This window comes from Mchenga conophoros, linkage group LG14 (assembly GCF_057382185.1).
Source record: "Mchenga conophoros isolate Kocher_MC1m ecotype Shallow Benthic linkage group LG14, M_conophoros_male_GT1.1, whole genome shotgun sequence".
In the NCBI taxonomy this organism is placed as follows: Eukaryota; Metazoa; Chordata; class Actinopteri; order Cichliformes; family Cichlidae; genus Mchenga; species Mchenga conophoros.
The window spans coordinates 3,344,080-3,416,168 of NC_140539.1; the positions used below are offsets into that span (position 1 = coordinate 3,344,080).

The following is a 72,089-nucleotide window of genomic DNA, read 5'->3' on the forward strand; positions in this document are numbered from 1 at the left end:
GACAGCTAACATTTATAGATCCTACCATGAATTCCCGTGGATAGTCCAAATCAGCTGGTAAAAAAATAGGACACACACTCTTCCACACAGCCTAAGCAAGCTGTGGAATTATTCCACAGAATTATATTCTGTGATTATATAATTCCAGCTGTGGATTTATATTTCAAAGCTAACCTCTGAGCACCAACAGGATCTGAGGAGCTGGACATGGGGCCAATGGATACAGCTGCCACCATGAATTTGAACCAGAGAGCCGGGGCAGCTATATGCCACGATAATACTGAAGCAGCTGTTTGCTATGCCCCTAGTAAGACAAATACATTCTAGGTCTGACAATTTATTTAGACTGCAAACTATGTATACTACACATGCTAATACCAGTGCCTCGACACTAACAAAAACTGGCTTGGCGAAATGAAGCATCCCTATAAACTAATGACACAGGGTCTTTATGCATTTAGCCACTTAGTAAACCACATTCAGTTATCCTTCTTTTGTCTTTGGAAGCATTCCCAAGCAACTACCGGGGCTAATAAGACCAGTCGAAAACCGTTATAATCACACAGGGCAAAAGCTTGTGTGGCGGTAGAGACAAAGCTACATACAGTAAACAACATGCCTAAGAAGCTTGACATTCCTAGCCTCCGTTACATACACGAAACTCTTATTCTGCGAGCTAGTACCACTAGCAGCTAGCGGACCCATTCGGGTGACAATTGTAACAGCTGTCAAGGGAACACAACACAGCCATTGGCTAACGCGAAAGTTATCTCACTAGATAACATACGGCTAACATAGCTAGCTAGCATTAGCTGATAAAAGTCCCTCATAGTGTTAGAAGAATAGAGTTAAAACCCAACAGCTGGAGATACATTTGTCATGTTTCAATAAAGCATTATGTTTTATAGCTAGCAGCTATAGTTACGAACCGAGGAGCTGAACGCTGACAGTCTCCTTGTGTATACACTTCGTGGTGCTCTGAAGCTCTCTGCAAAAAACAGTCAAAACACAAACAGACTAGATTTGCGGAACTGTGTTGTGTCATTGAAAGCCAATCAGATCACGGATACGTTCTCGTCAAACCAACCAAACAACAGCAAAGGCGGACACAACGATTACGTCGCATTACAAATAAAGCTTTTACAACTTAATAGTCATTGTTAACCTCCAAGTGTCTTTAATTTACATCATAATAAGAGACTTGAAGTGTCTGTAGTTAAGCAATCAAAATACTTAGGACTAGTGATAGTCTAGTGAAAGTAATGCTTCGTGAAACACTAAATAATTTGAAGCAGCTGTGCACGAATTGTATTGAGGTTTCAGAAACAAGCTTTGCACAATTCTAAACAAAGCTGCACATTAGACCAGACTATCAGTGATTATGATCCACACGCTTAGAGAAATCCCCGTTTGTTTATTGTGATAACAACATAGGTTTTGTGGCTTTAATTGTTACTTACTTTGTATATATCATGTCAATATGGAGATGTGATTTTATTTATTATTGTTATATTTAAAATAATCTTTTTTTTCCCAAAGGTATGTGGTCCTGACATGCACAAATGATACATATGTATCATTTTGTAGAAATCTGATGGTGGACAGCTAACTGAATCTAAAGTATTTAAAATGCCCTCTGCCTTAAACAATATTGATCCATACAACACTGATGGGAAACATTTTCAGCCAAATATTTATTATTGAGTTTGATCATTTATGTACAACTTGTCAATAATTTCATTGTGTTTTATTTTGTTAATATTAATCTATTATTATTATTATTATTATTATTATTATTATTATTATTATTATTATTATTATTATTATTAACAGGAAGAATAATAATATTAGGAAGAACATTTATTATATTTTTTAAAGAATCCTTCCCTCTCACAATTAGCAACTAACAGTACATCACTGTTATATACAGTGGCTTGCAAAAGTATTCGGCCCCCTTGAACTTTTCCACATTTTGTCACATTACAGCCACAAACATGAATCAGTTTCATTGGAATTCCACGTGAAAGACCAACACAAAGTGGTGCACACGTGAGAAGTGGAACGACAATCAGACATGATTCCAAACATTTTTTACAAATAAATAACTGCAAAGTGGGGTGTGCGTAATTATTCAGCCCCCTGAGTCAATACTTTGTAGAACCACCTTTTGCTGCAGTTCCAGCTGCCAGTCTTTTAGGGTCTGTCTCTACCAGCTTTGCACATCTACAGACTGAAATCCTTGCCCATTCTTCTTTGTAAAACAGCTCCAGCTCAGTCAGATTAGATGGACAGCGTTTGTGAACAGCAGTTTTCAGATCTTGCCACAGATTCTCGATTGGATTTAGACACCTGACAGGTCAGGGATAAAGTTATTGAGAAATTTAAAGCAGGCTTAGGCTACAAAAAGATTTCCCAAAGATTTCAGCTCAGTGGCAAGTTTTTAGTAAGCCCAAAGGACGAGGTCTGGTGGCAGAGTAGTTGTTACGATCTCTGTGGAAAAGATTAGCGTCTGATCCAAGTCCACTCGCATCTGCCAATCCCTGGCGACCTTCAGCGGGCCCAGGTCCAGGGCGGAAGGGCTAGTCCTCGGCTTGTCCCCCTCCAGGACAAATGCTGATGAAAACTGACACTTCTCTTGGTTCGCAAAAGGTTGAGCGTCAATGGATTTTCTCTTGCACTCAGCTTTCTCGGCTAGACACCTGAGGACCTGATTGTGTCTCTATGTGTATCTGCCCTGAGTAAGGCTAGTCCTACAACCAACCAAGATGTGCTGGAGTGTTGCTGGGACTGTACACAGGGCTGTACACAGTGTGCGTGGACTTCCCCTGTGCAGAAGGCGACTACAAATGTTGTGCATACTAAATAAGCAGAAAAAAGATCCCTGTTGTCTTTGCTTAATGACTGGTTTCAGTCTTGACAATCCACATTGCGCCTTTCAACATGTTTGTGGGTAGGTTTGAATGCTCCAGGTGTAAGTGGAGCCCCTCAGCCTCTACTGCAGATGTGTCACAAGTCAATCTAGTAGTGGGTTATAGCACTTGGCCACAGGTGGCAGTAGTGGACTGAACTCCATTTGAGACTGCTCCAGCTGCTATGTGATAGTCAGTAGATCTGCTACAAATTGATGATCATGTGCAAGTTTTGAAAATTAAATTAACTTTAAAACAAACAAACAAAAAAAATTCTAACTCATCTCAACAATAAAAAAACAAAAACAAACCAACTGACACACTTGAGTCACCCACTTTCTTAAATCCACTCACTCTCTCGACTCAGTCACACTGGCTCTGTTTATTACTAATCACTGTGTAACTGCTGCAGATGCTGCTGCAAGTGTTTGTTAAATTAATCACACTTAAACAGACTGTATATAAGGTGGTGTGGGAAGCCAGACCGGGTGCCCCCCTTCCGGCTCTTCTCTCTCCTATCTTGTCCCCTTTTGTCTTACTTCTCTCTATCACCTTTTCTATCCCTTTGAAGAAGTTAGGCTCTGTAAATGCTAAAGAGGTAATTATTATTTTTTTCTCAGTTGCAGTGAACATATAGAAAGAAAATGTAGGAAACTAAACAGAAGAAAGAAGAAGAGAAAAATTTTAACATAAACCGGCGACACACTCCAGGGCCTGATCAACCCTGGCAGGGCCTCCTTGGATGAGGGTGTCTGGTGATAACGGCCGAAACACCTGATGAACCCAAGGTCCACAACTAATGATGTGTCACAAATTTAAAATGGTAATCTAGATCGATCTCTAATTCCTAAACCTAACCAAGGAAGGAAAATGGCAGATTAGCCTGGGTAAAAGACCGAAAGTTGAGGCACACAATGGTGCGTGCTGCTGACAAAGTTTCTGGGCTGCCTTTCCTCATAACAGCCATCACTCAAGAGTCTCTCCATCTAAAGCAATGCATTATCAGGGACTGTAACATCTAGTCCTTTAACTGAATCAACTCTCTCCAGCCATGTTGATGAATTACCATTATGAGGCATTATGAATTATAAAATGATAATTTCCAGAGAAAAGCTAACAGGATGTGACGTTACAACACTAGTGAAATATTCATGTGTCATATATTTGTTCAAGACCTATTTCTTTGTTATGGAAAAAAGTTACTAAGATCATGATGAACAACGGGAGTGCTGATTTCTATAACTTTACGTATATAACTTGGCATTTCCCACTGATGCAGGCCAAAATTAAACACATACTATCATTTCATTAGGTTCAAAGGTTTATTTGCAAGATGCACAAACAGACAACATTGAAAGTTACAAATACACTGAGCATGAAACAGGAATTCAAACGTGGTGCAGATCTGTGTCACAAGTTAACCTGGCTGTAGACTATGGCACTTGGCCACAGGTGGCGCTAGTTGACATGACTCCATTTGAGTGCACACAAAGAAAACTTCACGCTTTAGTTGTGAACAGCATGTGAGTTGCCAAAGTGTGTTCTCTGTAAAATCTACATTTGCATCTCATATGTGTAGAAAACACAAACGTTTAGAAAACGTGATTTGTGGTTCAAACAAAGAGTCCAACCACAAGTGCCACCATACAGTAAGGTGCCAGTGTATCATTTACAGAAGACCCTGGTATGGATGGGTCTAATTTCAGTATGTTTTACATTAAAGCACAGGGACAGCATCTTCTGCCAACATCTACCATTCAAACCGTTGTTGAAGAAATACGAAGACTTGGGACAGATGTATACATTGAATAGACTAAGCTGATGAACAGAATCAACTTTTTGGGATTTACTTACCTGGATCATTGAGCATGCATCAAGGTGATACTCTTGGCTTGTTTAGTTTCATGTGCTGTTGCTTCCACACTAATACACTGACTAACACAACCATATAGGTTGAGCCAGTAAGACATTCAAACCCTTGTCATTAAAGGTCTTCATTAGTTTTTGTTGTTGATTTTTTTAAATTCTCAGGTTCCTTCTGCTTTGCTGCTGAGACATTCATGTTGAGCATTGACAAGAAGATTGTCAACAACCGTATCACAACCTCTGCCATCTGCCTAATGTTTGGCACTTAGGCTACGTCCACACGTACCCGGGTATTTTTGAAAACGCAGATTTTTCTATGCGTTTGCGCCTTTCGTCCACATGTAAACGGCGTTTTCGGTAACTGAAAACGGAGATTTTTAAAAACTCCTGCCAGGGTGGATATTTTCAAAATATTTGTAATATTTGCATATTACAATAATTCAATAATTAAAATACTTATGATTAGAAACTGCGAAACTAAAGGAGAATTATTATTTTTAAAAATCTGATAATTATAGGAAACTTATTCTGAATCACTCCGCGTCGCCTGCGTGACCCTGGGAGTCAAGGTGACGAGGATGTCTTCTGACATGTGGCCAAAATTTGATCTTGCATGCATTATGTGCAAAATCAGTTATAGCTACTGATGCTGAATCAAGTATATCATATTGAGAGCATGAGGGTGGGAATGGATGTTTGTGTCTGTGTGTGCCTGTATGTCTGTGTCTATATGTCAGGTTGGGTGTCAGACGCCACCTCTCTGGGGACATCTTAGGCCCTCCAAGGTTTGGAGGCCTATCTCCCCCTACCACCACTTCCCCTGCCAGTGGCGGACCCCCTCAGACATCGGTGCGTTGGTGGTTCTTTGTGTCCGGGGGTGGGCGTCCAGGTACACACCGGCTCACTCCTTGGCGGCCGCTTATCGGGGCCTGGAGCCTGGGGCTCGCTCGGGCCACTTCGGAGGTGGGGTGCCCCCGGCCTCTCGGCCTGGGGCTCGGTCACTCAGCCACGGCTGGCTGCCGGCGGAGCTCACGGGCGCGTCACTGCAACTCCCCCTGACTTCTGCTCCGCGGCTGCTGAGTGAGCCCTCATCTGGGACTCTCCTCAGCTCTTTCTGGGACAGTGGCGCGGCTGCCCCTCTGTTGGTCTTCCTTGGTCTCTTGTGTTCTGGGGGCCTCTGGATGTCTGGAGTTTTGATCTCCTCCATACCTGCTTCATGCCCTGGAGGACGGGGCTGTGGCCCCCCCACACCCTCTAGCAGATCATTACATGAAGGAACCTTTTAAAAAAAAACAAGCGCGTCCATGCTCACAGGTGTACACACGGGTGATCACACCCACAAACTACACCCTTTTTGGCTCCTACCTCAAAGCACACTGTGTTCTGTTGATCTTATGTGCTGCACAATAATGTTTAACATTTAGTATTTACTGTCATATTCCCATATATCATTGTGATGTTGTTTATTCTATTACTCTTGTTCTCTTCTGCTTGTTTTCTTTTTTCTTTCTCAACAGGTGATCCAGGTGATTGATATATGCATTTTTTTCTTTTTTTTTTCTGCTCATTCTGTTGGTTTTTGTTTTTTTCCCTTCTCCCCCGTCCCTCTTCTCAGCTGTTTCTCTTTCCCTCTTTCTTTCTCCCCTTCTTTCCCCCAGTCAAGTCTGTCCCGTATTCAGTAAGTGAAAATAAAATAAACAATAAAAGGTGAATCAAATGGACCATTACGGCAAGGCTGGGATGGTCAATTTGGTAAAGTAAATCCGTTGGGCATCTTTCTTTGCCTTTAGACAACAATTCTGATGGCAAAAGAGCCAAACGGGACAGGCAAAAAAAAAAAAAAGTATATCATATTTATGTGAGTGCATTGTGTATTGCCGTGTCTGTACAGGTGTCCAGATGTATGTTATGTGCTCGGTGAGAAATTGAAACTGTGTGCATGCAATAAGCAGGTTGGAGGTTTCTCACCTGACTTTAGCTGTTTTATTTTCAACAGACTGATGCTTAAATAAAATAAGAATAAGTGCTGAACATGAATTCATTATTAAACATCACTGAAACTCTATGCAGCCTTACTGACAATGTGTCCATAATTCACAAATATTATGGATGACATTCATTTATCATGAAATGTTGTTCACAGTCACCAAGAACACACAAAGTTATTCTTTACTATGAGCTGTACATTTTTAATTTACATGCAGCTAAAATGTGAATTTGCAAATGAATTCTATCAGCAGGACATTTTTACTGTTTAAACATGCTAACAAGCAGAGTTTGGTGCTGTGATCTTTGGTTTAAAACATGAAATTTAGTCATTTACAGTGCAAAACCATTTTTCTCACCTTCTACCAATCTTAAGGCTTTCATAAAGAGTTCTGCTGCGGGCCTCTCATTGTCTGTGTGTAGAAATAGCATATGATGATATAAAGCCATGTTTTGACATTTAAATCCGTAATTTGTCTGATTATGTCACGATTAACACAGATGATCTTTTTGTTTTCTCGTAGCTGAGCTGGTGAGTCCTGTCAGCGTACGCCAGATGTTAATCTCCAACCTGAGGAACCGTCCTTTGAGCCCCAGCCATGTGGACTCTATGAAAAATCTGGTCCTCTCGTTAAACCACAACCTGGTTACGGGGACGAAGGCGTTTCCTTATATTGCCTTCAGGGGATTCTTTAACAAACTGCTGCTGACGACACCTTTCACCCATGTGCCAGAGAGCCAGTTGGAGAACACCACTCCATCTCCTCCTACCAACTCACCAGCTGGTTTAACGGTGCTGCCTGCAGGGTCCCACCTCCATTCATGGTTCCTCACACCTCTGCTTCCAGAGAAGGCAGATCTTTCTGTCCTGAAGGCAGATCAGAGGAACTGCGTCTGCACCCTGGATGTCGACGGCGACACCATCACCAGAGTCATTTCCACTGTGTATTGCACAGAGGAAAGGGAAATGACAAATCGATGGAGAGTTACGGACTACACCTCTGACGGCAGAGTAATCATGTCGGTGCTCTGCCAGTTTCTGAAGAGGTTTACACAGGGTGCAAAGAGGAAGCCTGCAGAGGAGGAGAGCAGCAGCAGGAGCCCCACTCCACCAAGGAAACGTCTCCGGCTGTGATCAGCAATGAAGCCTTTCCTGGACATATGGAACATGGATGTTACATATGGATGTTTCCTCGTGCTTTGGAGCAAACTTTCTAACTCCTCATGTCTGCGATGTGTCTGGAAAGGCTGGAAACATCTCTCCATCTTACACAGAGACCATCATGATGCGGCTAGTCTGAGGAGTTATTTCTGTACATATGTATATAGTTTTTTTTATTATTGAGATACACAGGTCAGCGTTTTCAGTGCGTCTTGCACTTTTCTTTATTTCTTGGTGCTGGCCTGTGTGTTTGATATGACTGCAAGGACTACAAGACTGACTTTATTATGTAATCTGCGTAAAATGAACCAATAATCCATGAAGACAGTGCAAAGTGTAAATTATCATCTTCTGCATCTCAGACATTGGCGAGAATGAACAATGTGGTAAGTAAAAAGTAATGTTCTGTCTCTAAAATGATGTCCCAAAATACTAGAAAACATCTAGTCCAGCCTAGAAGTAATAAATGCATGAAGTAGTTTTTCAGCGTCACTCTGAGACAGGATATTTCTTATTTCAGAGATATTACACAAAGATTGGAATTGGAAGAAATCAGTTCTAGATATTTGTTTAATATGTACGTTGAAGGACATGTCCTGGTCAATAATGACTCCAAGGTTCCTCACAGCGTTACTGGAGGCCAAGGTAATGCCATCCAGAGTAAGAGTCTGGTTAGATACCATATTTCTAAGATTTTCAGGGCCGAGTACAATAACCTCAGTTTGATCTGAATTAAGAAGCAGAAAATTAGAGGCCATCCAGGTCTTTATGTCTTTAAGACATTCCTGCAGTTTAACTAATTGGTGTGTGTTACCTGGCTTCATAGATAAATAAAGTTGGGTGTCCTCTGCATAGCAGTGAAAATGTATGCTATGCCTTCTGATGATACTGCATTTAAATTGTAAACAGAATTGGTCCTAGCACATCCATAATTAACCTTAGATAAATATGATACAAACCACTGCAGAAATCAATAGGATGCTCTAATTGCTTTAATAAAATATTACGGTCAAAAGTTTTGAACGTTGCACTGAGGCCATGAGAAGATGATGTGTAACCTTCACTAAAGCTGTTTCTGTGCTGTGATGAGCTCTGAAATCTGACTGAAACTGTTCAAATAAGCCATTCCTCTGAAAATTATCTGTTAGCTTTTTAAAAATTATTTTTTCAAGAATCTTTGAGATAAAAGGAAGTTTGGCGATTCGCCTCTAACTAGGTAGGACAGCAGGGTCAAGAGGTGGCTTTTTAAATCAGTGTTTGGTTTTTTTATGTGTCTATGTACAGAACAGAAGTCTGAACAGACCAACGACCTGCCAGAGAAATCCTCCTCCAAGCGCTCTGCTTCTCCATCTGTGGAGCTGCAGCTCAACGCTGGCCGGCTGCAGCTTGACGGTCTTCCTCCAGGGGCCGGAGCTGCAGGCCCTGGTCTATGAGTGGCCCAGGTACGACTATTGGACCGCAGAACCAGCAGCAGGCCAATCAGCCGACCTGGGACTCCAAATTCCAACACTTCATCCACCCCAACCCCCTCAGAGGAGCAGAACGATGGAGAGGAGGAGGCAGCAGAGCCTGAGGATGAAGTTCAGGGTGCAGAGCTCGAGAGTTCTACAGTTTCTGCTCCGACCCTGCGACTCCTCAAGAGACTCTTTCAGCTCCTAATAGCGGCTGCTATGGAGAGAAACCCCACTCAGTTTCAGCTGGATTCAGGACGTCATCGCTCTCCAGTGCAGTATCATGCGACACCATCAAACAGAAGGCCTCATCAACAGAGTGGCACTTTGAGAAGCAAATACACAATCAAGTGGAACATCAGGGGACATGAAAAAGGCTGAGCTACAGAACAGACTGAAGGCTGGGAGAATGGCATCAGCTTCTGCCTCTGGACTGGTGAACCACATAGGAACAGAAACGGTTAAGAAGGAACCTGAGAGCACTGTAAATGCATGTGCCCAACAGAACTGCCCCACTGCCCCCACGATATGGCCCCACAGTGGCCAACAGAACCACAGGAGCCAGACAGAGCCCCAGGAGGAGTGTGTGAGCACCGATGAAAAGCCCTCCTCAATCACCAGCAGTTCCTTCACAGATGCACCATCTAGAGGCAGCCAGGAGCACGACACAGTAAAGTTTGGATCAGCACCTACTCCAGGTACACATCAGAAATGTCAAAGCTGCAGTCTAAATGTATCACTTTATACAGCTAATAATAATAATAATGATAATAATAGTAATAATGATAATAATAATAATTTATTCTAATAATACTTTAAAGTGTAAGAGATAATGTACAGTAACCATAGTGATTACGAGGGCCCCACCCTGGAGCCAGGCCTGGGGAAGAGCTCAAGGGAGTCTAACCAGAGACTGTGTTTTAGCCCATGCAGTCTGGCTGTGTACAGGCTAAAGAGATGACATAGGCCCACCCCCCATGTGCTCACCACTTGGAGGAGGTGTTGTGGGGGTTTTGAGCAGTGTGTCGGTTGGCAGCCTTTATGTACATGGGATGATCATTTTTTTTGGTATTGAGAATTGCATAATTCTATTGTATTAGTACTGACTAGTACATTTCTGGGATGGTGACAGATGACCGAAGTGTGAATCCATTGTCACTGCTATGGTACCAATAGTATTACAGTGCAATATTAGTGACACAGCACGAGTTAAATCTAAGCACAAAAACAGCCTTTAGTGTTTTCTCTGGAAATTGTAAGTACAAGTAAAAACATAACACTGTAGTTTAACAGTAATTAAAGTAAACTAAACTTGTAATTCTAAAGTCATCATACAGGCTTGTTGTTTCTGCCTGTAGTACTAGCCAGGGCTGCAACTATTCATCGAGTAATTTGATTACAAGAAATACTCCTGCTGTTTCATTTAATGCATGACTCTTTAGAGCTTGTCACATAGAGCTTGTTAACTTAACACCGATGTCAGATCAGTTTCTTTCACCAGCAGATGCAAAATTATCAGAGTGGATGGTGTTTGGTCAGTGAATTATTTATTTAGTTTACTAAGAGTAAGACAAAAAACAGCATTTTTATTTGGTACAGACTGCTCAGGTGGGAAGCTGACTTGGTATCTGACATCTCTTTACGTTTACTTGCCACAGACTGGACAGAGCAGTGTCAGGTGACAACATACATGTCTGTCTCAAAGGGGACAGTAAATCATGGGTGGACTATTGACAGATTTTACAAACCAAAACAACTGACATGGGCAAGACCGTATCGATCGGAGGTTCTGAGTTTTGATTCATTTTCGATGTGATAGGAGAGAGGTCCAGATAAACGACTGGCATTAACTGGGAAAAAAGTGGACATTGGTGTGGTCAGAAATTACTTCTGATAACAGTGCTTCTGTCAGTTTGCTGTAACTCTTCATGCAGTAGACACAGCAGTAAGATGTGCTGTTGATTTTTATTGGGATCCTTGACTCCCAAAACCCCAAACACACTCATGATAGTTAAAGGAGATGAAATAATGTTGCAACAAGTTCTCGTGACTCTTTGAAGTGTGTTAAATGAAGTCTTTTTGTAGAAATTTTGCAAGTGTATCAACCAGTTGGAGTGACTTTTTAGACACTGAAACACTTACACAGCTGGGCCGTCATATTCAATGTCAGTTTGTCTCTTTTTTCCTCTCCTGTCCCTCAGACATAAAGGCTGCTCCTGCACTGACGGACTCACTGCTGCCCAACACACTGCCCTCCATCACCAACCTGTCCAGCTGCATGAAGGATGGAAAAGAGGAGGATGGGGGTGAGTTTGTCACTCTGCGGCCACATGTGACAGTTTAAGAGCCTTCGTATTGCTGTGTTCTGCTATGAAGCACACGAAGATGTAATTAGCTTCTAGCGGTTGTGTGTGTGTGTGTGTGTGTGTGTGTGCAGGGATCGAGCTGGACAAACTGGATGCAGAGATGATGTTACATGTTGTAAGCTGTCATCTCTGCTGGTCATGCACTTCTGCATTTTTATAATCTGGTGTGTTGTTGCATTGCTGCTGCAGCTGGGTTAAAGTCTGTTTTTAATGGCATCCTAACATCATATCAGTACAGAAGTTTAGAGGTTCACAGGTTTCACAGAGGGAGATGTTGAAACTTTGAAACTTGGCAAAAACTTTAAAATTCCTTGGCTTCCAACTTTGACTTCTTCTCCTTCTATACCAGCGCTGATTTGGAGGACGGGCAACACCTATTGTTCAGAAGAATACTGCAGCACGTACATGCACCGTAGCAGCTAGCATGAATGGATATAGCTGTGTGATGGTCTTACTGGTGACACACAAAGCTGCCAACACAGCAGGTGTACCACGGCCCCTGGTTTGGTGTCTTGGCTCTGAGCTAATCACTCTTACAGATATAAAACTGGGAAGTGAAGCAGAAGCAGTGTGTGGAAAAACTAACAACACCCCATCATTCATTAGCTTGCAGAACCACCAGACAGATTTGCTGACGTGCTTGGAGTCATTGCACTGCCTGATCCTTGGTGACTGTTTTTGGACTTTAACTCCTGGGAATGTTTTGCAGTTGTCTTGCATGTTTTCCACTTGAATAGTGAATAATCTTTCTCATGGTAGAATTATGAGCGTGTTTGGGACTGGCTTCATGCAACTTCAGATACTGACATGCAGCACTCATTTATTCTTTAAGACATCTTTCCTCTTTGGCATTATGTCGACACACACCAGAATGCTTCTGAGTTTATAGAGGTGGTCACTCGTGCTGATAATCAGTTAATCAATTGTGTTTGATCAGCAGTATGTACCTGCTACTTGTCATCTTTATTTCTATGGAAGCAACAAGGGTTTGCTTAGTGCTTCATACACTAATTCTGCATTTTGGCTTAGTTTTGTCAAATACATGACAGTGTAATGTCATATTTTATAGTTCATCTGAGGTTATATATCAAGACTTAATTTCAAGACCTGCTAAAAACAAGATGATTTTTATTTTGTCCCAATATGTAAACCTTGACAGAAGGTATCCTTTTAACCATGACTGTACTTCTGCACGACAGGCAGCAGTACACGACAGAGTATAATATAATAATGTACTGAGCCTGTACTAGCTCCCAATCTCTGCATCATTAGTCAGGTTGAGTGATAGTTGGTACCGTCATCTTTAAATCGGAGTATTTTAAGCAAGTTGTCTGTGAAAGTAAGTTCTTAGACCTGTGAGGGTCACAACAGGACCATGTGGAATAAAAACTACTGAACAAAAACACAATATGTCACATTGGAGTGCAGGTCATTAAAATACATTTTGACACGTCAATATTGCAGAAAAAAAATCCATGTTGCAAATCTGTATTCTTTGTGTTGTGGGAAAGGGTGTTTAAGTCTTTAACTGTTTCTCTAAGGTGCTGACATGGATGTGTGCCTTACAAACTACGGTCACTGCAACTACGTATCGGGGAAACATGCCTGTATTTTCTATGACGAGGTGAGGCTGTTAAACTACATCACTCTGCAGAGCACTCCTGTGGTTGTTAGTGACCAAGATGTAAATTGTGTGTGTGTGTTTGTCGTCCTTCAGAATACCAAGCATTATGAGCTTCTGAACTATAGCGAGCATGGCACCACAGTGGATAATGTCCTGTACTCGTGCGATTTCTCTGAGAAGACCTCACCATGTCCACCCGGTGGCCTGGTAGCCAAAGTCCAAGGAATCATTCGTAAGTACATCTCCGTCATCTGTTTGGATTGGCTTGAAGGAACCCAGGTCTGTGTGCCCAGTTTGACTTGGACTGCTGATGAGGTTGTCACTCATAGATTTTGTATGAACCTTTTATGAATATCCATCCATCTTCTTCCACTTAGCCACTCATCTGTATGTGTTCTGGTTAAAATAGTTAAAATTTTAATTGTGAAGAAATCATAACATCATTGCTTCTGTAAATTAAAGGAATACTTTAATTTATACTCTAATACTGAAAAGAATCAGTTTTAGTTTGGCTAGAATTTCAGGAAGTGTACCCCCCCCCCCCCCCCCCATGTGCTTAATGTCAGTGTCCTGTTTGTTACACTGACACTGCTCCTGCATTTTTGGTCAGCTTTTAGTGTTCTTCATCCAAATTGTGGTCAAGGTCACATTTGTCATTCTTAATGGGTACATGTAATTAGTTTGAGTAGAGAACCAGTTCTCCATCTGTTGTAGGTTCTGGTTAGAGTGCCAGCTTGAAGTGCAGGAAAAAAACAAACCATGAGTTTGGTGTTGGAGTTCATCTCCATCCATAATGGCGATCTAGCCAGCGAGCCTGCTGGTAGAGAAAACACCAAATGGGAAAGAACAGGCTGGCTTATTATTAGCTATTGCAATTGCAAAGTAAAAGTAAGGATGTAGTAAACGTACAGTACAGTGGTAAACTTGGTGCATGTGGCATTGTAGCAATGAGAAAGGTAAATAAAGTGTAAAATGAGCAGTCAGATATACTTGTTCTGTGGCAGACCACGTTATGTAAAGTCTGAATGTTGCTGTATCACATAAAGCTTCCAGTCTTAATCTGTTATTAAAGATCATTTGGACAGATGTTTGATTAGTAAAGAGCTGCAGTGTGAAACAGCATTAAATCAGATTTCTCTGTAACTGTTTATAGATGATGAGTGTAAAACATGTTTGCCAGAGTTCAGCTTTCCACATGATTTTAGTCTCATTTTCAAAACAAAGTGTTCATTTTTATTTTGTGGATAAAATGTAATCAGTGAAATCTTTTCATGGTTGCATTGTCTCCACATTAATGGAGTTTACTGTGACACTAGTCTGTACAGACGTCTTTCTCAGACCTGCTGCATTTCTTCTTTGCGTAGGTCGCAGTAAGAAACGGGAAGAGAACGAGGGAGCCAACTCCATGGTGGGGTTGTTGCCAGTAGGAGGAGTGATGAGTAGCCAACGTCAGGGTGGTGCTGAGCCGTCTTGTAGCTGCAAAGCGAGTAGCTCCAGTCTAATTGGAGGCAGTGGGGCGGGCTGGGAGGGCACGGCCCTGCTCCACCATGGCAGCTACATCAAACTGGGCTGCCTCCAATTTGTCTTTAGCATCACTGAGTTTGCCAGTAAGCAGCCCAAAGAGGAGCAGGCCACTACACCTGCTGCCAGTTGCACAAGCACCACCACCAGCAGCAGCAGTGTCATCAGCACCACCCTCAGCACCACCGCTAACACCTCCACACCACCACCACCCAGCACTGCCACAACAAGTGGCTTTTCCAACCAGGATGAGGCTGACTCTGAGACTGTACCTCCCCACCAAGTGCCCGTACTGCGTTCTAACTCTGTTCCATAATCCGCACAGGAAGCCCCGCCCTCCCTCTTATTTTGCACCTTCTGTGTCACGATGAAGGGAAAGCTGCACAGCTGGTTGGTCAACAGGGAAAAGTTCTTTTTTTTTCTTTTTTTTTTTTTAAATGGTTTATATCTTCCTCCTCCTTGAATCGCTACTCCTCCTTGAATCGCTACCTTATCGTGGTGGAGGGGTTTGTGTGTCCCAGGGATCCCAGGGGCTATGTTGTCTGGGGGCTTTTGCCCCCTGGTAGGGTCTCCCATGGCAAACTGGTCCTGGGTGAGGGACCAGACAAAGAGCGATTCAGAAGACCCCCATGAAAAGAATATCGAGGGAACAGTTTACCCTGCCCGGGATAGGGTTACCGGGGCCCCGCCCTGGAGCCAGGCCCGGGGAGGGTGCCCGAGGGCGAGCGTCTGGTGGCCGGGCCTTAGTCCATGGGGCCCGGCCGGGCACAGCCCGAAGAGGAGACATGGGCCCATCCTCCCGCAGGCCCACCACCCGCAGGAGGCGCCATAGGGGTCGGGTGCATTGTGAGCCGGGTGGCGGCCAGGAGCGGAGGCCCTGGCGGACCGACCCCCGGCTGCCAAGACTGGCAATAGGGACATGGAATGTCACCTCTCTGGTGGGGAAGGAGCCTGAGTTGGTGCGTGAGGTTGAGAGGTACCGGCTAGATATAGTTGGGCTCACCTCTACGCATTGTCTGGGCTCTGGAACCAGTCTCCTGGAGAGGGGCTGGACTCTGTCTCAGTCTGGAGTTGCCCCTGGTGAGAGGCGGCGGGCTGGGGTGGGTATTCTTATATCCCCTCGGCTTGCTGCCGGTACGTTGGGGTTTTTCCCGGTGGACGAGAGGGTTTGTTCCCTGCGCCTTAGGGTCGGGGAACGGGTCCTGACTGTCATCTGCGCTTATGCGCCGAGTGGCAGTTCGGAGTACCCAGCCTTCTTAGAGTCCCTGGGGGGGGTGCTGGAAGGTGCTCCACCTGGAGACTCTGTTGTCCTGCTGGGAGACTTCAATGCTCACGTGGGTAACGACAGCGAGACCTGGAGGGGCGTGATTGGGAGGAACGGCCTCCCTGATCTGAACCCGAGCGGTGCTTTGTTATTGGACTTCTGTGCTAATCACAGTTTGGCCATAACGAACACCCTGTTCGAACATAAGAGTGTCCATAAGTGCACGTGGCACCAGGATGCTCTAGGCCGTAGGTCGATGATCGATTTTGTAATCGTATCACCAGACCTGCGACCATATGTTCTGGACACTCGGGTGAAGAGAGGGGCTGAGCTGTCAACTGATCACCACCTGGTGGTGAGTTGGATCAGGTGGCGGGGGAGGACGCTGGACAGACCTGGTGCACCTAAACGCGTAGTGAGGGTGTGCTGGGAACGTCTAGCAGAGGCCCCAGTCCGCGAGATCTTCAACGCACACCTCCGGCAGAGCTTCAACAGCATTCCGAGGGAGACTGGGGACATTGAGTCCGAATGGACCATGTTCAGCGTCTCCATTGCCGAAGCTGCTGCATTGAGCTGCGGCCGCAAGGTGGTCGGTGCCTGCCGTGGTGGTAATCCCCGAACCAAATGGTGGACACCAGAGGTGAAGGGAGCCACCAGGCTGAAGAAGGAGGCATATCGGGCTTGGTTAGCCTGTGGGACTCCGGAGGCAGCCGACAGGTATCGACAGGCCAAGCGGAATGCGGCTCGGGCAGTGGCTGAAGCAAAAACTCGGGTGTGGGAGGAGTTCGGAGAGGCCATGGAAAAAGACTTTCGGACTGCCTCGAAGAGATTCTGGCAAACCGTCAGGCGTCTCAGGAGGGGAAAGCGGTGCTCTACCTGCACTGTGTATAGTGCTGGCGGAGCGCTGTTGACGTCGACTGAGAAAATTGTCGGGCGGTGGAAGGAATACTTCGAGGACCTCCTTAATCCCACTGACACGTCTTCCGGGGAGGAAGCAGAGTCTGGGGATGAGGGGTGTGACCCACCAATTTCCGGGGGCGAGGTCACTGAGGCAGTTAAACAACTCCTTGGTGGCAGAGCCCCTGGTGTCGATGAGGTCCGCCCCGAGTTCCTGAAGGCTCTGGACGTTGTAGGGCTGTCTTGGTTGACACGTCTCTGCAATGTTGCGTGGAGATCAGGGGCAGTACCTGTGGACTGGCAGACCGGGGTGGTGGTCCCCATCTTCAAGAAGGGGGACCGGAGGGTGTGTTCCAACTACAGGGGGATCACACTCCTCAGCCTCCCCGGGAAAGTCTATGCCAGGGTGCTGGAGAGGAGGGTTCGTCCGCTAGTCGAACCTCGGATACAGGAGGAACAATGCGGTTTTCGTCCTGGTCGCGGAACACTGGACCAGCTCTTTGTCCTCTCGAGGATACTTGAGGGTGCATGGGAGTTTGCCCAACCAGTCTACATGTGTTTTGTGGACCTGGAGAAGGCATTCGACCGTGTCCCTCGGGGCGTCCTGTGGGAGGTGTTGCGCGAGTATGGGGTGTCTGGCCCATTGCTACGGGCCATTCAATCCCTATACAACCGTTGCAAGAGCTTGGTTCGCATTGCCGGCAATAAGTCGGACTCGTTCCCGGTGGGTGATGGGCTCCGCCAGGGCTGCCCTTTGTCTCCGGTTCTGTTCATAATTTTTATGGACAGGATTTCTAGGCGCAGCCAAGTGGCGGAGGGCTTTCGCTTTGGTGGCCTCAGAATCTCATCTCTGATTTTTGCGGATGATGTGGTTCTGTTGGCTTCATCGGGTGAGGGCCTCCAGCTCGCACTGGAGCGGTTCGCAGCCGAGTGTAACGCAGTGGGAATGAGGATCAGCACCTCCAAATCTGAGGCCATGGTTCTCAGCCGGAAAAGGGTGGAGTGCCCACTCCGGGTCGGGGATGAGTTCCTGCCCCAAGTGGAGGAGTTCAAGTATCTCGGGGTCTTGTTCGCGAGTGATGGGAGAAGGGAGCTGGAGATCGACAGACGGATTGGGGCTGCGGCTGCAGTAATGCGGACACTGCACCGGTCAGTCGTGGTGAAGAGGGAGCTGAGTGTAAAAGCGAAGCTCTCAATTTACCGGTCGATCTACGTCCCTACCCTCACCTATGGCCACGAGCTGTGGGTAGTGACCGAAAGAACGAGATCGCGGATACAAGCGGCGGAAATGAGCTTCCTCCGAAGGGTGGCTGGCCTCTCCCTTAGAGATAGGGTGAGAAGTTCGGCCATCCGGGAGGGGCTTAGAGTAGAGCAGCTGCTGCTCCACATCGAAAGGAGCCAGCTGAGGTGGTTCGGGCATCTGGCAAGGATGCCCCCTGGGCGCCTCCTGGGCGAGGTGTTCCAGGCATGTCCCACCGGGAGGAGGCCCCGGGGCAGACCCAGGACACGCTGGAGAGATTATATCTCTCGGCTGGCCTGGGAACGCCTTGGTATTCCCCCGGACAAGCTGGAGGAGGTGGCTGGGGAGAGGGAGGTCTGGACCTCTTTGCTTAGGCTGCTACCCCCGCGACCCGACCTCGGATAAGCGGATGAAGATGGATGGATGGTTTATATCTTTGCATGAACTTGAAGTATTATTGACAATCTCTTTTTTTCTTTTTTCTTTTAAATGACTGACGTAACCGTTAGGACCGTTAGGACTTTGAGCAAACATTACTTCCTTGGGCTCAATCTTTGTTTTTGCCAGTATATTAGTTATGTATGGTGTAACCTTTTTGTCAGTCAGCCCATTTAGCACAAACATTTTTTTTTCTTTGTAGTATTCAATTCCATACATTCTAATTTCTTTTGCTGCGTTTGCACCACAGGTAGCTATATATGTATGAAAACATACATGCTTATACACTATAACATGTATATATAATGTAAATACATTTTAATTCAGTGCCTCTCGATTGGAGAAACATTGGATTTCATGTAGATTTGCCATTTTTTGGTTTTTAACTGTACAGCTCATTGAATTTGTGATACTGTGTAGAGTACCAGACGTTTTGTGATAAAACTTGTTCTTAGTCTGTACTTTCCGCTGTAGTCCATCTGTAAATACCGTATAGTTTTAGCACTCATTTTAACATCTTGTGCTGCTGTGTATATAAGCACTCTGTCTGTACCTGCTTGTCTGTTCAAACCTGTAAATACAGAAAGATTTTCTAAGAACAAACTCAGTGTTTATGCCTGTTATTTTCAGCCTTGTTCTAGGTCCACTTTGAGCTCTAGTTTGGTTTTCACTTTCTGAGACAGCAAGTTCAGTACTGACAGGGGTGGATCTACAGGGGTGGCATTGGGTGGGCATGTGCCACCCTAAAATAATCTTTGCCACACCCTAGTTGTTTGCATATGACATGTTGTTTATTAAAATAAGCTAGCATTAACACTTTGAGCCTAGCTGCAATTAACGTTGAATATAAATTCTAAAAAATGAATATATTGCATAGCGTTATCCTCCCTCCCCTATTAGAAAATGGTTCAGCCCTGCTTTATTTCTTGTTGTCGGTAGCAACCAATGCCTATGATTGGGAAGAGCACATTTGGAATCAAGAGTTTATCAATGAGGTCGACGCGGACCTGGTCATCATACTGTTCATTCAGAATGCTGGTGGGCTCGGCTTGTTTTAGGACAAAAAAAAAAAAAGTAAAAATGGACAAAGTGATGACGTGCTCCATGAAAAGCAGACCGTGGGTTGGAACAGAAATAAACAGAGATGTGTTTTGTTTTAATTTCTGTACCTCATGGTTGTTTAATTCAAAAATACAGGAAGCAGCAACAGATGCAAATACAGTTATTAAGGTGTCACACATTAGGGCTTTCACAAAGTTGGTGCATTAACTGTTTAGAAATGACAGCTTTAAAAAACATTGTTGTCTCTAGCATGATTATATCTTTGATATGATTTACTTTTAAACTCAAATGTTGCACGTTCTTCACAAACAACTACGCTTTAGTTACACCACTTGACACAACATTTTACTATTTATGTAATCTGGAGTATCTGGGTGCTTCACACTATCAGCTACATTGCTTTATTAGTCCACCTGACAACTTACACCAGTTTAGTCTAGCCCATTGTTAATTATACACCGGCTACCGAACTACACACCTAAATGCAGCCAGGCTGATTTCATTCTGGCTACATTCCTGTTTCCTATCCTGTTTCCTCAGTTGTCGCCAAATCGTTGCACTGGACTCATTACTCAACCTTGGCTCCCTCGCTTGCATACTCACTTTGCTTAAATTCACCTTGGTGTCCTTTTGCCAAAGCTGCTGCTGCAGAGCTGAAGAGCTGTGGAGAGAGGGCTTGAGTGGAGCGACGTGGAAAGCAGCAAGCTGCATGGTGTTACACTCAGTGTTGGGGAGTAACGGAATACATGTACCAATGCTACGTATTTAAAATACAAAATATGAGTAACTGTATTCCGTTACAGTTACCGTTTAAAAAGGTGGTATTCAGAATACAGTTACTTTGTTGAAATAAATGGATTACACGGCGGCCTTTTCCTTTTGCCCTCTCTATTTTTGGTAATTCCACGCTGGTGGAAACCCAAACAAAACACGCATTAAGAGGCTCTAATGCCTGTGTCTCAATCTCGTGGCCCATGTCACCTCTAATGACATGAAGAAATATTTTTAAAAATTATTATGCAAAAAATTATTTAATATGAAGGCAATAGGCAGAGTGTTACAGGCATCGCCCTAAAGAATGTAGCCTCGTGGGCAGTGTAGTCCGTGCTGCAGGGAGAATGGACTGCCATACCCGTAATGTGTCTGTGAGCGAGGGAGGGAGAAAAAGGAGAGTGGAAAAGTACGAGCTGTCACTGAGCAGAAACGGGAGCTGGAAGCATGTAAATATAATAATAACCACTGCAGCCGAAAAGAGTGCCTGACGAGCCCAGTTGTAAGTAAGCTATTAAGACTCGACTGTACACCGTGTTCGTGTTTTCCTCTGAAACAATAAGTTTTGTTGGAGCAGCCTTTCAACGCCTCTCTCTGTCTCTCGCTAGCAAAGTCGACCCAGACAACACAGTAAAGCTAGTTTTTGGCTACGAGCCCGACACGAACCCGACGTATTAGCCAGAGGTCCCTTTACTACGGCCGCTGACCTGTTTTATATAAGCACGGAATAATTTTCTATATGAGATCGCTGCAAAAATGGTGAGTACCTTCAGTAATAGTAATAAATCACACAGCAATAGTACATTCATGTAGTTGTAAAAAGCATGATAATATATTAAGTAATCCCAAAGTATTCAGAATAGGTTACTCTCACTGAGTAACGTAACGGAATATGTTACAAAATACATTTTAGGGCATGTATTCTGCAATCTGTAGTGGAATACATTTGAAAAGTAACCTTCCCAATGATGTTGCCTCTCTCCTGACACTTTTCGTGTTCCTTGTTTGCCTTTGACAGGAACTGCTGCCAAGCCTTCCCGTTTCCCCAGGTCAAGACTGTTTTTACAAGTTCTGTCATATCTGGGATAATTGTAATGGTTAAGTCAGTCACCTAATCTCAGAGTGTGCTTTTCAGTTTCTGAAGTCAGCAGGACCCACAAATAAGCACGATGAACAACTGAAGGTGGCTGCAGCAAATGCCTAGCAGAGCAAGGGAGGGAGTCCAGCATTTGGTGATGTCCATGGCTTCTTCAGACAGTCATTGATATTAAGGATTTTCATCCAAGTATTAGAAAATATTAGAAAACCAGCATCTTTGTATAAAAAGTGCTGTACTTCCTAACCATTAAATTAAATTAAAGCTGAAAGTCTGCCTTGAATCACATGTTGATTGTTTTATTTGAAATATATTGTGGTGGTGTAAAGAGAAAAAGTTTTTGAAAAGTGTCTTGTCCAACAAATTATAGACTTATGTATACTTCATGCTATACACATGTCTTATGTTAACAATTAGACATTTAAAATTCTGATTTGCTTTGCTGATTTTGAAACATTTAGCTTGTTATATGCAATGCTGTGCAAGTCTTGAACCATTGGTCATTTAATTATATTTTGCTTGCAGGGAGCCAGACCTTCATGTAGTTTTTAAACATGATCTTGAGCAGCAGTTCTCCAAAGCTTCCAAAGTTCTTTCATAGTTTTTCTTTCGACATTAGCTGCATTTTCACTCATTTTCAAATGTTGGTTTGGTCAACTGCTGAAAACCTCTGTTTGAGGTTACCTGTCAAGAAGCTCTTCTTAAGGAAGGCAGGCGGGACGAAAAGCCTGAGGAGCCAAGTTACACAAGAAGTGGACTGAAAATCAGTGGCATATAGAGGGATGAATCGGACTTAGAATTGGTCCAGACTGCCATCAGTATGTGCAAATGAGGTCAGGACAGAGGCAACAGTGAGTGTTTATGATTATCTCTAAAACACAGGGGATGCTGTTTCACAGATGGGAGCTGGATTTTAGCCAGTGCTCTTGGGAATCTTGTCAACACTGATGACATTTTAAACACAAAAATACTGTCAAATTTTGATCCACCATGCAGTCCCATCAGGGAAGCATCTGATTGGCAACAGCTTCATTTTTCTGTATAGCAGTGATCCCAAACACACTGCCAATGAAGTAAAAACCCACCTGGATAGAAAAATACACACTAGGAGCCTATGAGTGATGGACTGGCCTCCCCAACCTAGATGTCGACATTATTGAAGCCGTGTGGGATCATCTTAACAGAGAATAGAATAAAAGGCAGCCAACATAAAAAAGAGCATCTTTGAATGTTCTTCAAGAAGACTAGAGATCCAGAATACCCTGTTATATTTATTAACATCATTAAACACTAGTGACCTGGTTCCACTAGAAGGAAGCAGGAATTCCAAAACAGGTGTGCTTAAGAGAGTTTGGGCGGGTTTGAAGAATAAAGAAAATGCCAAATGTCAACTTTCAAGCTTGTTAAAATGGTGCAAACTCTGTTTTTGCCTTATATACTGTAGTTCCTATCCAATATTATCCATGCACTATGGAAGGTGTAATCGGGATTAGCTAATGTTGAGCTAACAAAGTAAGTGAGATTAAACTGAAAGACAGAACTGGCTGACCTCAGTGAGAAAGGTGTTACCTTATATTACAAGGGTGGAAATGATAGGCATACTGTACATAACTGCAAAACTGAGGGCAAAGAGAGGGAGCCTTTCAGGTCTGGCATTAGACTAAACTTGGGTGTAATATTTCTTTATAACCAGCATAAGCTAATTATTGGATGATTTTCTGCTAAAACCATATTCATACGTGCAAGTTTGTTTTCCAAATGAGACATCAACACCAAATGCGTGGATGATGTTTTCAGTATGGAGGTAGACACAGTAACATGGCGCGTGTGTCATTAGTTAAAACAGAGTTTATTCAAAATGCTGAGCAAACTTTAGGGTAAAATATACATAAACACAGAAAGAATCCCAATGTTGTACTTGCTGCATTTTTACATGCCACAGTTTAGCATATGTTGCTCATTGTGCATTCACTCTTGTGACTCTCGTCCTAGATACAATGTAGCATCTCAAAAGGGTTTCGTTCTCAAAACACGAGGTACACTACAAACAGCAAAGTCTACCATCACCTTTTATTCGACATAATGAATGAGTCAATTGAATCACTGACCAACATAAATACTCATCTTGGTTTACACACACAGATACACAAAGATAGAGTGAGAGGAAACCATTCAGCATGAGTTGTTGTGATGTAATTACTTTTCATTTGATGTGAAAAATTATTCAAAGTCAATGAGATGGAAAGTGTTCTGCAGTCTATCACAGGAACTGGCATTGTTTACTTCCCCTCCAGCTCATCATTTGCTCTATCTCGCAGTCACAATTATTCTCTCTGTCTTACTGTCACACACATTCCACTACAGTGTATCACATGCCTCATTTAACTAGACACCATGTGCGCATGCATGTGTGCAAACCCTTATGTTTCTGCTGCTGTATTGTGTTTTTTGTCTATTTGTTTTCATTGGGATGTCACTTGGTGTTGGGATGCATCTGTTAGAAGATAAATCTCCCTCATGCTGAGCTGTACTAACAAACATCATTGTATTGTACATTCTTTTAAATCCTATTTAAACCTGGAATGAGGTTTTCATATGTGTTTGTGTGTGTGTGGACATCTTATTTGGATCAAGACAACTGTATGAAAATACATTTTACTGTAAACGCAGCATTGTGTCCTTTAATTTCAAATCATCGATAGGCTGGTTTGGATAAAAGCTGTGACCACATCCTTCCTGTTTTGTGACATGCCTCCACACTACATCATGGGTAAAGTTTGGTTGTTTGGCTGGGTGTAGTGAGGGACAAGTGAAGGCCCTGAAAACCCATTTCTTAACATTCATGTTAAATTTGACAAAGTCAAACAGTTTTTTTTAGAATAATTAACTAACTCGGTGCAGTCCGGACACATGTGACATATGTCTAATAACCAGAATTTAATAGCATTTTAATTTACAATCTGACGTTTGTAGAATTGTTAGTTTGTGTTTCATTACCATATTTTTCAGTACTGGACTTTTTCTTGTTGTGAAAGTACAAAAAAGAATAATTCGTGTTAACTTTAATTTCCACATCTAACACCCTCCAGTGGAGGTTATGGTCAGAGTTTCAGAATAAATTCACCTTTTTTCTGACAATATGCTGTAAGAGCACTGCAGATTCTCAGGTGAGGGAAGGCGTCTCATATAGGCAAAAAACAAAGCCTTGCCATAGCTCACACTGTCAGAATTGTATTACCACAGGGAGTTTACATGCATTCAGTTGGTGATGCAAAACCATATATGGCTGACTAGTCTGCATTTGCACTGCTGGTATTAATTGTACACAGATATATTTTTTGGGTAATTTCAGTAAAATGACTGGATATTCATTTTGATTGCATTATTACAGATTTCCTCTTTATTTTAAATTGATCAAGTTTAAAGGTTCTCATGTATAGTGTGAAACTGTAATGTTAAACAAGGAGAAAACAACAACAATAGCAAAAAACCATCACACAAAACGCCTTTTAGATTTTTGCTTGTTGAAGAATTATTTTATTCTAGGGTCTACCCTTACAGTACAAAGCGCCTTGAGGTGACTGCTGTTGTGATTTGGCACTGTATAAATAATACTGAAATGAACTGAATAGTCCACGTCCAGATATTAGCCAAGTGTAAATGAAAGGTTAAGTAAAGATAACCCAACCCATCTTAACTCTAATGTCCTTTGCAAAGGAAAAGAGACAATTACGAAAGCAGAATGCTTTGCTCTGGTTGCATGCACCGAAGCTAGATGTAATAAATATATGTTTCTATTCGTTAAAGTGAATTGAAGTGGCACTTTGACTTCTACTGTATAAGGAATGGAATGGCACTAGTAGGCCATCAGAGTGCTTTTATACAACAAGCTGTTTATTTTACCTTTACTGACACCTACGACGATTTGAAACCATCGTTAACCTAACGTGTATATCTCTGGACTGTGTGGCATAGCTGCAGTACCCAGTGGAAACCCACACATGTACAGGGAGAACATGCCACAAACATTAAAGTTCCAGTCAGCTAGAATATTTCAACTAAATCTCATTTGCCGCGAGCTGCTAATCATTGCACCACCGTGCCGCAGTAACTCCTAACTAATGGCAAATCTAGTCTGTTTTGAGTATTTTTCTATTTGAATTTTTCCCTGTCAAATTAAAGTACTAGTTACATCTTTCATCATTAAAACATTTGCACACTATCGATATAACCAGGTGCAGTGTGATGCAGAAAACTTGTAGGCCCACGTGACACTGCTGAAGCACAGCACACAAATATCTAATTATGGTTATCATGAGAACAAAATTGTTGAATGTGGAGACGATGCATAAATGAAAACAGCACTGTGGCTGCACTCTCCTTCACAGAAATACTTTCTTACACATTTCCTGTCAGATCTGCAGTGTTAGCTGATGTCCACCTGATGGCAGTGTGACTCCAACTCTGGGACTTCAGCCGAATCCTCTGTCTTTGTTCTGCTCCCAATTTCTCATCTTCTGTTGTCCCCACCACCCCTCACTCCCCCACCCCATTTACAACGCGTATGAGAGGAAAGAAAAAGAGAGAAAAAAAATGTATCCCCAGGTCAAAATAAATAGCCTTTCACAGTTAATTTAATTGACTATTTTGTACAAAATCGAGGTAATTCCGCCTCGGCTGCAATAGCAAACAAGAATAGCACTGCCTTGGCAATCAGTTACCACGCAAACATAGAGAAAAGCTTTAATCTGCTTTTATCACAGAGGAGCCACGGCTGAAGTTTGTTAGACACTGTGAGGCACCTGTTTTCTTAATTGTTGTAACATCTCTGCAGCAAAAAAAACCCCCCACACTCTCAGTGGAGCAAAGGTTAAAGAAAAACATGTAAAATAGCATTCAGGAGTTAGAGAACAACGCAGGGTAAAGGCCAAAAGGACAATAAAAACTCAGTTTGCATGTACAGGTCAAGAAAGCTTCAGCTCCCTCATCTAGTGCTCTTCTGTTTCCATAACTATGAATTAATACTGTAAAACCTCAGGGGGAAATGGTTAAAGGAGAAGAAATGATTGTCTGTTAAATTTTATGTTTTGTTGCATTTTTGGGCAAAATTGTGAAATCACCTCTTTGTGTAATTTTAGAGGTTCAGAGTTCATGTCACTGTCCAGAAGTGCTCCATCTCCTCCACTCTAACTTCTTAATCATCTTTCTCTCCTACCGGCTGGGTGTGTGTGTTTGTATGTGTGTGTGTCCCTCAGTGTCTGCCTGTGAAACAGAGAGCATGTCCGTTGGAGGTGTTGCTGTTCTCGCCTGTCCTGCTACCTCCAGCTGCGCGTCTACCGCCCCCCGCAGGCTGGCCACGGTTACCCCACGCTGACCTGTTTAATTGTCTGCCTGTCCCAGGGCCCACCAGTGAGCGAATGTGCGTGTTCCCACTGCGTCGAGGAGGACACGTGCACATATGCACACTCACAAGCTAGACACAAGAAGTGAGTGCATCACGATATGGAGAAAACCACAGTGTCTCAATCAGATACTGTCAAGCACGCTATAAGTGTGTGTCCCATTAAAATGTGGTTATATCAAAGAGCCTCTCTCAAGTCTGCCTATTGTTTTAAGGCTGCTGAAACAAGTGCACACATCCCACCCGCAGATTTACAAACTGCAGCTTCACACCAGCAACTAGAGAATCAACCATCACACAGAGTGTTAAGTCTGCACTTGCTTCTTCTAAATCTTTTTTTAGTAATAGACATGCTGCATCTTGATTTGCCACTACATACAAATTAGTTTCTATCTTTAATCATGCACATGGTATCGAATTTCTTAATCCAAAAAATTGGAATAGAATAAATGTACAGATCCTAAGGTATTTATCTGCATGTTTAGAAGATGACCAGTGCAACATTGTGCCAACATCATTTCAATGCACATGCCATAAAATCCCTTTACATATTAACAAGAACTGGTTGTACAAAAGAAATCCCTGAAATGATCTTGAGATCATCTTGCCTGGTTGGATTGATCGCAAATGTTACCAGACTGAGATCCCTGAGCTCCATGCCGTCTTTGAATGTTTTTCTGGTGAGTTCATACAATTCTAATCTTATTTAATACGACACCATGCTTATTTTGTGACGTTTGTTTGTCATTACTGTCTGAAAAGACAATAAAAACTATGGTTGTGGGTGGGCCTACCTTATGACTGAAAGGTTATCTACCATGTGAGCATGAAGCGCAGCTTGTTAAATATCCCCCAGAAAAACACTTTGCTCATGGTTTCAAATATTAAACGTCAAAAACTGATGTGTGACATTACAAAGGCTGTGTTCATACTTTAAAGTTAAAACGGTTTTCTTTTTTTTTTGCATTACGACTTTATTATTTTGGTTAAGTAGAATATAGCAACAACTTGCAGACAAAAATTACAACACTAACCATCCTGTGACAGAAGGTTTGGTTCTCACAGAGCTCTGATCTTAATACCATTGAGTAAGTCTTGGATTATAAAAGACAACGCAGAAGAAATCAACAACCTATTAGGTACCTGCCACTAAGGACCAGACTCTTGGGATAAACAGGTGAATGTAAAAATGGACCTTTATTTGAGTTTGAATCCAAAATGCATGGGATCAGAAATCTAACAGAAAGTAACAAGAATCTTCGTCGTCCTGTCGTCCAAAAAACATGAACATAGAAGAGAAGAGAGCAATGCTCTGACAAAGGACAGTCTGGATTTATAACCTCCAACCTACCAGCCGAGTGCCACCATCGCCTCGGAGATTCCTGCAGTTTGTCTCAGGAAAATGAGGAGCTTGATGGAACCTCTGCACCTTAAATATTTCCTCTAAGTTGTTAAGATCAAGACTCTGTGTGACATTTCTTCTTTTTATAGTTGGAGTCAAAATTCTCATTTTTATGCCAGATTTGCAGTTCATGCATTTGAATAGTGTTACAGCCTAAAATAAGGGATGTGGCTGCATTGATGGGAATCTGTAGCTGACTGCTCTCTGTTAGGAATAACCTTTGCTAATTGCAGTCTCTGAAGTGGATCTCCTGACGGTGTTTGTACTGCTTCTTCCTTTTGGAGTATTTTTAATTGAATAATTGCACAACAGCAAATTTTTGCCCACTTCTTGGTGAGTGAAAATGTATTTTTGTTAGTATGCTACTTACCACTAATCACCACATATCTGTGTCTGCGTATTTCACCTGTACAGTTTATCCTTGCGTCTTGCTAACCAAAAATCAAAAAATAAACATGGCGGCAGAGTACAGAACCCAAAGATGACTGTTTTTTATTTACAGTCTATGATATTAACAGTACCTCAGTATTCACTGGTCAGCCATCTTTTGTCAAGAGAAGCAGGAAGATTGTGGATCTGCTGTACATACTGAATTTACTCATGGCTGAGATGTGATCACATATAGAAGTGACGATATCCAGATGTAGTCCGATATGGTCATTCCCATCCCACGGTGTCCTTCTGCAGTTATACTTGCAGTAACATGTTAATTCCACTAAATCAAGGAGAAAGTTTTTTACTCTTTTGGTTGGACAAGAGACAAATCTTCTGAACAAACTGTTATACTTTTATTCAAAAAAACTAATAAAAATAGCTTTAAATGCCACAGCAAATCACAAGGAGAAATATAGTATAGATTAATATGAAATCCATACTTTGTGTCATGGTGGAGGAGTGGATACTTTCCAGCGTGTCTGTGAAGTGGGAGCTGCGAGGGATTTCATATTGTGCTCTCAGTTGCGGATCATAGATGCTCAGCCACCCCAGGGCAACATGGGGCATCAGGATGAACTACAGGCCAAGGGAGGGAGGCTGATGTGTTTCTTAACTGTGTGTGTATATATCTATATATGTATGTGTGTCTGTGTATGTGGAGGCTATTAGTGGGAGGTGTGTGACTTGGGGGGTGGTAGCGGTTGCGGTAGGGTGGATACTGAGAGATGGTGTGTGTGTGTGTGTGTTTGCACTTCCATGCCAGCCCCCAGGCCGGCCCCATAGTAATTACACACTCCAGTGGCTGGACTGGGAGGGAAATTGAAGGCCTGGGCAGGAGGCCCCAGCTGCCTCACTCTCCCTCACCATCAGCCTGCTGCTGATTGAGCTTGCCTAACACACACACACACACACTCACAAATGTACACATGCACACGCACACACACTTTGGAAACAGCCATGCCTGCACATGCACACTTGTGCTCTATTTCACTTTTGCATACACAAACACTGTCTCACTCTCTCTTTCACCAATCCTCAGAGGAAACTCGGCTTTGTGTTGCGGTAATGAGATTCTCACACACCCGGCCCTATTTACCAGCCCAGGCCAGTAAAGGGTGGGACTGAGTGAGTGAGGGGTTGGTTTTCATGTGTGTGCATGCAGGCGCACAGTGTGTGTGATTGAAGGTTGTAGTGTGAGCTCATCCAGCAGCTCGTTTTCTTGATGATGACATTCTCAGATTCAAAAATGTTCCTTCTCTTCCATCATCCAGACTGAGGAGGTTCAGGTGGTGTGGTTTAAAAAAAAGAGGATGGGACATGATTTTCTGAAATACATTTTTAAAGAGAAGAAGAGAAAAAGAACAGCAACATGGCTTTCTGGAATTACCCTACTATGTTTTTCTTTGGAGAGATGTGTCCATATCCATCATGTGTCAGTTAAAAGGCTCTGGCCTGCACCCAAGCTCTGTCATTCCTGATCAAGATAGTTAGGTATGGCGGAGGGGAAGGGTTGAGGTGAATTCAGGTTGTTTGTTTCACAGCCAAATTGGCATTTGTAACCCATCCATCTCTATCTTTGTCTGTCACACCTACACTTGTGCCAGCTTTCTCCACTACAATCTCAAATCAGTTACTTTTTATACATTTCTGGTAATGTTTTTATGTTTGTGTCAGATTATTTGTTTTATAATTAAATGTCTTTTTCATATTTATTTTGACTAAACATGGTCATTATACTTTTACACTGTATTCGTGAATGCCATCTCAAAATGTCATCACCTTTTTCAATTTTGCTCTGTAATGCACCTGGATGGAATTAAATACATGCAAATGGGTGTGATGCCGATGACTGGCTGGTTCATCCAGGCCATGTCCACACTAAACTTTGGTTAGAAAACGCATCTGTTTCTTTCCGTTTTGGCCTTCTGTCCACACTGAGACGCCGTTTTTGGCGTTTTAAAAACGCTCTCCAAAGCGGATACGTTTGAAAACGCCGTTTTCACGTTGCAGTGTGGACAGCGAACCCGGAGCCTTTCGAAAATGATGACGGATTTTAATCACATGATGCAGTCATGTGACCACTCAAACTAAGATAGATAACTAAGATCAGTTTTGACAGCCCTACTAAAATATCACTTTGTACATGCTCCAGATAGCTTTTCTTAGCTAGCCCCAAACAGAACAATTAGAAACTAACCAATGGAAAAAAAAGAATAAGATGAAGTAAGATTGATTGATTGATTGATTGATTGATTGATTGATTGATTGGTAATTTATTTCAACATGTGAACAATATACAAGTACATTTAGAAAAGAAAATAAGAGAGAAAAAAATACTATACAAATTACATACAAAAAAAACATTATGTTGTGAGTGCAACAACATTAATTTAATTGATCTGTACAGTAAATAATTGTGTTGGCTTGATTGAACTGATTATACAGCATTGCATATGTGGACTTCTTAATTTGAATGTGAGGAACAGAAAGACATAAAGTTCATAAAAGAACAATGTAAACGTGTTTGGATGTGTAAGTTGTATTAAGCTACTTAGGGATAAGAAAGTCTGATAGTTTGTCAGTCAGGGTGATGACTATATATGATGCGTCCAGCTTTCCAAGAAGGGTTTCGTTTTTGGTTAAATGGTGATTTATAGAGAAGATTTCTAATATCAATAGCTGTGCCTCTGTTTAAAATCATCTGACTATTTCACTTTCATGTCGAGCCCAGCTACTCTACTGCAGATCCCAAACAGTGAGACATTGTTGCATCTTTTTAAGTTGCACTAAATATATAAATGTTATGTCACAATGTCAGTTTTGAAGCTGCTCATCTTCACACAAGTGAAAGACATTTCTTGTGTTACGTGTCTGCAGGCTGAATGCTTTCTTTCCCTCTTCTTTTGTTTGCCATTTCCTCAGGTACACATACTGCAGGCTGGTGTCAATTTGGGGATCTCCAGCTAATCAGAGGAAGGAGGCTTTGATTGGACAAACCAGGAGTGCACACCTTGATAAGGAGACTCACCTGTGGCTGGGTGTGGCTCTCTTCCCTTAGAATTGTTTGGCACATATGTAATACGCCTCTGGTGTCTTTCTTTTGTTTGAAGGTTGTGGTGGGAGTAAAGAGGACTAGGTAAGTCTGGGGACCCCATACACTTCCTCACGTAGAGTCCTTTCTGTTAGAAACACTAGGGTAAGTAGGTTGGTGCCACCCATGTAATTTTGAGCTTGTTTTGAGTTGAGGGTTAGGGTCTTTTCCTTTTCTTGATTTTCTAGGATAAGAGCTCAGCTAAGTTTTGGTTTTGTCTTTTTGGTGTTTTTTTTTTATTTTTTGGCACAACCTAACTGTCCCTTTCTCCCCCGCATGTATGAATTTGGGTTACTGTTTTTGTGAGAAAGCTGCCATTAAACTTGTTTTTGTTATTACACTTGTACCGAGTTTCTGGAGTTGTTGTGTTACCCCCTCCTGCGTAACATCTGGGTTCTTGACAAGATTTCCCGTCTGTTGTTAGATTTTAGCTTGGTAGTCTGTTGCATTCCTGTGTTCATCAATAAATTACATCAATAAAAGCAGTCAAGTATTGATTAGTAAAAATGTATATAAACAATGTAATGATAGGATGTGAACACACGAGGATCCACACCGGATGCATTTTGTTTTTTCCTTGTTGGTTGTAGGGCTTACAGTGCCCCATCAGTCTTCTCGACACTGCCCCTTGAACCCGTTGCACCTCCAGCCAAAGACCACACCCCCAATGCACGCCTGAGGGGCCCCATCTGGCCGAAATCAGCCACAACCATGTGCGCCCCCGGCCTATGGACCACGTTAAACTTAAAGGGCTGCAAAGCCAGATACCACTGGGTGCGTTGGCATCTTTCATGCGGTGGAGCCAGTACAGCGGGGCGTGGTCTAAGCAGAGGGTGAATGAGCGTCCCAGGAGGTAATATTGAAAAGAGGTTTTTTTTCACCTGCACAAATGGCACCGCTCCATCCACTGGACCAGATCTGGGGCACCCTTGTGGGTGAGGTGGGTTAAGTGGCGGGTCAGGTCCACGAACCCAATCACGAAAATAAACGGCCAGCCACAGGAACCACCTCACCTCCTTTTTGGACTTAGGACACGGGCAGGATGCAATGGCGCCCATTTTCTCCACCTGTGGACGCACCTGCCTGCCTCCCAGGTGGTACCCCAAATACTGTACCTTCCTCTATCCAACTGCACACTTCTTCAGGTTGACCGTGAGCCCCGCCTGCCTCAGAGACTTCAGAACCGCAGCCATCCACTGCACATGCTCTGCCCTGGTGTCCCTGTAGATGATAACATCATCCAGGTAGGCAGCAGCGTGTGCACGCAGCACCCAGATCACGAGGCACTGGAAAGTGGCAGGGGCTCCAAACAAGCCGTGCGGCTGGGCAAGGGAGGGAACACATCTGCAAAATGCTTTGCAATGCAGATGGCTTTCACAATGGAGGGAGGTGGGAATGGTGGAATTTGGCACCTCTGGCCCCAGCTCCTCTCTTTCCTTAACCAGGCTCACCAGAGAAGCGGTTTCAGCCTCTCTCCATGCTTTAAGGAGATTGAGGTGATATATCTGTGTAGCTCCTACCCTGTCCAACCATACCACTACATGGTCAACATCGCCTACCCGCTGTGTGCCCTCAAAGGGTCCTTGCCACTGCTGATTTTCCCTTGACAGCCTCCCCTAACTGTGCAGCTTGCTCGCAGGTCCGGAACATACTGAATCTCATTTTTTGGCTGGGCTTGGACCTTCTGCCCAGTTTTCTTTAATAAGGTCCAGCACCCCCCGTGGCTTCCTGCTGAACAGCAGACTGTAGAGGCCTGGGGCACCTCCACCTCAAACAACAGAGGGTCTTACCAGCAATCCCAATTGTCTTCATCCTTGTGAATGAACTTACAAATCATTGACTTCTGATTCAGCTGCTCCACCAACCTGATAGTCTAAGGTGGTACACACTAGTCCGAACAGATTTAACACCCAATACTTCATACGTTTCCTTTAGTGTGCGAGACATGAACAATGTGCCCTGATACCGATTCCCGGTGGCTCACTTAACTAGGTGTGTTTCTCCTCTGTGCAAGTGTCATGACTCACTTGATAAAGCCTATCATTTAACAATATGAAGGTCCGCGTGCCTTCAGGGCGCCACAAGTGACCACCATTCTCTATCACTTGGTCAAAGGATGGGCGTAAGGTGTCATACAAGACTGCTTCAGTGGAAAATCTTCCATGGCGCAAATCACCGGAGGCAGCAAGTCCTCCCTTGAAGGCCTGGAGCCAGTCCAGCTGAGCTTTGTGTGCCACTAGCTGCTTCTGATGCATTGCAGCAAATCTCCGCCAGCATTTGCGTCAGCAGGCACAGCGGCTGTGCATGCGGCGCGAGCTGCGTGGGCTACAGTCCGGACATGACCACTTAGGGTTTTGGCACCAATGCAAAGAGACGAGGACCCACACCGGATTCAGACTGTGTTTTTTCTCATTTATTGTAGTGCATACAGTGCTTTCCCCTGCACCGGACCCAAAAACTACACTCCTGCCACATAGGACACAAACAAAGCCATCATTGCTACCATCATTCTTTTACCCTTCTGCCTACATACGCATGCTGTATGCTAGCAGCTAAGAAATAGCCTGTGAAGACAATGATGCAGTTAGCCATTAAAGAGCAATATATTTAAGTTGTATATACAAATTCAGATTAATGTTAAGTGTCCTCTGTGTCTGCTGGATATGTAAAGAACTCTTTCTTTACACATTATCCATAAGGTCTATAACATACCACTGTTTATCAAAGCCTCCTTTATGCAAGGTTTAAGTGTGTTGAAGTAAAATGTAATCTGTCAATAATTTACACCAATGGATGTAAAATGTAGCTGAAAAATCTGAAAAAAAGTGTTCTCTAAACAATTTTTTATTGTCTCACATAGAAAATAAGCCTGTGGTTAGATTTAATGATATAGTGTACAAGCATAAGGTATATAAAAATATACCTTATGCAGAAACTACGTATGCTGCATGTTTGCTGGTCTCGCCCCACAACAGAGCCTGTCACTTCTACTGAGTACATGGCTGTGATAAAGTCACTTCATTGCCTTCCTCCTCCTCCTTCTGTATTCCTTCTGCTGGCTATTTACATGTGATGGGGGGTGTGGGGTACTGAGTGGGGAGTAAAGAGGGTGTGCAGTGTGGACGAGGCAGATTGTGTTTGTGTGTCAGAGGCCGTGGTGTTAGCGGAGGAGGAGAGGGAGGCTGTCTCTTTGAGGATTCGGCCCGCTCGCTTCGCCTCGTCTCGCCTGCCTGGCTCTTTGAAGCTGTTCGATGACCGCACAGGGCAACATCACCACAGGTGGTGGTGGGGTGGGGGGATCTGTTGGTGTTGTTGTTGGTGGTGGGGAGGTATGGAAGCCTGTCATTTGTATACAGCTGTTTCTTTCATCTTGTCCAGCTCCCCTCCTCCTCCCCCTGCTCGTCTGTCTCTTCCTCTACTCTATCCTCTTGTATTCCTCTGTTGCTGTTGCTTTGCTCCATTTCTAAGACCCCTTCAAGCTCTTTAAAGGAGTCATGTGTTGGAGCTGGGCACACAGGCCGGCAGCCAGGCGAGCCGAAGGAGGTTGCAAGAAGCGGAAATAATCGCGAAAGGCATCAATACAATGGCTATCATTAAGATCAAATGAAAGAGTTGGTATGAAGTTGGATCTATTTCTTGAGCGCTGGCTATCTCATTCTGATTTTCTCTGTATCACACTGTGAATATCTTCTGGTTCTTATTGTCGATTCATAGCAGCAAACAGAAAGATTTGTTGCATCTGTTCTGCTGCTGGAGTCTCACTCTAGTATGGTCAGTAAACCATGTGACAATTATTGTCTTAATAATGTGGATATATTTACCAGCAATGCGTAGCAATGAAATGCTGTACATTTGTGTGGTGTGATGCACTTTTCATTTTTGTGGATAGTCAGTTCATATAATTACTCACACAATCATTTACATATACGTTCACACTCGGACACCAAGTGGAATTCTATCAACCAATTGGAGAATATTAACAATACTTAGTATACTACGCTGTGACAAAAGTCAGTTGGACCAAAACACTGTGATGAAATAAAACCGTGTGTGTAGGTCATTATTTATTTATTTTTTTCCATCTACACACCTCTGTTCCATTCTGGTAATATTAAACCGCTGGTTAATCAGGTCTCTTAGTAGTTCAGTTCTTTCTTTTATAAGTTGGGAATTCAATACATTCTTAGATTGTTACATAATTACATTGTATAATTTTGAATATAATGTCATATATAACTTCCATCCTTCCATTCAAAATCTTGCAGTTATCCATTTCAGGATTTTGGTTGGTCTGGAGTCTGTTATATGACGAGAAATTGGGGACACACTGGATGGTTACCAATCTATCAGGGTGTACCCTGCCTCCTGCCCTATGGCATGGCATGGCCAAAAAGTAATACACCAAGAAGCAGGTATACCATCGCCTTGACATCCTCCGTTGATGTGTAGTTTGTGTCACATACAAAATGACGTCATGGGACTTTCAGTCGGGTTGCTGTAACAACCCCACACACATTAGGTGGTACTCAAGTGTAATGAGTAAGTAAGACATTAGTTCACTGTGGGTGCTTTTACAATCATTCAGTTTTCAATATAAGGACGGATTAAATTCAATTCAGTTTTATTTAAACAGAGCCCAATCACAACCAGTCGCCTTAAGGTGCTTTTTATATTGTGAGGTAGACCCTACAATAATACAATATGACAGAGACAGCATTACATTGCAAATATTTTATCAGCTCTGGAAAAAAAATCAGTCACCATATTTCTGATTATGAACAATAATAAAGCTCTCAGGCTTTCAGCAAGTTTCCCCACATTGGAAATACTCAAGTATTCGGTCACATTAGGGATCTTGGAGACGATGTGAATATCACAGAGACTCTAAAACGGAACTAAATGTATTTTAAAGTGTGTTTTAAACACTTAACAAAGGAAATCTGTTCACAGATTGAGATTCAGTCATTAAACTATTGTAGTGCAGGATCAGACAACATTTTAATGGTACAATGTCTTAAATTCAGCATTACCACTAACTTAGTCATGGTGGGTTTACTGGATCCACCCATGTGTTCTCTGAGTTAAACTATAGCTTAACCTTCACTATTTACATTCGAGCAGTAAAACATCTCTGCTGTGGTTTTCAGACAGCCATCGTCTGTTGAAACTGACAAATTACAAATGGTTAACCTGGGGAACATTAAAAGATTTTTCCTGTATATCTCATTAAGCATTTGCAAGCAATGGCAAAAATAATGACATTTTCCATAATAAAACAGTGATGTTGTTACACATCCCATCAGTACGTTAAATGTTTACTGAATAGATTTACCAAAAATAAATTGCAAAGAAAAAATGTTTTATTGAATTAAAACAAAATCAAATGTAAATTTGGTGTTTAGCTTCATTTAATTATAAAAGATATATATGTTAAATTTTCACTATATTCATTTTTTATGTATTAATGACATTTATTTACCCCCTCCATATTACATATAAAATGTGATACTATTACAGCTGCTATTGCTAATAATAATAATGATGATGATGCACCTGCCTTAAAAAAGATTCTAATGCATGTTCAAATGCGAATATACTGCTCACCAGTAACTACTGACCACTGCTTTGACTCTGATTAAAATCACTTACAGGCTTAATGTTTCACCTGGAGTATAACATGTGTTTACACTCAGCTAGGAAAGCTGAGTGTGAGAGAAAAAGAACAACACTCAGCTAATTTTTCCAAAAAAGACAAAGACGATGGTAACTAATATGATCTTTGTTCTGATAAATGTCAAATTGTCTGTATATGCAACGTAGAGAAACGGTAAGCACAGAGCTTCTGGATAATCTTATAGGCTTCCACTGAAGCCCTTGACAATCCCCTCTGTTCTCACTGAAATGCACGCAGACCGGATATGCCTCAATGTGTTGCAACACCAATTAGCAGCAATTAACACTAGACCACTGAGCACCTGCGTTTGGAGCTCTGGCATCTGGGTTGCATTATCAGAAGTATGTTGTTGAATTTTAAGAATAAATGCTGGAACACTGAAGCCATTCCACTGGGCTCTTGTCTATCCCTCGAGGGCCTCCATGTTTTTCTCAGCTACAACGTGCAGCCTTTTTCTTTGGTACCGTAAAGAATGCCAAGGTGGACTTTCCAATCCTAATCACTGGATGTACCGCCCTTGTCATTTAAAGGCCAACTAAGCATCAGTGAAGCATCTATTCTTTTACATGAATGAGCTCCACCACCTCAGTGCCTGTCTGCTGGCCGTGTTGTTGTAAATGATTGTTTTGCATTGAGTTTCCTGAGTCTCCGGGACGAGTTGAGAGACTGTTCTATACAAACAGGCCAATCTGTTGTTATTTCAGCGGTGACGCCTGGCTCGCCAGACACAGAGGGCGGGATATTGATCGGCTGTCGCTGGGCATGCAAAGCAGCAATCTGAAGGAGACACTAGAAAGACAGCGCAGGCAGTGTGGAGAGGCAAGAGCAGCTCATATAAAACAAGAGCAAGAGAGGTGGAGAAGCTTGAGAGTGTGGTGGAGAATACTGACTTGTAAAAGATAGAGTTCAGGCTGTGCTGAGCAAGGTTTGCACATACAAATGCTGTTGAGTTAGTCCTTTGTGGCTGAACGTCTGCTGTTTTTTGTTTGCTGTAATCGTCCATCGTCCTCTCTCTGTGGTGTAATACATTTGCAGCACAATTACGCAATATCGATTGATCTGAGCAATCATTCAAAAGGTTACCAACGTTACCTTTAGAGCCTCTAACGGACTCGTTTTTTGTCATCTTAGTCAACCTGAAAAACAAATTCCTTTGGTAGCTGTAATAAAGAAAGACATCCTTCATACTGCATCAAAAATTAAATGGATGGACTGAAATGATGGAAATGGAGCAAGCTGAGCTATATACAAGGTCTGGTCCTCTAAAGTCATTTTAGTTTTTGCATAATGTCAGTTGTGTACCTCTTAGGCCAACGCCTACATCATTATGCAAGAGCTTCAGCTATTTGGCATATAGACCAGCTACAGTTCAGGGAGTATAGGAAGTATCAACAGGAACAGATGTCAGCAGCAGTAAGTTGAGTTTTGTTGAGTGGATATTACTTTGTAGCAGTGAAAAATCAGCAGTGTCCCAAACAGCTACTTCATGGCTCTCATCCTCCAAGGAGAAAACATTTATCAGTCAGTCACACAGTAAATAGTTAGAAATGATTTCTCTAGACTTCATGTATTTGCATACAAACTCACAGAGTGTTTTCTATTTTATACAGCAGCACTTTATCACAGGCCACTTCTTATAGATGCTGGGATTGAACCAACGATTGTAAACAACTTGCTCTACCTCCTAAGCATTGGTAACTCTATAACTTTGAGAGTTAGAGCATTTATGTCTTCCTTTTGAAAATTAATTAACACAGGTTAATATATCAGAAATCAGAGGTTAATATTACAAATAACTGTAATATTGGTTTTTAGGAAATCTAGTTCAGTTCTCAGCAGACTTGGTCCAAAAAGCCACCAATGAAACCACACAAACACCTGCTGTCAAATACAGAAATACAACATCAATATGTGAAATTACTGAAAAACAAATATTTGACATGTTTGCTTATACTGATGGTGCACCACATTCCTACACATTAAACAAATCAATGACAGTTGGATGTGAAGTCATGCTTTTACAATAATTTAGTGGGTAGTTGGTTTTACCACGTTAGATGTAAAACCTGGTCCTTAGCTGACCATCGAGGAAAACGAAGACAGCAAAAGTTCAAAAAGCTTCTTAGAATATATAAATATTAATATTAATCGAAACTTGTCTTTTAATCTTTTATTTTGCACCGAGGTTATAAACCATCATCTGCAATAATTATACAGAGACTGTAATATTAGCTGCTTCCAGAAGGGATGAAAATACGCTTGAATTAAAAAACGTATTTCAAAGATGGAAACAAAAGATTGCAAAACATCAAATGGAAAAATAAATGATGATAAAATAATGCGTTGTTCTGTATCATTCAGAAAAGCTCCTATCATCAATGAATAGGGTTTCAGCTTCTTTTCAAAGCAGTGTATATTTTGTATGTTTACTATACGGCTCCTTGTATACTGATGCAAGGCTTTCTACACATCTAAGTCATAAGATGAATAATAGAATAGACAATAATTTTGATAGTTTGTCTTTTAACTAATTATTAATTATTGTATTTTCTCCTAGAGTTTTATGCCTTCTACAAGTGAAACTGGCAAATTGCACAGATCCCTGAATTAAGATATGCTGTATAATCTGTATAATAAGTATAATCAAGCATTTCAATAAACTGGCAAGACTGGCCCTGCATAGCTGTTGTCTAATTTACTCTTCTGACCCACATCCTCACATCCTGTAGAACCAGGCTCAAATTCATTGCTGCAGTGTAAACACTGTGAAGGTGTTAAATTACAGCAAGAAACCGGCTGGGACTGTATTTCACACCTTGTCCCATCATACTGACAACCAATAAAATACACAAATGTGCAGGATCAGGCTGCGTTTATGCCAATCAGAACCATGTAATTATAAACACTGGAAAAAAGTTGAAGTGAACACAGGAGACACCGAGGGCCGAATCAAATTGATAGCGTGAACTGTTTATTCCAGACTATTACCAACACTGCTATAACTTCTGCTACTCATTGGATTTTTCTTTATGGTCAAATCAAACTGAAATATATGAATAGTTTCTTTTTTCATTTCCAGAGCTTGTTGCTCATAATTTACCTGCAACTCAACCAAAAAAGAGGAAGGAATGAACAGTGGCCAGTGGTATGTTTCACCTTTAATATTTATTTAAATATTTACTATTACATTGTTGTTATTTTAATTTTTAAATCCCCTTGTATAAAAAAGTTTGCATGAATAACAAGTATGTGGGCTGATGACCAGAGTTAGTTGGAGTTTTCCAGGTTTGTACAGCTGACACACTCTGCAGCATTGCAAATAATTCCTGACGTCCAACCTCATCTTAGGCACACAAGTGCATGCAACCATTTATGTTTTATGACTTTCAAGGTGGCCAGATAAGGGACGTTGTGGTAATGGTCTCTAAAGAGAGGATACATTTTTGCCTGTCTTGGTCCGAGATATCGCTTCCAAAGACAATTCCATCTGCTTCCTTCCTTAATGTTTGATGGTGAGCCATCAGGCTGTCACAAATCCTCTAATGCAGGGAATTGCTCGTAATATTATGAATGTTGCCCAGTCATGGGATTTGACATTATTGTGTAAATCCATGTAAAAATATTTTGATTAATATATTTTGAGGCAAAATGTGAAAGTGAACGAGGTACTTCCCATCAGAACAGGAAACACGTAAGAAAATAAAAAATGTTAACATACAAAAGCATAGAATATTTTGACAATGATTACACTTAAATAAAGCAAGAGTCTCCTGAAGCTGGTCACAAATAAAGAAATCCTTGGACCCATGCTATTCCCCCACTTCTGTGGTTGGTTTTTGTAAACAGTATCGGACCATTTACAAAAATCAGTTCTGATGCAAATAATTTTCTGTAGCTGTGATCATTGATTATCCAATACCCCGTATTTAAGCAGGTCACCATTAATCTCCCCCTGGGGTACATGTAAACCAGGAGGACTTTTAAAGTATTTCCACATAATCTTGTTTCATATTTGTGTTTTTAAAGCCATGCTGAAGCTAAATTATTTTAAGAATGTATCTTTTGAAAATGTGTAATCACATGTAAATCACAGCGTGATTACATTCTGGAGACTTATCATGCAAAACATGCAGCACTGAACTCATGCTGCACTCTTTGTTTCATAAAATACATGAAATACCTTTTTACCCTGTCATCAACGAGTGCCCAGTGGAGAGAGTGGACAGCTTCAAATACCTCGGAGTTCACATCACGCAGGACCTGTCATGGTCCTGTCACATCAACACCGTGGTGAAAAAGGCCCGACAGCGTCTCTACCACCTCAGACGCTTGAGAGACTTCCAACTGCCCTCCAAGGTGCTCAGGAACTTTTACTCGTGCACCATAGAGAGCATCCTGGCGGGAAACATCTTAACCTGGTTCGGGAACAGCACCATGCAGGACAGACGAGCTCTACAGAGGGTTGTGCGGTCAGCTGAGCGCACCATTCGCTCCGAGCTCCCTGACCTGCACTCAATCTACAGCAGGCGGTGCTGGACCAAGGCCAGGAAGATGGTGAAGGACCTCAGCCATCCCAACAACAGACTGTTCTCTCTGCTGAGGTCAGGAAAGCGATTCCGCTCCCTGAAGACCAACACAGAGAGACTGAGGAGGAGCTTCTTCCCGCAGGCGATACGGTCTCTCAATCACACCACCACACAGTACTGACCCACACATATGGTTCTTACACACACACTGGACTTTCTGGACATTGTTTTTGCACAACACTGGTCACTATATTCTTCATTTCCGGTTAATACTTGTACAGCTGCTGTTATTGTGTATATATTTATTTATATTTAGATTTCTTCATACATTCTTATATAGTTCTATATTGTGTATTGTGTATTTTGTTGTACAGTTATTTTATTTTCAACTTTAATTTATATATTTATCTTTATCTTATTCTTCCCAGTTAAATTTACCCTTCATTCTGTTGTACAGTTATTTCATTTTTAACCTTAATTTATATTTTATTCCTTCCTAGTTAAATTTACCCTTTTTAATTTTTCATATTTATTTCCTATCTTATTCATAGCCTTTTCCTTTTTTGTTTTCTTTAGGTCACGAGCAGTTGTCCAAGCATTTCACTACATATCGTACTGTGTATGACTGTGTACGTGACAAATAAAATTTGAATTTGAATTTTACTGTAAGCGTTCTTTAACTGAATCTATCGCTGATCTCATGTCAAGATCAGAGCCATTTAAGCTTTAGCTCCAATCAGAGGTTAAATCTTAAAAGTTAAAACATAACTGTTAATATGCAACATGCGTGGACTTTTCCTGCAAAACATACAATAAGCATTAGTTCAACAGCTTGCTGTTGGCACACTGCGGATGAAACACATGCAACTGAAGCAAATATCACTTCTGTTAACAGTGGCTATAGCCAGGGACCCCCTCCTGCCCCCAAAAACAGACTGTTTGAAATATAAAATAGAGGATGTATTTGCCAGCCTGGGACGATGCTTGTTCCTTTAGGACAAACCGGAGACATAAAACACTTCATAAATTGATTTGTAAAAATGTCTCCTTTAAAGATAACTCGCTAATACTAATGTACAGATGTACACTGCAGACTTCCACCATTTTCTCCTCAGCAAGTAAATATGAAAACCACCCAGGGGACTAAGTTGTGTGTACCACGCTGTAAGAGGCTCCCACTGGGCTATAATCTGATCAATGTTGTGAAAACAATTCTGATAATGCTGCAGAATTAAACCGATGAGACCCCCTGTGGACTGTTACATTTGAAACCAATGGCTTACCGGCCTGGGCTAATGACTCGGTTTCTACTTAGATTGACTGAGAAAATGGGCTTGAATAGTACTTAAGGGGGCCCTTAATATTGAATGCATTGTGAACTAATTAGCTGCGGTAAAATACTATGCATTGTACAGCGCAGTCGCTTTGCAGGACCATAAGTTTGTTTGATAGGATGGATACAGACTCTAAGTCTCCATTATGTGCTGCACACCAGAGATGTTCGTAGAATGATTTCATTTAATAGATTCTAAAAATAAACACATTGGGAACATTCACTGAATGGTGTTAGAGCTGAATTTAAGAAGTTTCTCCATTACAAACTGAAGAGTATGTAACAGTACGGTAGCTATCCTTTTGCAATTACAATAAAAACGTGTTTCATCATATCAGTGCTTCAAGATTAACGCGTAAACAATTAAATACCTGACTTACAGTGGTTCAGACACAACAAACTAACGACAGTAATCCAGCAAACATTCGTGCACTTTGGTCTTTGCTTTCGTATCACCTGTTGAGCAGACTGCCTAACACATCATTACCACTTCTTGTGCGTTTAACATTTTTTCTAAGCTAATATTTTATGATTTTGTATACTTTGTTTATTCCAAAACATCATTTAAATATGACACTTTTAATCAAACAAACCACAGATATTTAAATATATATGGAATACGTTACAGAAAGCTGATTTTTTTTATCCTCAGTTTGATTTGTGGCTTTCATAAAATATTCATTGTGTTCGTCCATCTGCAGGACAGATGGTGGCACTCTTCTGTCATTTTTTCATAAAAACCTTGATGCACCTCGTGCTTTTTGCACGAGACACTGCCGCCTGATTTTCACTGAGAATTTATCTGCAATCAACCCGTCTGCTCAGCTGTAAACACTGCACTTCAAAAACCCCAACTCATACAAGATTGTCTGTGTTTAAGAGTTAATAGTACTAAATCATAGCATTCATCTGTCCATCTCAATCACTCTCTCAAAATGTCTATGAATAAAACATGGACTCTATTCTACCAAGAAATGAGTGATGAGCGGTCACGATCTAATGTTAAAGGTCACGGGCCTGCATCTGTTCCTATTGGCTGAACCTCCTCTCACGAGCACATGTGTGGGATCAATACTGATAGCAAACATAGCTGGTATCATGGTGACAATTATAGGTTTAGAGATTGAGGAGTCTCACATTCAACAGGCTGTCCAGATGTGTTTGGTCCAACAGCCAGAGCTGGGTGATTTGTTAGAGGCATCAATACAGACAGCTACACTGTAATTTTCATTACTGAAAATCCCGACTGTGGGTTATATCCTACATACAACTATTTAGAACTAAAATGTAGCTAAATACTTGTGTTTTGTTGAATATGTGGGTCAAATAAAACTGTGATAAGACTGTGTGATTACACTTTGCATTTATGTATGCATCAATAACAACAATGCACATCATTACTCCAGCAAACTACTTTAAATTATTGTATTATCATTGTTATTACTATTGTATTTTACTATTAAATTTTTGATTTTTAAATTACAATGGATAAAAGAAGCTTTACTGTTTGTATTACAGTCTACACTATAATATGATTTTTATTAATGTCAAAGCATATTTCATGGCTAGATAGAGAATCTAGGATTGTACCAAAATCCACACATAACAACAAAATACATACTCTATTTTTCAGACTAGAAGTTGTATTAAGCGAAACAAAAAGTGACTGACAGCTTTGAGTTTGAAATTGAGTTTGAGTGTGTGCCATTGTAGACACACAACAACATAATGTTGAAGCACAGTACGTATCAATCCGCGAGGCTCCTGACTACGGTAGCTGTAATATCTCCAACAATCCATCAAGCAGCTTCGTAGCTTACAAAAGTCGTGCTAAAACATTTTGACAGATTTTTGAGCGCCGTGTACCACATAAAATTGGTCCGAGGTCAGTAAGCACAACCAGAACTCATACAAAAGGTGCACTGGATTATAAGGTGCACTGTCGATTTTTGAGAAAATTAAAGGATTTTAAGTGCGCCTTATAGTGTGGAAAATACGTTAATATAAAAGCAAAGTAATCAGTGTTAAATTTCACCTTTACCTGTTTTGAAAAGGTTTGAACACAACAACCTGATGGTTGTGGGAAATATTTTTAAAAGTAAATAATTTTGATCATATCGTTTACTGTACCTCACCTTTGTGTGTGAATGGCTGTGCATTTAAACCTACAAACAACAAAATAACTTATTCTGTCCTCAGTTAATGCAGGCTAAATTGAGAAAGGCCTGGATTTGACTAGTGATGTTCAATTTCATGGCACATGTCACACCTGAGATTGCATTTAAAGTGACATTGTATAAGATGACCCTCTAGCATTTTTAAGCAGTAGCAGAGTTGGCAGCATGTTTGCATGACCAGTATCTTTGCAGCGTGAACCTGAAGAGATGAACAGGGAAGAAATAACCATTCTCACTTCAGAGATATATTAAGGAGGGTCTTAGAAAAATGCATACACTATCGGTCTTGGAGCCACAAATCGACCACGCCCAAAAAAGTGCTATAAAAAATTTATATATTAATATTTTTTTCCACTTTAAATTAGCCAATCTTTTAGACTTACTTCTCCTTGAAATATTCATGTCAAGTTTTAATTACATTTCGCGGATTTTAACCCTTTATATCCCGGTTTCGTCACATGAGCGCACTGCTTTTTTTGCCCCAAAAAACAAAAAACTTGAATATTTTCCAAAAAAAACATTTGAGGTAATATTCAATTGTTATTATAATTAGGCCTTTAGATGGACTAAAGATTGGCACCAAGAGTCATTTCGATCACCTTTTATTTTTTTTCCAGGAGCGCATTTCATAAAATGCACACTATCGACCACGCCCAAAAAGTGCTATAAAAAATTTATATATTAATATTTTATTCCACTTTAAATTAGCCAATCTTTTAGACCTACTTCTCCTTGAAATATTCATGTCAAGTTTTAATTACATTTCGCGGATTTTAACCCTTTATATCCCGGTTTCGTCACATGAGCGCACTGCTTTTTTTGCCCCAAAAACATAAAACATAAAATATTTTCCAAAAAAAACCATTTGAAGTAATATTTTATTGTTATTATAATTAGGCCTTTAGATGGACAAAAGATTGGCACGAACATTAATTTCGATCCGGTTTTAATTTTTTTTCCAGAAGCCAAAAATGTCCCCAGGCGGCGCTGCTGCTCCTGCTCCCCCGGGGAGGAGTGCCTCTGCCGCGGGTGTGTTTCGCGCAGCGCCGGAGCATATGGTTCGGTTCCCGTGTCTGCAGCACACACTTCCGCTACCACGTGAAAACAAATACGTCATTTCCTGTTGATTAAAAAAAATTAATGCACCCTCAAATGATCCTAAGGTCAGAAAATGGTCCGGAACGAGCAGCGGGCCAAGCTGCTGCTGTACGCGGGAAATTAGTCTGCCTTTTCCGGGTATCTGTCTCGAGCAGGCTGCTGGAGAACATGTGTATGTTCCAGCAGGCGTCACATGTGGAGCAAGGGCGCCACCCGGTGGACAAATAAAAAAATTACAACTCTAAGGCCAGTACTGCAAGCGGAAGCGGAAACATAACCGATCACGATCGATTTGACCGTAATTTTTTTGCCGTGAAAAATAGCGTTTATAATGGGTTTCAATGGGGCACAAATCGACCACTTGGACCAATAGCGTAAGTTTATCGCTAGCTTAGCCACTGAAGCTAATTTCCGGAGGTCATACTGAAATTTTAACAGTAAATGTGACCGAACTTTTTTTTGCAGACTTTCGCTATATTCCATTCAACACTGTGCAAATGGTATGTAATCGAAATTTGAAAATAGCCACAAATCGACCCAAGACTCTCCAGGGGTTTTAACAACATGGGTTATGCTAGCAGTGTTGCTGCTACACAAAGCAATATGCTACGTAGCATGCTAAGGTCATAAAAATAGTAAGCAGGCAGGTTATGATACAGATAGGAATAGACCGCCACATGGCTGTCTCTTTTGAAGCCTTTCAAATTGTGAAGCTCTCTCTATTAAAAACTCTAGATTTCTCTCATCTTTTATAACGCTCCCTCCTGGCCATCTTTACGTCCTCTGCTAAGTGTTTTTGACGGTTGCAAGCTAACAAAGGCTGTCCACTGGTGTCTCTGGAGGGAAATCACCAGCGCTAACAGGTTTTTTTTGCAGATTTTGTGAACACGCGATGATGTACTTCTTCTCCTCTCAAATCAAATTGGATTTAGTGTCGTAAAATTTCTGCCAAACTGGTGTATCAGCAACATTTAAACGCTTGCAAGTTAATACTCAGAATATTTAATATTGCTAATTATATCATTAAATATATAAACTGATGCCTCTTAAAACTATACTTTTGTGTGAATGGTTACAACTGAGGGTAGCACAGTGGTGCAGTAGTCTCTCAATAAGAAGATTCATGTTCTCCCTGTGCCTGCATGGATGCTCTGTCTTCCTCCAAAAACATGCAGAGGTATCTTCAAACCACCTCAGATCACTTAAAATACGGTAGAAACTTACACATTTTCCAGTACTGTTCGACTGTATGGAGGGGATGTACTGTATATGCTGAGGAAAATATACAAAATGCTATTTTAGAAAACAAAATAATGTCATTATTCATAAAATGAAAATATGAGTTTCTATTTGATTTGTTTTCTATTAAAAATGTGCTCAAACAGTACCGGCTGGTGAGCAGTAACACACATAAATAAGTAGCTTGTGATGCAATATGGTACAATTATAACACAAACTGAAACACACTGGGCATATTATTAAAGATACAGGTATAAACCCTCATCATGTTTATTTTCTTTGCATTGTACTGTGTGCTGACCACATTAAATCAAAACACAGTGTTGTTACAGTAAGGTTTGTGACTGTGTGTTTGGAGGTTTACCTTCACAGACTTATTCTCATCCACCTACTGTAGTTTCTGCCTTCAAGATTCTGTGTATGTGTTTAAGGCGCATTCTCACCACTACTAACCTTTTACTTAAAAACATGAATGTGGGGGAATGAGTGACTCAACGCGTAATCCACTTTGCTCTTCATGGTGGAGACCGTCAGGATTTCTTACTCTACAACACTAAATAAATACTGTGGGAGTTAAAGAGGTTTAATAGGATTTCAGCCCGCAAATGACAAACACCGCTGTCAGACAGAGTTAGCTCTCAGTTGTCTATTTCCACATTCACTTGCAATTCACTTGTATTTTTATTTTTATTCCTATTTATTCTATTTATCCCCTTCGTATATTTTATTTATATTGTCTCTGTATTTATATATATGTGTGTGTGTATAACTCTGTAACTTCTGTCGGTGCTGTGCTTTTTTGGAAATCGAATTTCCCAGAGGAACCCACCCGAGGGATTAATAAAGTTCTATCTTATCTTATCTTATCTTACATCCAACAGACACAAAGTAACATTACTGTAGCACTTATTTAGAGGGGCGTTCCTGGCCAAGTGACAAACTATTTTTCTTTGTAAACAGTTTATACAGTTGTTCTATAAGAGCATTTTTACTGAAATATAGTTACTGTGCTGTGACTAGCCGCACAAAATAATGAACAAAAATGTGCTAAAATGAGTTGGAACTCTTCCTCTGGGTTAAGCCAGTGGATACAAGACTAAAGTTTGGCCATCCTACACAACTAATGGCAAATCCTATTATGGAGCTCTCTACATATTTACACGTTAGTTTTTGTGCAGTTTTTGCTCAGACACATTTCTCCAGACACATTTTAACAGCAAAACTGTAACAGTCTGAGGTCTTTGACCCAGCTGTTTTTTCTGGACTTTTCTCAAGTATATTTTTGTTTATTAAGTTCAGTGTTTCACTTCTGTTTCTAAGTTTGTTATTTATATTTTTTGGTTTCTTGTTTGATTATGTTCTTTGTGTCTCAGTATTTGTTTACCTTCTGTCGCCCCAGTCGTGTCCTCGTGTCTCTCTGGTCTCCATTTCCTGTCTGCATGATGTTCAGTTTTCCTCTGTCAGGTCAGTTACTTTCTTTTTAGTGATGTGTCGTTCACGAACGAAACGGCTCTTGGAGCCGAGTCTTTGACGTGAACGACGCAAGCCGGCTCATGTTTTTTTTTTCTTTTTTTCTTTCTCTCACCCTCTCGCTCTCATACTTTCCGCTTCACTCCGCACACGAGCCTTGTGCTTTGCGCTGGGAAGAGATCGGGGAGGGGCGGTAGTTACACTCGCAGTAGCACAGGAACAGAGCGGGAGGGAGAGAGAAAGAGAGCAGGGACAACAATGTCACATTAGAAAGGTATCCGGTTGTTCAGTGATGACGCGACGAATCCTACTTCCGGGTCTAAAGTAGTCTGCGTTTAATATGGCTTTTATGTTGTTAACATGTTTAATGCTATGTATTTTCTTCTATTTGATCTCAAAAAGCTCCTAGAACAGTCAGTGATCCCTGTTGACCTCCCTCGGCTTTTATTACTGCTAATCATTTATTTAAGCTCAGTTTTTAAAACCTTAGGATGTAACTACAGCCCAGCCCATGCAGCAGTATATGAATGACTAACTTTGTATTGTGGATGAATTATCTCAGTTGTTCTCCTGGCTGAAGTTTGGTCCTTTTACAGCATCCTGCCATGCGATTACATTTGTTTCTGACCACCGAGAAAACTCACGTTAACTTTTATCGAGTGGAAAAAAAGTTAGCTTGTTTATATTATGCTAACATAGCTATGTCGCTAGCGGTCACGTAGCACATCATTATATACCAGCTAGCCAAACTTCAGTAACCCTACAAACGTCACTGCTGTTTAGTTTTCTGCCTTCATTTATGCTGGAAGTGATAAGAAAGCTGTATGTTTTAATTTGTTTCCAAAACCCCGCAGTCAGGACATTCTATATTGTATTTAGATAGAAGCTAGCGAGCTAACTCCCTGCTAACTTCTAACTCCGTTAAATGTCATAAATTCCGTTTTCATGGATGCCTGGATGTTAAACTCAATTGTTACACCTGGTAGAGCAGAACGCTGATCATTTTATTAAAGATGAAAGACTTTAGACAGTTTTTCAACTCTCACTAATGCCACAGTGATCGTTTGATATATGGACCTGCAGCGGAGTTTAGACCCAGACACGGCTAGTGACGTCAGACTGAACAACCGGATAGTAATCATCCACAACTATTTTCAGTTGCGGATGATAAAGGATTCAGAAAGTTTATTCATGCAGGCCCATATGACAGAGAATGTGCATCTTCTTTTTGTTTTCATATTTAAATTTATATTTAATTGCTTTGTGGTTTGCAGTGTTTTGTGTTGTTTCACTTTAAATTAGTTTAAAAAGAAAAAGCTGAAAATTTAAATAGTAAAAAGTTGAACTGTGAATAGTTGGTTTTTGTATTATATGATTTATTTCTTACATTTTATGTGAAGCGAATAAATAAAAGTGTGGCAGACCACCAGGTGGCTCCACACACACCCAAGTTGAACGGAAGTGTTGGGGTGGAGATTTTGGCGCTCACTATATGTGAAGTTCGGAGAGTCAGTTAATAAAGTTGGAGTGAGACACAGAGACTTCTCCTGTCGTTATTACATACCTCCACATTGGTGACCCCTGTAGCGAACATGCTAAGGCTCGACGACGAAGCCAGCTCCGGCCTGGAAGCATCGGCTGCCGCCGGACTTTCACCTCCGCCGATGGCTGCGTTTGCTGTGGCGCTTAAATTGCCGGATTTTTGGCTTCACGATCCTCCTTCATGGTTCGTGCACGTAGAAGCTCAGTTTGCTCTTCGTGGAGTTTCAGCCGACGATACTAAATACCACCATGTGGTGGCCTCACTTGACCCGCTGTCAACCCGCCGCGTGATGACTCTCCTCCGGGACCCCCCAGCCCAAGGCAAGTACGCCGCCCTCAAGGCGCTGCTGCTGCGGCGTTACTCCCTCTCTGATGCTGAGCGGGCCGAGAAACTCCTTTCCCTCGCGGGCCTGGGCGACGGCACCGCTCTCGAGCTCATGGAGAGCATGCTGTCCTTGCTGGGCGCAGATGACGGAGGATTTCTCTTCACCCACCTCTTTCTCCGACAGCTGCCGGCTCCAGTGCGCGCTGGCCTTGCCAACTCCCCGCTATTGGCCACGAAGGATTACCGCTCCCTTGCGGAAGAGGCGGATCGCATCCTCCTGGCTACCAGGACTTTCGGCGTCCAGGCGATTGTTCAGGACTCACCAGCGTTTTCCCCCGCCCCCTCACCGATGCTCCAGGGGCCCTCCGACTCGTCCACAGTGGCCGGAATCGCTGCACGGCGGCACCGCGGAAAGGGGCTTTGTTTTTATCACCAGCGTTTTGGAACGAAGGCACGGCGCTGTCTCCCGCCTTGCAGTTTCCAGACCCAGGGAAACGGGCATGTCAGCGCTCTGTAGCAGCCGCGACCGCTGGCAACAAGGAAAGGCTGCTTTTCTTAGAGGACTCACGCTCGGGGAGGCGTTTCCTGGTGGACTCCGGCTCACAGAAGAGCCTTCTTCCCCCGGCTGGCTCGGACAGGCTAGCTGAGGGCTGCGGGCCATTGCTAACAGCGGCTAATGGCTCTCCCATCAAAACCTTCGGTGAAAGGTTGGTGACTGTTTGCTTTCACGACCGTGACTTTCAGTGGAACTTTGTTGTTGCTGCTAGCTCTGTGCCTATAATAGGCGCTGATTTTCTTTGTGCTCACGGACTGCTGGTTGATGTTGCTAACAGACGTTTAATTGATGCTGTGTCATTTTCCTCATTACCCTGTTTGACTCGGGGTGCTCAGCCCGTGGTGCATGCTAACTCAGTAGATTCGGGTGACGTTTTTCAGTGTTTGCTTTCTGAGTTTCCCTCACTCTCTGTCCCCACTTTCTCGAGCACTGTGACGAAGCATGGGGTGGAGCATTACATAACTACAGTAGGGCCCCCGGTGTTCGCGCGCGCGCCGCCTCGTCCCTGCCAAACTGGCTGTCGCTCGGGAAGAATTTGCCACCATGGAGCGTCTGGGCATCATGCAGCGTTCGAACAGTGCCTGGGCTTCTCCGTTGCACATGGTGCCTAAATCTGATGGTCGGTGGCGACCTTGTGGGGATTTCCGCCGTCTTAATAATGTCACAGAGAACGATCGTTATCCCATTCCCCACATCCAAGATTTTTCCGCCCATCTTGCGGGGACCTCGGTTTTTTCGAAGATCGATTTGGTACGGGGATATCACCAGGTTCCCGTGCGCGCGGAGGATGTCCCCAAAACCGCCGTAATTACACCTTTCGGCCTTTTCGAGTTTCTGCGCATGCCGTTTGGCCTGAAAGGTGCCGCCCAAACCTTCCAGCGGTTGATGGACTCGGTCTTGCGCGGGCTGCCCTTTGTTTTTGTATATCTTGATGATATACTGGTGGCCAGCAGCTCGAAGGAGCAGCACATGTTCCATCTGCGGCAGGTTTTTCAGCGTTTGGCGGAGCATGGACTGATTATTAATCCGTCTAAATGCCAGTTTGGGTTGCCCGTTCTCGATTTTCTTGGGCACCGTATTTCCGCCGAGGGCGCGGTTCCGTTGCCTGACAAAGTCCGAGCTGTTTCGGAATTTCCGCGTCCCACGAATGTTAAGGCGCTGCAGGAATTTTTGGGGATGGTGAATTTTTACAACCGTTTTCTCCCCAGAGCGGCACATCTGCTGAAGCCCCTTTATGGGGCGTTAAAAGGTAAGAAAGCTAATGACTCCGTTGACTGGTTTCCGGAAAGCATCCAAGCGTTTTCTGATGCTAAGTCAGCGTTAGCTAATGCTGCCCTTCTGGCCCACCCATCCCCCTCAGCGCCGATTGCGTTGACCACCGATGCGTCGGACATAGTGAATCTTCGGTGTCTGGCAACCGCTCGCCTTTTTCAGCCGTACGCTACGTGACAGCGAACGCAATTACAGCGTTTTTGACAGGGAGCTACTGGCGCTCCACCTGGCGACTCGTCATTTCCGGTTTTTTCTCGAGGGTCGTCACTTTACCGCATACGTGGACCACAAACCCTTGACCCTGATCCATGGAGTGCACGCCAGCAGCGCCAGTTGGCAGCCATTTCTGAGTTTACCACGGACATTCGGCACGTGGCTGGTAAATCCAATCATGTGGCTGACTGTTTGTCCCGTGCGCTGGTTTCTCCCGTCTTTCTCGGCATAGACTACTCCACCATGGCTGCCGATCAGAGCGGTGACCCGGACATCCTCGCGCTTAAATCCACCCAGACGGGCCTTGTACTAGAGGACAGACCCGTGCAGGACGGTGGTCCCCTCCTCGTCTGTGACGTTTCCACCGGCCGCCCTCGCCCAGTGGTTCCCGCTTCCTGGCGTCGTCAAGTTTTTGACTCGGTACATTCTCTCTCTCATCCAGGGGTCCGGGCCTCTGTTAAACTGGTCAGCTCTAAATTTGTTTGGCCAGGCCTTCGCAAATCTGTTAAGGAATGGGCGTCGGCGTGCATTCCCTGCCAGCGTGCGAAGGTTCATAAACACACCAAGGCGCCCCTGGAGCCGTTCTTCATACCCGGCAAACGTTTCGATCATGTGCATGTCGATCTGGTGGGTCCTCTGCCGCAGTCACAAGGTTTTACGCACCTTTTGACTGTTGTTGACCGGACCACCAGGTGGCCGGAGGCGGTCCCCCTGGTGTCCACTACCGCAGCAGTGGTGGCCAAGGCGTTTTTGTCAAGCTGGGTCTCGCGTTTCGGCCCACCCGCGGACATTACGTCAGACAGAGGCCCCCAGTTCATATCCGAGCTTTGGACAGAGGCCCCCAGTTCATATCCGAGCTTTGGTTGGCCATGGCTGATGGACTGGGGGCTAAAGTCCACCGCACAACCGCATACAACCCGCAAGCTAATGGGATGTGTGAACGGTTCCACCGGTCGCTTAAGGCTGCTTTTCGCGCCTCCTTAAAGGATGGCAATTGGGTTGACCGCCTCCCGTGGGTTTTACTTGGGCTGCGCTCTGCGGTTAAGGAGGATCTCGGCGCTTCCCCAGCTGAGCTAGTGTTTGGTCAGCCCCTCCGCGTGCCTGGAGAATTCTTGCCCGAAAATCCTCCTCCCTGCTTTGATCCATCAGTGCTATCTCTCAACCCGCTTTTGCACTCGCTTCGGGTTCCTGGTCCTGTGCACCATTGCGTGCCTGACACCTTTGTTCCAAAGACTTTAGAGACTGCTAAGTTTGTTTTTGTCAGGCACGATGCCCACAGGACACCGCTGCGGCCGCTGTATGACGGCCCATTCAGGGTTATTGAACCGGGCCAGAAACATTTTGTTTTGGATTTTGGGGGTCGAAGGGAGACTGTGTGTGTTGACAGACTTAAACCTGCACATGTTCTTCCGGACAGTAATGTAGTGCCGGCCCAGGCCCCTCGCCGTGGCCGCCCTCCTTCGATGGGGTTGACAGACTCTGGTTTTCCCCCCAGGACTACCCCCGGACCACCGGCGTTTGAGCCTCCTCCTGCCTTTCCTGCTCGCCTTCACCAGCCTCGTTCACAGGATGGACCGTCCTCTGCCTGTTCTCTCCCTCCCAGGTTCAGTCGTTCGGGTCGTTTGCTTAGACCCAGGGTCCTGGACTGAATAGAGACCTAACTGTGTGTTCAGGGGGGGGGGGGGGGGGGGGTATGTGTGGCGAACCACCAGGTGGCTCCACACACACCCAAGTTGAACAGAAGTGTTGAGGTGGAGATTTTGGCGCTCACTATATGTGAAGTTCGGAGAGTCAGTTAAAAAAGTTGGAGTGAGACACAGAGACCTCTCCTGTCATTATTACATACCTCCACAAAAGTATATTTATGGTGGCCCCTAGAGACAAAGCACGTAAAAACTCCAAAACACGTACGAACTCCTAAGCACGTATAAAAGACAACAGAAGTGCTCCAGGATGCTGGGCGCAGTGTTGAGCTTTTGTTACCTCGTGGCTACACAAGCAAGGAAGTACCAATGACCGGATTTGGTGTGTGGTTGTAACAGGTAAATGAACATATTTTAAATTATTTGAATATATATGAGTGCTTGTGTATAAATACACAAACAATACACACATGCTTTCAATTGTGTAATTTAAGTGAGCAAGGTAGCTCTGTTATGGAAGTTCAGTTCATGCTAGAAATGTGTTTTGGAGTTTGTACGTGTTTTGTCTCTAGGGGCCACCGCATATATTTATATATAAACATATATAAATAAAACCACTTTTTTTTTTTTACATTAGTATTCCTTTTGTGCATAATTTTATATTATTGTTAATAATAAATTAATTAAAGCAACAAAACAACCTGAAGAGCCGGTTGGGAGCCGAAAGATCCGGTTCTCTAAAAAGAACTATTTCTTTTCAGCTGTCCTCCCAGGTATGTATAGAACTCTATGGTCAGGTGATAGGTTGCTTGTGATTGACCCTAGAAGGAGGCTAAAACACAGAGGAGACCGGGCCTTTGCTATTGCTGTGCCCAAACCCTGTCCAACACTTGACATCTTTAAAACCCGTCTGAAAACACATCTTTACTCACGAGCTTTTAATTGTGACAGAGTTTTTGTTTTGCTCTTTGTGTGTCTTTGTTCTTTTTACATTTTTACTATGTACAGCACTTTGGTTCGCCCGTGTTGTTTTTAAATGTGCTTATAAATAAATTGATTGATTTTAGGCCACTTAGTCCTAATTTTCCCTTCTGTGTAAATATTGTTTGCCTCTCCCTCTGTTGTTTTTTGTTACCTTTATACCAGCAAATAAAGCTATGACGTTGAGTGAGACCCATTCTGGGTCTACACCTGTTTCATGACAACAACGAACATTTTAAGTTGTAAATATTTTACGAGTTCTGTCAAGAGTTTCAGTAATTAGTTCAGATATTTTTGTCATAAAAATATCAAAGTGCTGTAGAAAATAGAAATGATATCTTCTGAAGAACAACATTTAACAAAGGAACCATTTATATAGCAAGATGTTAAGTTGATAGAAAATAAAATTTCACATAGTGTACAGTGTCAATAACACATTTTCCTTTCCTGCAGGATTAGTACAACTGCTTTCTCTTTTCTTCGTGGTTTCACATTCAACTACACTTTCATCATTTTGAGCAATAGCCAACTAGATTAAACTGTCGTACTGTGCATACGCAGCAAGGGCATTCACATTTTAATTTTATGAGTAATTGATGTCATCCATATTCAAGCTGGTTTAAGCAGGTTAAAATCTCTCTTTTTGTAATCAAAAATAATCCGAGGACCCACTGTTGACCCAATGTCAAAATCCTGCACCGTGTTGAAGAATGTCCATACAATGAACCGGCCCTACTGGCTGGCAGTGCTTGTTTGGCTGAGTAGCTCCAATCCCAGTAAAAGTGATACAGAGAAGATATGGCTCCTAATGTATCATAAACTCTTGACAAGGCCCCAGTTTCCTCCCAGGCAAAAGGAAAAGGGATTCGCGGTCCGAGCATTTCCAGAGATCATAGCATTTGAATAATATGAGTTGAAGGCACCTTTCTTAGTGAGCTGAAGAGATTAAAAATTGCCAAACGTGTAAACGTCTTTAAGAAGCTGAGGCTCACTGATAAAACATGATGCGTGCCTCAGAGGTTGAGAGGAAGGCGGGCAAAGCGGGCGGAGGGAAACACATGGACTTTGGCAAATGTGGTCTCAACAGGATGTTCTGGGCTGGGTTATACCTTCACTTTGACTGCTAGCCTTTTTACGGTTGCTGGTAAGCCTTCAATTAAATGACGGCTACCTTTTTCAAGTCGCTAATCCTCTTACAGTTTGGAACCCTACCCTTTGCCATGTGGAAAATACACACACACACAGATGTGCTGTGTTTTTATGGGTGAGTGTGTTTGCGAGAGAGAGCAGCGAGTCTTCTTCACCCTCGTGTTGCCTGTCTTGCAGTCCTCCTGCCTTCTGGTACCTTCTTAATTTGACAAAAGAGGCTGTTCTTGTCACAAACTTAGCCTGAAGTCTGCATGAAAAAAATAAAAGTGTGAGTCTTTGTAGCAAACCTGATACTGGGTCATAAATAAAACATGCTGTCAAGACTACATTTGCATTTAGTCTTCTTTTTAACAGTTTAATTTAAATTATAATGAAACATAAAGCACAGATTTTATTTATTTAGTTAAATTATAATTTATATGTGTAGATGCCATGTAGAAAATAATAAACTAATTAGAAAAATGCAGTGGAGTTTTTTCATGTTTAGTATAATGCAAGGCAAATATGCAATGCATGCAGGGAGTGTGTGCAAATGTGTACCACGTGTTTGAAAACTGAGCTTTACAGCATAAACTCTACTAAAATTAGATGCCACTATAAAGTTTATTATTCCAGTTTTATTTATAAAGCACTTTAAAATACCCAGCACAGGACCAAAGTGCTGTACAGAAAATAAGTTAAAAACTAAAAATAAATAAGTAAATAAATAAATAAATCATACATAAAAATTGAAACAAAAATTAAAACAGACCTATATTAAAAAAGAAAACAAGATAAAACAGCATAAAATCAACTAAAAACAACTAAAATAAAGGAGAAAGCTACTGCAAATAAACCCATATTTTCGTAACCCTCTGACCAGACAGCTGGAGAAACTACACCAGAGCAAGGCTACTGTCCTGTGCTAACCAGCTGTTTGTGATCTCAAACATCCTGTCTACTAAAGAAGCTGACACCATAAGAGCTTAATGATTATCGACCAGCTGCCCTCACATCACATTATTAACAGGAGAAACTGTAGTGTGGTGACATATTTATATTTTTTGGGATATTTGTCCCACTCAACATGTCTCAGATCATCAAACAAATTTTAATATTGGAAAAAAACTAACTAGAATTTGTTTGGAAAGCTGGGCTCAATTTCACTAGCCAAACCCAGGCCTGATTATCTGATGAATCAAGTAGTCTCTTAAATTGAACACTTCTTTCAAATTGAAAAGAGCTCAACAGCACATCATACCACAATCTAAGCAGCTGCGAAACAAAGTCATTGCCATGTATCAGTCTGGAAAAGGTTACAAAGCCATGTCAAAGGCTTTCTGACTTAAGCAGAGAGCAATTATCCACAAATGGAAAAAAAACTAGGAACAGCAGTGAACCGAGTACCCAGCTATCAAAATCATATTAATGACTCATCCAGGAGATCATGAAAGAACCCAGAACAACATCTAAAGACCTACAGCCTCTCTTGCCTCAGTTAAGGTCAGTGCTCAAAATTCAACAACGAGCAAGAGACTGGATAAAAATGGCTTCCATGAGTCTCGAAGAGGAAAAACACTGCTGACGACAAACCAAAACACAAAAGCTTGTCTCACGTTTACCAAAAAACAAATGTAAAACAAGACTTTTGGGGAAATAGTTTTCGGGAAAATATTCTGTTGACTGACAAGTCACAAGCAGAACTTTCCTTTTTGATACAGCACATAGTTAGGACTGGATCAAGTGAACCAGAAACCTCCCTTAGTTACACTGCAATAGGCTTAGGCTGCTCAGGGCTTCCCATAATGCACTGAATATTTCTTCACTCACCTTTTTCACTCACTGTGTCTTTCAGAATCAGAGAAACTTTATTAATCCCAGAGGGATACTGAAAGGAGTTTATACACCACTCTGCATTTAATCATTAGCCCCTCCCTGAGCCTGGTTCTGCCGGAGGTTTCTTCCTGTTAAAAGGGAATTTTTCCTTCCTACAGTCTAGTGTCTCTAATTAGTAAATCTATGTTTTTTTAGTAGAGGGGCAACAAATTGTTCTGCTTATTTAGAAAAAGAAACATCAGCTTCATTTAAATGCAGGAAAACAGAAGAACCCTGGTGTCCCAGTTTTCCACTGGGACTTGAACACACCTTACATTTGTGGATCAGTGTAACCCTTCCAGCATCAAATCTGTCTCAAAACCCCACCCGGGGTTAGCTAATATGTGTTTAAGTATTATGCACACAAATTAAAAATTTTGTGAGTGAAATGAAAGTCAGAAATAATTTTGAAGCTTTTTGATGGAGAATTTGATCAAATTTGTGAAGCTGAACTTTGAAAATTGTGCATAAATGTTCTGTATTTATTGTGGTTTGGATGTACACATTTTTAAAATAGTTTTTCATGTGATCAAATTACTTTGTAATTGTGTTTGGATTGAAACACATTTGTGAGACCTTAAAAGTTTCACACAGGTCACCTTTGTAAATCTTAGTTTACACTCTTGATCTTATGGAACAGCTATGAGGCATATTTCTCACCATACAACTTGGTGGTCAGTATGTTGCCTAAGGATACTTTGGTACACAAACTGGAGAATCCTGGGGATTGAACCACCAACTGCTGATTAGTAGACGATGTGCTCTTCCTCCCGAGCCACAGCCACCTAATAAAGCACATGAAAATCTAATCTTCATCTTTAATTTTTCTGAAGGGTCTTCCACATGTTTTAAGTGGGTCTAGCATCCAGGAAGTGTTCTAAGAATTTATTGCAATCAACAGTTTCAGTTTTATGACCAAGAAGGATTTGGATATGGACTGTAGGCTGGATAGGTGACTTTTGCACTTAGTTTTATCAGAATTAAAATTAAATTTATGTGTGTTCTGAGAATTTTGCAGTGTATCATAAGCAAATTCTAGATTTGCAATGGCCAAATCAAGAAAAGAGCTCCTGCATATAAAATAGTGTCTTTTGCGTTAAAATGTACATTGCAGTTTTGGGTGGCAGAGATAATAAAAGCGGTCCAAGAATAGATCCTTGTGGAACACCTGGGACCCTTGGAGACTACTGTCTGAGTTCAGAAAAGTAATCATGAAACCATGAGGGACTGTTTATCTGATAATTTGAGATAATTTTTTGAATAAAATAAATCTACTCAATGGATCTATTGGATCAAATGCTTTTTTATTAGATCTATGAAAAGTGCAGATGATTATTAAGGGCTTCAACAGTATTGAGTACACATACTGCAGCTGTTGTTGTGACATGACACGACTGAAAAGCCGACTGCACTAACTGTAAAGCATTACATTCCAGATTTACTTTCAATTTAACATTTATTTATTTACCTTTACGCAACAGATGTGTAGAATCATCCATTTATTTTGTGTGTTAAGGTATTTATTGGACTCACTTATTATTAATTCAGCCCTACACACCGACCGTGTAATTTGGTTGGACAAATTTGCAGCATTAATTTTTTCAGACTACGAGTCATTTTTCTGTTTTTTTTAATACAAATAAACAGATCCAACCAGTCAGACCCCTGCATTTGTCAACAAATGCACTCAAAGCTCAAAAAGCCCACCAGTACTGAACATAGAAACAGTAAAATAATACTCTTTTACCTCGGACACAAAGCTGGACACTACTCCAGGTTAATCAGCGCTCTGAAATTAGTTCTCTGCCTCCTTAGATGTGGTGCCAACTCTGCCAACAAGAGTTCAAACTGCCCCACTGAAATATGTACAAAGAGGCTGAGATGCTGCTTCAACTCCTCAATCAAACCATGAAAGTCTCCCTGCTGCCCTCCCAATGCTACAGGCATTAACACTGACATGCTTGGCAGAAATAAAATGACACATAGCATTGCATAATTGCTACAAAAACACAAACAGCTACAATTAAAATTTAATACATGCACACGACGATGCACACAAACAGAGTGATGACAGTCTCTATATGCAATCCCTAAATTCACAAAGCATCCATAAAGCAATATATACACAAAACAAAAGGCATTTATAACTATACATAAATGTCTTACTAGCTATGTACTCTCTGTATTCCTGCAATCATCTGCATACAACCTTATAATTATCCCTTTGAATACCTTTATATATTAGAGACAGCTGTCCCTCACCAAAACTATTGATCAGGATGAGGCACAGACGTGTGCAAAAGGAGGATGTTCCTGCTATAATCAGCCAACAGTGAGTATTGATTTGCCAGTGTCAGGCCACTCTAGTAAAGGGAGGACACAGTCAGAGTCATGGGCAATTAATGATCTCCATGCTACAGCAGTGTGTCCTCTCTGCTTCTCCCTCGTTCTCCTCTATCAGCATCAGGGAATTAAAATCTATTGTAATGGGTTTATTGACATGGTAAATATGCATCTGCATTTGCAATACTCGGAGCGTGCAAGCATATTAGTAAATACATAATGCAGAGGATTGTTTGGATACGGAAAATATAATCAGTTCTAAACAAGCATATTCTCTTCTACAGTCTGTTAGAGAGCATATAAGATGAAACATGAAAAGACAGTGCATGTCTCTATATTATTTGGTCTCTGACCTCAGAGAAAAGGAGTGCAGGTTGTTGGACTGAATACGTTTTTGGACATTGTAGTTGTTAATTTCCAAAGAAAGAATAATAATGATTGTTTTGGGTTTTTTGGCTTTTAAAAATGTGAATAACCTGGAGTGCAATGTTTCAATTAAAAACTGAATGAGACAAACTCTGTCAAACTAAATCCAGATGATAATTAGGGGTGGGTTCAATCCCTGGCTCCCCATGCCAAATATCCTTGGGCAAGATACTAATCCCAAGTTGCTCTCCAATGCATCCATTGGAGTGTGAATGTGCGTGAATTTTAATTAGAAAGCACTTAAAACCATAAAGAAAACAAGTGCTTGTGTAAAGCACTTTGAGTGATCTGGGAGAGTAGAAAAGCACTAGGTAAGAATCAGTCCATTTACCATATTTATAATGTATTTCCCATTATATATCAGTTCTTTTTAAATTAAATGAAATATTTGATGTCTCTAAACGAAAAACTGGTAAAATGGTCAGAGAGTAAACCATTTTGCTGGATTGTCTCTGTGAACATTGTGTATGTTAGGAGCATAGACTATGTAAAGTCTGTGCTTTATATCCTTTAGAGATGCATGATTATGGTTTACTTACAAACACATCTCAGTTAAGTGACTAATTACACTTTGTAGTGAATCAAATGAAAAGAACAATACCACATTGTTATGGTCTCGTGAGGCTACAGCCTGCTGTCAGATTAACTGAAGCTAGTGAAAATCAACTAGTCTGCCTCCGGCCTTCTTCTACTTTGAGTTTTATAGGAAATTATGACCTGTGCAGTTTGTTTTATTTTTATTTGGTATCAGTTTGATCAAGATTATTGTATTTACTGCTCTCAGCAAAGCAATAGTAGACAAAGAAACCGGTAAATGGACTGGTTCTTATATAGTGCTTTTCTACTTCATCTGAGCACTTAAAACATTTTATACAACTAATTCATTCACCCAATCACTTTTTCTGTTAAGTGCATCTTATCTATCATTGATACCCAGATGGGTGCATCAGAGAGCGACATGATTAGTATCTTGCCCAAGGATATTTGGTATATAGACAGGAACAGAGTGGGATCGAACCACTAACCTTCCAGTTAGTAGCTGACCTGCTCTACCACCTGAGCTACAGCCAACCTCCATAGAGCCTATGTTGAGAGACATTAGGTATCCATACGCCTTTCTTTTTTTTACAGAGAAACACAAAAAGCAAATTCAGTTTTATTTATACAATGCCAATTCAAAACAACAGTCACGTCAAATGCTTTATAAGGTAAAGACCCTGCAAATGGTAAATGGCCTGCATTTGTATAGCGCTTTTCTAGTCCATAGGACCCCAAAGCGCTTTACACTACATTCAGTCATTCACCCATTCGTGATGGCAAGCTACATTGTAGCCACAGCTGCCCTGGGGCGCACTGACAGAGGCGAGGCTGCCGGACACAGGCGCCACCGGGCCCTCTGACCACCACCAGTAGGCAAACGTGGGGTTAGTATCTTGCCCAAGGATATTTGGCATGCAGCCAGGATGCAGCCTGGGATCGAACCACCGACCTTTCTGATTAGGGGCTGACCTGCTCTGCCACCTGAGCTACAGCCGCAATATAAAAAAGAAACCCCAACAACCCCCATGGGAAAGCACTTGGTGACCATGGGAAGGAAAAAAAACCCTTTTAAGAGGGAAAAATCTTGGGCAGAACCAGGCTCAGGGAGAAGCAGCCATCCACCCTGACTGGTTGGGGTTAGAAGAAAGAGAATAGACCAGACAGACACAGGATAAAAGCCAAACTATGGGAGAAGAACCAAAGTTCACTAATTGCTAATGATCAAAATGTATTGTTAAAAGAAAATTCTTTTATGTGGTTAAAATTCCCACAAACCCTTTCTCATATCGTTGTTTTGCCACTTCTTTGTTTTTCTAGGAGAATGGAAGTCTCAGGAGACAGAGACACAAGCTTTATGTATGTCATCATTCAGTCACATCATTTAGTACATTCTACTTTATCAAATTTTATCGTTTAAGCAAAAACATTTCTTAGTTTCTTTTTTTTCCAGGTTGTTTATGAACAAATTGAGAACATGCATTAGAACAAATACATTGAAAGTCACCCTTGCACTTAAAGGAACTTTGCAGACATTCACATACATTGTCAGTGGGCACTGGGTCCTTTATATGTGCAGCTGTGGCTCAGGTGGACGAGCAGAATATCTACCAATGGGAACGCTGGTGGTTCAATCCCTGGCTCCTCCATAAGCCAAATACTCCTTGGGCAAGACACTGAACCCTGAGTTGCCACTGATACATGTGTCAGAGTGTGTTTGTGTGAATGTTAGAAAGTCCTTAGCCATAAATAAAAGGGCTGTATGAATCTATGTGAAGGAGACTTGCAGTGGAAAAGGTCTTGAGCACATTCCGTTTACCGTATGCTACATGTTTTCCCTAAGCACAAAATTGCAGGGCACTGTCACTTCGCCTAGTTCAAAACGCTGTCATGGTTAAAGAAATGCTGATGAAAATAATATTTCTGTAATGACCAATCAAAACAAAAGGAGGAGAAACATTATCTGTCAATATCTGTGGAAGCCTCTCAGAATAGCAGGCCTATCTGGAACATAGTGATTTACTGTCCAATTTTCAATGGCCTCTGTATCCGTTTCAATCAAATCTCCAATATTAACACAAGGCAATAATTTCTTCTGCTTTATTACAAATGTAGCCCTCGTTTTCTATAAATCAGCCTGCAGAAGCTGGTATTATTCACAGTGGAAATCAGGCATATTTTATACAGGCTGAGTCACAGTCAAAATGAACCATTATTTCAGCTTAATGTTCTATCGTTCTGTGAGAGAACCACTTGAGTCTTCTTGTGTTCTTTTTCCTTCTTTATCGTCAAAGTAAAACTTTGCTCAAAGCTTTTTCAACCATTCACACAGGTAGCAGATAGCTGGTATAACTGGACAGATAAGTCTGGTAAAAAAAATGCAAATGTAATAATAGGATGAGGATTTGCAGAGCACCTACTGGATTGCACTTTTTTGACTCTGTTAAGCTGTCTTACGCCTGTGGACGATACACCAGCAGGTCATCCAGCAGACCAGCTTTGAATGTTACATCACTATTCGTTTGAATGTTTGCAACTGACAAACTAAATGTCTTTGATTTATTTTTCTCAAAGCAGAAAAATAGACCTGTAAACGAAACGATCCAAATTGCAAACAGTTTTAAAGTTTTTTATTCCAAGATTTCACATTGTTTAGTTTTTACAATTTGGTTTTAATTTATCAAGATAAGAATGGTTGCAACCATTAGTCCTGCAAGCAAATGTGGTTTAGTTAAAAAGCTGAACTGAGTTCATTAAATGTAATGAGTTTTAAGAGTAATGATGCGTTTGAGCATTCCCAGTAAATTTGTAAAAGTTTCGATGTGTACCACCAGGAAGTTGTCCTGGAACAACCATTAGAGTACTAGATTCCAACAATTTGACTGATGTTGCTGTTGAACAAATGATGCCCAAGTAGCACGCAATGATTAAATCTGTAGTCTTAGCTTGGCTTACATATCTATGTGCAGGTGTACCTTAATTCCTCAACATCTCATACATTCAACTCTCTTCCATAAGATGAGAATGAATACAGTTTGTAATTGAGTTTTTCATTTAATCATTTATACGGAAAAATACCAGCACAACATGAATCATCATCTACATTTCTACGTTTTTGCTTTAAGTGCTGCCGTTTTATATTTTTTCTAAATGAGGTCTGACTAATAACATCCTTTTCTCTGCCAGTAAAGAGCAAAAAATACGCCTGAAAAAAATGTAGCAGACTGGCCCTTTAAGGTCAGCTTCTTACCCATTTCTGATGTTTCTGAATGTTTTAGATCCATTTAAAAGTTCCTGTTTGACAACAAACTAGACCGTGGTCTTATGTAAGCAGCAACTATTAACTTCTATGTTATCACTGACAAGTGCTAATGTCAAATGTATGATGCGAGGATAAAGCATACAAAGAAAAAAGGAAGCAGTCACGCTGGATATGACTGAAAAAATGCTTCTTTCAAGTCTAATATGTTAAGAATTACGCACCCTTCATTATTGGACTATCAGATTGTAATATGCACTACGTGTATATGTTTTGTCTCTGCAATTTAAAAATAAAGCAATGCCACTCTATATCATGCTTAAAGCTATACAACTGTGCGTTTAGTAGGAATGTGTAGCATTTACAGCTTGACATGAGACACACCACAATCCAGGATTAGAGTGAGAATCCTACATAGAAAAGTAAAACACATTAATAGAAAGTCACTTAAAGGTCTATCCATCGTGTCAGAATAAAAGAAGAAACATTAGGAACAAATGACATCATCAGAACTTGTCCTAACCTCATTCACGTCCTGTTACAGTGACTTGATCAACAGTTGTATCACTATGTCTCAGCCCAGTTACTGATGGCTCTCTCTCAAACGCTGCCTATCTCATTACTGTAATGAACTTTATAATTACCTACACCCCCTCCGAGAAGAATGAAGGCCATTAAGACACTGGGATTGGCTTTTATATCATTTACTTAGCCCAGGACACTAACCAGCAGCCATTTTCCAGCTCAATAAACCCCCACATCCTTCAAGCTGTTGACAACACTTTCTTTCTTTCCTCCGACTGGCAGGACTCTCGGTGCAAAACAGAGTGACACAAAGCTTTACTGCAGACTTTTGACCGTCTCAGAATCACTCGCTGAGGTCCCTCCTCAGCTAACCTTGAAATTCAGGGTCAAAATATTTTGACATTCAAAAGAGGTCATACTGGTGGTCCAGACGTTAATGCGAATATATTGTGAGTGAGGTGTCTTGCAGCTGAATTCCACCATCACACCAGCTGTTTGCCTGACTACTAAACCACTCATTAACTAGTGTAGGTTAATGAGTGGTTATGAGGTGGTGATCTTAGGAGAAAAGTTTCCTCTTTTATTTTGTTCTGGCTTGGTTTGTTATAGTTATCTTGCAAAGTCAGCACCTTTGTTTCACCACCTATAGTGTTACTGAAAAATAGCTGTCCTGATCTATGCCTTCCTCATCACCATAAATGTGCCAAGACAGTGGGAGGCAAAGAGTGCGTGAAACAAAAGGGCCTATGATAAGAACTAAATGCAAAATGAAAAAGGCCTATAGTGACTATGAAAACTGCTGGGTTGAAAACTTTTATTTTTATTTTTATTTTTACAGTAACTGCATGTTGTTACTTTTAAAATAAAAAGAAGCAGAATTTTTGAAAAATCTGTTTTCTTTTTTGTTACTCCTTTGCAACAGTCAGCTTGTAGCTCGGCTAATGCTTGCGACCATATTACTTTGTGAATTTGGTAAGGTCTCAGTCCTATTTATTACCAAGCTTTTGGAATTACGTATTGTCATTTTGTCAGAGTAACTAAGCAAAAGTATTGCTATAAACATGAGAAAAAGTCAGAAAAGAAACTGTTTTTCATGTCAGCAATATTAAAATCATCATGTCAGATTAATACAAACAAGCTCGTCTGAAGATGTTAACATTTTCTATAAGAATGGAACAAAGACAGCGAACAAATCCGAGAGACGGAAAGCTGAAAAGCGAAGAGATGGGATGTAGTTTTCACAGAAGTATTGGCTACATGTACATCTAACCCTACCCTGGATTATGCAGTTTTACAATATGACAATAATAACAAAGTCTTCATTAAAATAATAGTTAGACATATTAAAACAAACCTCTCATTGCCTTGTCACTGTGCAACAAGCGCTAACAAGTAGCACAAGCAACACTTTGAAGGCATCCATGTAAGACCATTATATCAATCAGCAATTAGTATCCATGCTGTTCGAATCTAACAAGGAAAAAAAAAAGCCTTGACTGTTAACTTAATAATTATAAAATTGATCATACAATTTTTCTATATGCATATCAATTGAAACTAACGGCAAACATAACCATGCTTGTTTGCATTTTATTATGGAATATTAAAGTTGTTCTACAATAGTGGTCTTAAATGAGCACAACATGGTGCGAAACTAGATTTGAATTTCAAACTAATGACATGCTGATTCATAACTCATCTTGCATGTAATCTCTATGAGTGTATAACAAGATAGAAAACAGGTAATGAGCAAATGCATGCATCTCTCTCTCTCTCTCTCTCTCTCTCTCTCTCTCTCTCTCTCCATATATATATATTGCATATATATGCAACTTTGATTTTGCGTTTTTATAATTCTGTCTATCTGTATATATCAACACTGTAGATAGGTGTTAAAGCTCTTAGACTGTAGCTTTAAAGACAGACTATGACCTCTACTTTTAACAAAGCAGGTTGAACATTATCAACACAAAAGCAGTAGTGTTGCTCTATAATTCTCCCCTACTGGCCGTGGAAATGAAGACCAAAAAGTCGAATTTCATCCAGCACCTGCTTATACTTGGCAGACTGCACATACAGAACCTATTTGTGAATGCATTGTGTTTGGTTGGGATTAATTAACACTTATAATGTAGTGGGGAATCAGGCAAGTCAGGCTTGTGTTATAATAGCATTTTGGCTTGCAATGCTGGACAAAGACTTTGCTTCAGAGGTGTTTTATATGTGTGTCAAAGAGAGAAGGCGGCCTACTGCACTACATTGTACGCTATCATGCTGAAACATATGGACAGACAGGTTCTTTGTCACTACTGTAAGGGCATGTTTGACATGGTTTGATGCAGAGCACCAGACAAACACAAAAGCACTATCCTCCTCACTTGACGTCAAACCTGTCACTCTGTCAAGGCTGCGAGTGTGCCTGAGAGGGTGTGTATGAATCTCTTTGAGTTAGTGTCCACTAGAAGTGCAGACCACTGTTAAGCTGACTTCCTCTTGCTTATACTTTTGCATAACTGCAATACCTTAACTATATGTTTTAACGTGCTGCCATAGCATGCAATAAATATATGAAAACACATCAAGCCAGTCCAAAATTCTGTAACTGTGCAATACGTTCACAACCCTGTAGTGTGTTCAAGAACTTAATACAGTTAATAAACTTTTGGGTTACATGATGGCTTTGTGTATTAAACAAGAGGGAGTGTTTTTCAGGTAATTTATGCTCTTTTTTGTTTTTTTGTTTTTTTTAAACATTTTTCTGATTTGGTCATTGCATGCACATTTCCACTGATGGAGCGACTTGTGCAGTACCTTGACATCACCTATGGGTGTCTCTCTTTTTCTTTAGAAGCCGTCTTCCCAAGCAGCTGCACCCTGTCTGCACAGTGGCAGGAATGACCAAGTGTGTGTCTTTGAGACAGCGAAGCCACCTGTACCGAGCGAAATCTTTATAAATGCTATATGAGTGTGCAATTTACTGTAAAAATACATTTTTGGGAGGAATTAAATATTTATGTGAACATGGAAGCAGACTTATGAGTGTTTGGCATGGAATCCAGCGTACTGGAAGAAATAAAATTATCCAAATATAATGACCCAAATATTACCCAAGAATTAATTGAAGTTTTCTAGGTGAGTTTACTGTTATAGGCCTGTCAGATCCTGCTTTGCTCCCTATAATAAAGTGGGATTGCCCATATGTGAAATTGTTTCAGTCTGGAGTACCATGCTTGTTATCTGAACCAACTGGAATTCAAATGTGTAACTTATCTAATCTTTTACTTTTACATGTCTCATTGATTGATAACATCTTAGAGAAGACTTGTATAATACATCAGAAACACGTCAGAAACATTAAAAGAAACACGTCATTATTTCTTTCAAAGACTCCCAGTTTTCCAGATTTCCCCATTTAGACATCTCAGTGACATCATCTCTTTTTATAGGTACAAAGGAATATATAAATGCACAAATCAAGCTAAATAGACATTAATGCTTCCAGTAAACACATGCTCTATATAGAATTTTTTGTTTTTGAAAAAACGCATTGTTCGTTATTAAGGCTCATGATGAAGCCTCCAGTACGAAATAATACGTGATTTGAGCTTTCTGTCTGTGTGCTCTCTCTCTCTCTCTCTCTCTCACTCACACACACACACACACACACACACACACACACACACACACACACACACACACACACACACACACACACACACACACACAAGCACAGAAATCCTTATAGGCTTAGTAATAGTTCTTCCAATCATGCTATTGGTTTATCTTGGTAGATAACGATAATGCAAAGAAGAAATAGAGAGTTTAATGCTCCACAGTAGGTGACTTAATCCAACATGCTTTCCTTACTTAATTACTACTTATTTATACGAGGACACCTGGAGGATATAGTATAACTTTAATATTTACTTGATTTCTGCATTTGTACTGTATCTACCTACTATTGTAATTATATTCAGATTATTAAAACTGTTGTCTGTCCTATTCACCAGCATTACTTTGGAGACTGGATCACATACATTACTCCAAAAATCAAAGTTAAATATTGTTCTTTACTTTTTTCTCGGCAGTATTTATAAAATAAATATATAAATGAGCTAGCTTGTTTACATACAATGCAATATACTAGAAATGTGTCTTTGAGAACAGAGGATGAATCAATATGAATTCTGATATTTGTATTTGTTTTTTTAATTTCACTTTTATTTCGTAAATGGGTTGAAAATTAATCAAGTCATTATTAATAGATACAGGGATTAGGAGGTGATGCTTCACTGATGGCCAGTGAGGTATTTGTGCATTGCTTTCATATACCTTCATTCATCTTCCATTCTGGAGTTTCAATACTGCAAATTCCACACACAATATCAGTATGTAATTAAATGTGTTTTTATATATTTTACAGATGCAAAAAATGTATTGTTATATGTTACATATTGTTGTTTTTTCTGTAAATGTAGCCGCTGTTCTTTAAAGCAGATAATTGTTACATTTTCCTCGTTCCACACTGGTCATGTTAGGATTTGGAATGTGTGTTTTTTCTAATTCAAAGGACTGAAATAGGTAAATGGAACAGAAGTTAAAACGATTTGGAGCTGTGTACTTCCTGCACCGTTGTAAAAGTCTGCTTCAAAGACAGATTTCATGAGTTAACCAAATGCTGTCTTTCTTTATACATGTCACACAATGCTAACAGGTTGCTTGGATTCTTTCCATTAATATTTTATGCATTGAAATGAAATGAGTGGCAGGTCTCAATAAATGCAAACTTTCTCATAACTGGATATAATGATAATAAAGGAATGGCAGCACTGAGAGCAGCTTCTGATTTTTTCCTCCAGAGGAAAAGAAGAATTTAAAATATACAGTAAACACGTTATTGTATTTAGTTACTACAAATTAATAAGCAGTTGTAACTAAACAGTTACTGTTGTAGCTGTAACCTTTCAGTCCTGATGGGAAGACTTTGAACTGTGACAACACATTATTAAGCAGGTTGTTGGTGTGCGGGGCCAATCTCCACCACCTTTTGTTCCAGTCTGTCCACTGAAGCAAAGGACCCCCTCATTTCCTTGGAAATTGCTGGCTACTACACTTAAAGAGTATTTTAGTGCTAGAAGTTGTAGATGGAGACCTGAGATGGATGTTGATTTGGGCTTAAAAGAGGCTAGAGGTTTGGCTGTTGTCAGTATCAGGCTGGCTCTTGGACAAACTACCCGAGACAGTTTGTGACATCTAGTCCCGCCTCATCTCTCTCTCACTTTGTTGAGTTACTTTAATGAATTCTGTGTGGATGATTCTAACCAAGAGGGGCGTAAGATAAGATTGAGCATGGTGGTGGTTTATGTCTGTCGTTACCATCTACCCTTGTAAGACAGAACTGGAGTGTAAGGTTTTCCTGACTCTTTATAATTGATCAACATCCCTGTGTAGAAAGACAATGTATGGTAGACTGTTTAAGTTGGCGGTTAAATTGCTTTACCATGACAAGCTGAGATTTTATCAGTGTTTGGTCTTTTAGATGAAAAAATCGGAACGAAAGAAGATCTAATATTTTTTTTTCTGCTAATCTTGGCTTAGCAATGTAACTTTAAACAACCAAAGAAACTTCACATGGTGTTGGTCAAAGTTCAACAAGACCCAGTAAACACATATGAAAGGAATGACTGATTAATTCTGCTTTCTTGAGGCTGTAGCACATGGCTATTTTTAATTGGTGGGATTGTTTGTTTAGCTAATTTGGATAATGGATTGATTAACTTTAATTCTCAAGAAATTTGCCCTCTAATTTCCTTATTTATTGCATCTCTTTCTGTTGCATGTACACCATACTGAGTGGCTCAGGGTGTGTCTATGTTTAACTGAGAGGCATGGAAAGCCCCACTCATGGAATAGGGTGGCATAGCGTGCAGCAGGTAGCACTGCCACGTTGGCCATGGGTGTCAGG

At 41.5% G+C, this 72,089-nt stretch overlaps 3 protein-coding genes across 7 annotated transcripts in view; 2 read left to right on the top strand and 1 right to left on the bottom strand.

Annotated features, from left to right (window-relative positions):
* The window catches only part of bcas3 (BCAS3 microtubule associated cell migration factor), a 314,119-nt gene extending 313,069 nt beyond the window's left edge, over nt 1-1,050 (bottom strand). For all 5 annotated transcript variants that reach the window (XM_085244777.1, XM_085244781.1, XM_085244779.1 and 2 more), the window contains exon 1: nt 930-1,050. In XM_085244777.1, the coding sequence (XP_085100903.1) occupies nt 930-1,045 (116 nt within the window). In that variant the 5' untranslated portion in view covers nt 1,046-1,050. The remainder of the gene's footprint in view (nt 1-929) is intronic.
* Nucleotides 1,051-4,777: 3,727 nt separating this feature from the next.
* LOC146559094 (uncharacterized) lies at nt 4,778-7,896 on the top strand. Its single transcript, XM_085245196.1, has 3 exons — nt 4,778-4,787; nt 4,941-5,003; nt 7,286-7,896. Exons 1-3 carry the CDS (start codon nt 4,778-4,780, stop codon nt 7,894-7,896), a joined length of 684 nt encoding a protein of 227 aa, XP_085101322.1.
* Nucleotides 7,897-9,741: 1,845 nt separating this feature from the next.
* Nucleotides 9,742-15,880, top strand: LOC146559095 (uncharacterized). The gene is made up of 6 exons (XM_085245197.1): nt 9,742-10,072; nt 11,576-11,680; nt 11,812-11,862; nt 13,282-13,364; nt 13,458-13,596; nt 14,729-15,880. Exons 1-6 carry the CDS (start codon nt 9,742-9,744, stop codon nt 15,199-15,201), a joined length of 1,182 nt encoding a protein of 393 aa, XP_085101323.1. The 3' UTR covers nt 15,202-15,880.
* Nucleotides 15,881-72,089: the final 56,209 nt, after the last annotated feature.

Excerpts from the sequence above, each read along its gene's own strand:
- LOC146559095 (XM_085245197.1), top strand. The coding sequence starts at position 9,742 with ATGAAAAAGGCTGAGCTACAGAACAGACTGAAGGCTGGGAGAATGGCA. Across the intron at positions 10,073-11,575 it reads TGGATCAGCACCTACTCCAG|ACATAAAGGCTGCTCCTGCA; the intron begins GTACACATCAGA and ends CCTGTCCCTCAG. Across the intron at positions 11,681-11,811 it reads TGGAAAAGAGGAGGATGGGG|GGATCGAGCTGGACAAACTG; the intron begins GTGAGTTTGTCA and ends GTGTGTGTGCAG.
- LOC146559094 (XM_085245196.1), top strand. Across the intron at positions 5,004-7,285 it reads CAAGAAGATTGTCAACAACC|CTGAGCTGGTGAGTCCTGTC; the intron begins GTATCACAACCT and ends GTTTTCTCGTAG.